The 60,948-nt window shown below is 46.2% G+C and overlaps 1 protein-coding gene and 2 long non-coding RNA genes across 3 annotated transcripts; all 3 read left to right on the top strand.

Annotated features, from left to right (window-relative positions):
* Positions 1 to 5,895: 5,895 nt before the first annotated feature.
* LOC140694857 (uncharacterized) lies at positions 5,896 to 11,782 on the top strand. Its single transcript, XR_012070501.1, has 5 exons — positions 5,896 to 5,990; positions 7,583 to 7,699; positions 8,118 to 8,292; positions 8,411 to 8,492; positions 11,724 to 11,782. It is a non-coding gene; the product is annotated as an uncharacterized lncRNA (long non-coding RNA).
* Positions 11,783 to 16,582: 4,800 nt separating this feature from the next.
* Positions 16,583 to 20,228, top strand: LOC140694850 (uncharacterized). The gene is made up of 3 exons (XR_012070493.1): positions 16,583 to 16,734; positions 18,503 to 18,612; positions 20,008 to 20,228. It is a non-coding gene; the product is annotated as an uncharacterized lncRNA (long non-coding RNA).
* A 10,164-nt stretch (positions 20,229 to 30,392) lies between these two features.
* Positions 30,393 to 56,109, top strand: LOC140694832 (uncharacterized). Its single transcript, XM_072957884.1, has 8 exons — positions 30,393 to 30,584; positions 31,059 to 31,339; positions 31,866 to 31,944; positions 52,898 to 52,924; positions 54,736 to 54,794; positions 55,027 to 55,144; positions 55,681 to 55,804; positions 56,065 to 56,109. The coding sequence occupies exons 1-6, from the start codon at positions 30,446 to 30,448 to the stop codon at positions 55,030 to 55,032; spliced, it is 591 nt and encodes a 196-aa protein (XP_072813985.1). The 5' UTR covers positions 30,393 to 30,445; the 3' UTR covers positions 55,033 to 55,144; positions 55,681 to 55,804; positions 56,065 to 56,109.
* The last annotated feature ends 4,839 nt before the right edge of the window (positions 56,110 to 60,948 follow it).

Here is a 60,948-nt window from a genome sequence, read left to right on the forward strand (position 1 = left end):
GGCCACCATTCAAACATCCACTCACCATAAATGCTGGAGAGGCTTGGAGAAAAGGGAACCCTCCTACATTATTGCTGGGAATGTAGTTTGGTGAAGCCAATGTGGAAAACAGTATGGAGATTCCTCAAAAGACTAAAAAAAGACATCATTTGATCCAGCAATCCCACTCCTGGGCATATATCCAGAGGGAACCTTAATTTCAAAATATACCTGCACCCCAATGTTCACAGCAGCATTGTTTTCAATGACCAAGACATAGAAGCAACCTAAACGCCCACTGACAAATGACTGGATAAAGATGTAGTATTTAGATATAAAAGAATATTACACAGTTGTAACAAAGAAGGAAATAATGCCATTTACAGCAACATGGATGGACTTGGAGATTATCACACTAAAGTGAAATAACTCAGACAGAGAAAGACAAGTAACATATGATACCACTTATATGTGGAATTTTTAAAAAAGATACAAATAAACTTATTTACAAAACAAAAACAGACTCACAGACTTAGGAAACAAACTTAGGAGTTTGGGATTAACAATTACAAACTACTATATGTAAAACAGACAAACAGCAAGGATTCACTGTAGAACACAGGGGAAAATGTTCAGTATCTTGCAACCTATAATGGAAAAGAACCTGAAAAAGAATAGACTATGTATATGTACAACTGAATCACTATGCTGTATACCTGAAACTAACAAAACAGCTGTATATCTGAAACTAACTAAACATTGTAAATCAACCACATTTCAATTAAAAAAAAAGATAAGCTCTAAATAGCTGTATTCAAAGAAAATCTTCAAATCTTACCTCCTACAAAAAGTAAAATGGGAAGCTTGAGCAGGACCAAATTATACTGAATGAGAGGTTACATACCTTCTCCAGCACGTGGCCCATGGTACACATACATCGTGTTTTCCTTCAGGTAAGAATGGCCCTTACTGCCCAGGGAGCGAGTCCTGCTGGGACAAGGCCTCTGTGGCAGTGGCCTCCTTGTCACCGCTCCATCTCACCAGAAGGCCAGGGTTTTCAGAGGGGAGGGAACACAGAGCTCATACACTTCAGATATATTTCCTGAGAAAAACTGTGGAAAGACCAAATTCACCTGCAGTGCAGGAAACATGAGCACGGCCCCTAAGCAGACTGACAAACCCGAAGCAAGACGGCCCGATGTTCACATCGGAACCAGAACAAAAACCGTCTGGCCCCAGTTAAACGATCACCATCTCACCTGCAATGAACTGTTCGTACTCATTGTCAGGGATGTTTCTGTTGAGACTTGAGAGATCAAAAATGTCAGACCAGGGAATCCGGACCTGGTGGATGTCCAGGCTCTGCCAATGGTAGAGGCGGCCCCAAGGGGGTATCACCAGCACCGACTCTTCCATTTTCAGCAGGGTCTTCAGGAGGAAGGCGATGTGGATACAGACGCCCCTACAGAGGGTGAAGCCCTCCGGAGTGTTGACATAACACAGAAGGTACCTAGCAGGGAGCAAAGGAGAGCGGGTCTTCAGAGCCAGGTCTCTGCACAGGAATCCCGGATTAGATAGAACAGATACAATGGGAATCTCTGCACAGCACATGGCCTAGACTCAAGACACGTTCAGCAGCTTCTGGTTTGTATAGTGGAGGCACTGCCCACCGATCTGTGTGGCCAATTATTTCGAGTCCGGGAGCACATGCAGAAGACATCTTGGCATGTGTCTATCAACGCTAAGCACCTGACTAGTACCTGAGCACCCGTTCTCCAGGGGATCTCAAACTTCTTGGCCTAAAGACCCCTGTACACTCTTAAATACTGAGGACTTCAAAAGGCTGCTGTTTATGTGGGTTAAATCTATCAATAGTTCCTGTGTTAGAAGTTAAATAAGAACTTTAAAAAATGCTTATGAGTTCACTTAAAAATAATAACAACCTACTACATGATACCATTAATACTCTTAAGCAAAAAATAAGTATATTTTTCTAAACAAAAATCATTAATGAGAGGAATAGCAGTGATTTTAATTTCTGAGAATCTCTTTTGGACTGGTGAGAGCTTAATTCTATCTGCCTCTACATTACCTGTTTTGTGATATCACAGACTAGGTTTTCCCTGGAAAACCCCACAGGAAACTCGGGAGTGTAAGAGTGTGCAAAAGGCAGGTGACTTCCCGGCGTTCCTACGAAAATAGTCTTGCATCTCAGGGGCCTCGGACTCACTTTGATAACTGCTGCCGTACCCTAGGCGAGACTCTCCTACACAAGAGCCAGGCAAGTGTCCTGGCTTCTTTAATGAGTTACCGCAGCAACACCCCTCCCTTCTCTGTGTTAATGTTTCCCACAACCTCCATTACTGCAGATGAGGATGTAATCCTCAACTGAGGCCTCTAATCCCAGAAGACTACCAACCTTGAAAGGGAGGGCCCATCTACCATCTCTACACCCCGCACAGTCTATTTTGAGTCAAGCCCTAGATAACTGCTAATTGACACTGACCCTTGTCTTATTCCTGAGTTTTAGCGAAGGAGCCAACATCTGGATGGAACTGAAATTTCCCTGCTGATATACAAGGCTGATAAACCACCCTATTCCAACATCTGTTTCTGGGGCTCTTCAAAACGCGGGTAAGGCCCCGCTTCATAAAAGACGGGTCCTCCACCTGCCCTTCCCAGGGGTTCTGGGAGGCCGCGGCCACGCAGGGCTACCCGGACTCGCGGTCCAAGCCCCAGAGCCCGAGGGGGAGGAAAGCCGGAGGCTGTGCCCCAGCCCTGTCCCCCCCGCCCCAACCCGCTCCCCGGCACCACAGCCCTCCCCGGCCGCCACACCAACCCGGATCCCACCCCGGTCCATGTACACTGGCCCCGCCAACGGCGCGGCCGTACGTTTACCGTCTGTGAGACGCCGCCCCAGAAAAGATGTCGGCCGCCGACTGACGCGGCCAGAACTAGTGGCCCGGCCAAGCAAGCCGCCATCCCCAGCAGCAAACACCGCCATGGTCCCGGGCAGCTGCACACTTCCGGAGCCCGCTGCCTGCCCCAGAAGCGCACGCCGGCCCGCGAGGAGCGCGGCGTCTGTATCCATGGCAACGCCACGGGGCCCTCCCCTAGCGCTTGCGTCTGCGTCCTCCCGAGGCTAGACGTGCGAGGGCAGAACTTTCGGAGCCAATGGGAGCCAGGGCGCGGCCAGGACGGGGGTGGGGGGAGGCTTATGGGGCAGCTGGGCGGGGCCGGGGCGGGCGGGGCCGCGCGGACGTCCTCACCTGCAGGTGGCACCGGCCGGAGGCTGGGGCAGTGCTGCCACCAGTGGGCGGGGCGGCGAGGCGGCGGGGCGGGGGCACCCTCACCTGTCTGTGTGCGGGGCTCAGCCTGGGCTCCGGGGCCTCCGCTTGCACCGGAAGTGGACCCAGGCTACCGGTGGGCAAGATAGAGGACTGAGCCCAGGCAGGCACGGCTGGCCAGGTAGGGCACCTGAAGTGCAAATCCGCCAGGCCGGCTGCCGGCCTTGAATACGCGCTGCTAGGCAGTTTCCAAGAAGACGGGATCTGTCCCAAGAGGGGAGGTAGGGCAGGGTGCCAGATGCCTGGTTGGGTGCGGTCTTACAGGAGAGCCACGTTGAGAGGGTGCAGAGCAGCCCCTGTGTTGGCGGGGCTAGGAATTTGGGGTATAGGGTGGGGATGATGTGTGCCATTCCCTGTGGTCTCCCAAAGAACTCGCACCCCCAAGCAAAGGACCCTGCTCCCTCCACCCTTCACTGCATCCCCTGCCTTCCCCAGCACCACCGCCCCTGCCCCCGGAGTGTCCCATGACCTCTCCCCACACCAGGCACCGTCCCTGTTACAGGTACTTATCTCCTGGTGGTTCCAGCCCAAGGGTGGGGGCTGTATCTGACCAGTTAGGATGCCTGGAGCCTTTGTATGAAACCTCAGACTATAATGCAGGCGTGCACAGAGGCCCCTCAAACAGGATTCCCTGCATTCCCTCCCCACCACGCACCCACAGCGCAGCTGCCACACCAGGCCAAGCCTGCTGGAGGACCGCTGTTCCCTCTCCACCTGTCCCTGATCAAGAGTGCACCGCCCACACTGCTGGGTATTTAGTGGGCCTTAGAAGAGCAGCTGGTATTTTCATGGACAAATATTTGCTCTTTTGGGAAGAGTTGAGTGCAAAGGGATGTAGGGTATGCCTTTTCTGTTGTCCTGGAACTGGTGACTAGGATGCAAACTTAAGTCAAAGCAGTTTTTAGAGAGAGCCGCAAAATATCTTACCCAAAGATCACTGTTCCCCAACAAAGGCAACACCACCTGGCGGGTGGGATCCTGGTCCCTCTTTCTGGAGGTTGGGCTTTGCACCCTCCAGCTGGGACAGAGCCCGAAACAGCTCTGAACACGCTCCAACAGGCTTTCCCAGCACAAACTGCCTTTATTTTGAATCTGGCTGAAGGAAGCAGCTGAGAAATCTGGGTAAATCTTCCTGGGTGTAACCATGCCTTTTGTGCTGAATGAAAGAGCGGCTCTCCACATGCTTACATCTTAGAACTGAATGTGTGTCGAAGCCTTCATGCATGTAGCATGTTGGGAACAGCGTTTCATGGTGAGGGGAACTCTATAACTTACATGTGTATGGGGAAGCCCTCACTCCAACAGGGTTTTCCTGCACAAACTGCCTTTATTTCGAAATTGGCTCTTGCTGAGAAATCTTGGTAAGTGTTCTTAAGTGTAGCCATGCCCATTATGCAGGATGAAAGAGCAGCTCTACACTTTTTCACATCTCAGAAATGAGTGTGTGTTGAAGCCGTCATTCATGTAGCGTGTTGGGAACACAGAATTTAGTGGTGAGAACTATGTAAATTACATGTCTATGATGAAGCACTCTCTCGAGCCGGGTATTCCAGTGCATACTGCCTTTATTTCGAAACTGGCTTCTCAGAAGCCTGTGGTCTCCACTGTAGGTCTGTCTCCAAACCCAGGGCCAGCATGGTAACTCTGCTCCCCCTGTCTATTCTGGAAGTTCTAGGTGTCCTCCATGGCCCTTCCACCATTATGTTTTTGGAAAACCCCGCAGATGGAATGGGCCTGAGAACAGGAGAGCTGGATGCCAGAAGCCACTGCCCAGTGTGAGGCTCCTGGGAGGGGCATCTCCTCTCCGTGGGATCTGATCTAACCTCCCCTCTCCCCCACCCCCACCCCTCTCCTCCTGCATTTCCTGATTGATCCCTGGATAATGGTCCATACCAGGAATGACCTGGGAGAGGTTTTATGAGTCTTTAAGTGGAAAAAAAAAAGAAATCTTTAGACAAGTTACTGAAAGTAACTTCCAGCTTTACCGGGAAAGACCTCAATCCAATGTTTAAGGCTAGTTGACAGGGTGTCAAATTGCTTAACCACTCACATCTGAGCAAGTGCTACCTCTCTCTCCAGCTCCCCGCAGCATCCACCTGTGGCAACTTGGCCAAAAGAAGGCAAGAAAGCTCTTTCCCCTCGCCAGCACCAGCGTGGCTTTGGAGTCAGTGGAGGCTGAGAGAAAGAGCCCCACCCTGAGGTTTGAGGGGCCTCCAGCCACAGCCAGAGGAGCGGGGGTTTTCAGAGTGGCCCAGCAGGGAAACCAGGCAAGGCCACCTGGCCCAAGTCTTCCCTGCCCAGAGAGCCCCATGAACTGCTTTGGGCCACACTCCCCGTTTGGGCCCCCTGCAAAAAGTTACCACGGGAGCCACACCTGAGAAGGCAGAAGGACAGCCCTTTAGCCTGGGGTCACTGCAGGTGTGTCCTGTGAGACCTGTGGCCACATAAGTTACTTGTCTCTCCAGGTCACTGAAGGGACTGTGCTGGGCATCTTTGTGGTCAGGGACATGGGAACACCTCTAAACTCTGAAGAAGGACAGAGAGACTCTTCCTGGAAGCAAGGATTCCAGGGAGACACCTTGTCCAGAACTGGGGGACTGTGTCCTGAGTAGACCCCTGGGAGGCAATGTGGGGCTGTGGGGTCCTCTTCTGAGAAGGGAGCAGGTGAGTTTTCCGGGGGTGGGGTCCTGCTTTGTCCAGACATGTCCTTGTGTAAGACTCATTTACAAACACCTCCAAGTCCACCTAGGGGTGGCCCCAGAGGTGGGGGTAGAGGAGGAGAGTGAAGGGTGCAGACTTAGGGCCCCCTGAGCCACCCAGGGAGCCAAGGGTCAGTGGGAACATCTTGGGAGTCTAGTGCAGGGGTGGAGGACGAGCACTAAGAACATGCCAAGTCATGCAATAAAGTGACCCATGACCACGAGACACAGGTGGCCGTACACCAAAAGAGGCAGATAGAAATTTAGACCCAGGATCTGAGAACCTTGAGAGGGGCTGGAGGGTCCCAGGAACCCTCAGGAACAGCTCTTCTAGGGGCACAGACATCCCAATACACACATTTCTCATGGAAGCTTTTTGGGGTGCAGAGTGAGTTACCAGGATCCTGAACTTAGTATGGAATCCCACCCCCTTGTTCATCACGGTACCTGGCAATAAATTGCTGTCATTTGTCCCTGGACATGCACAGGGGAGCTGACTGCTGTGGGGGTCACTGCAGGACTAGAATCTTCTGGTGTCTGCTCTGTGACCACAGAAACCCAGGGGGATTTCTCAACGGGAGAACCTGGAGACCATGCCTGCAAGGACCACCCTCATGGGATGGCCAAGGAGCTCGTGGTACCCAGGTCACCAAGTGACGAAGTTGTGAGGTTGCCTGGGGTATCCTGGGGGCATGTAGATTTCTGAGGTCAGCACGTGGGCCCAGCACTGCTGGATGGTCTGCACAAAGAGGGGCCTGCCCTCCTGATGATGGCTCTTAACACCTGCAGGGAAACTGCTCTCAGGGCTCCTGGAGGTCCATATTGAGAGTGTCCTGCCAGCCTTGTGGGGTCACCTTCCCCTGATGCAGAAGCAGACCTCTCTCCCTTGAGGCCCAGGGGACACCTGGTTCAGGTCCCACCTGTGTGCCCTGGACACGCAGAGCCCCAGAGCTCTGGCACAGACTGGGTTGTGGTCGTGTCGGGGCAAGAAAGGCCCTGGGAAGGGGGTCATTCAAGGGCAGAGGCCACTCTGCAGGGATGCTGGACCTGGCAGCAATGCACTGCTTCAGTACTCCCTTGGGTTGGGTCTCCAACCTGTGGGATGGAAGGGCCACTCCTTCCTGCGGTGCAGTCGGGGGAACTAGATCCATCGTCAAGGTCAGCCCTGAAAATGGAGGCTGCGCTACCTCCATTCCTGGAAAGAAAATCAGTCCCCTCCAGTCCAGGTGATTCAGAAAGTCATTCAGCAATGTTCGGGGCCCCCACTTTAGGCTTTGAATTAGAGCTGAGCGGCTTAGGAGGCCAGATCCCTGTCCGTGGCTCCAGGAGCAGGCTTTCTGCTGGGGGACAGGATCCTCACAAACACCTGTGTCTTTGTGGGACACTCCCCTCTGACAAGCTGGGAGGCAGGGTGCAGTTGTGGGAAATCGTGTTTACATGAGCAGAGGGCCACCATGTGGTGACGGCACAGGAGACTGTGAGAATGAGTCCCACAGCCTTTCTGGAATCAAAAAACTGGCAAATGTGAAAAAGTGCATAATTTGTTTTATTGAACAGGCTGCTTATGTACGTTTGGAGGACCAGGTTCAAGGACTCAGCATCCCTCCAGGACAATAGCCTCAAGAGAAGAACAGACAGAGCAGGAGGAGATCTGGGGTTTCTCCCAGGAATGAGGTGGAACAGGGATTTCTGCAGATTTGCAAGGAGTCCCCGACCACTGAGCATGGGGTTACAGCCCCACGAGCCCCTGTCATGTTTGGCTTGGGCTCTGGTTCTGGCCTGCTCATGTATTCTTCCAGCAGAGTTCCAGAAACTCAGAGGGTGGAATTAGAGGGGCTGCGTTTGGAACCTAGTGAGGAGTTGGAGGGTCCTTTATATTGAGTCCCTTCATCCTAATCACCGTAGCTGAAGCCCAACACCCCCCAGGCCCCCATGGTTGCCGTGGAGGGAGAACAAGCCTGGCAGGCGACCTAGGGGTCCCACTACTGTGTCCTTCCCTTGTCTTCATTCCCTTTCACCCCGGAAGGTGTGATTGTCTCGTGTCATGGTGGCCTCCACAATGTCCCTCCCAGTAATCTCTCTTCTCCATCAGGTGGGGTTCCCAACCCCGCTCAGCCTTCTCTGCATGGATGCTGAAGGACCAGGCCCACCTGAAGTTCTGAGCTCGAGCAGTAAGGTGGAAACAAAGAAACCAATGGAAAAAAGAAGCAAGTGATTGTGGCAAAGCTCCCCACCACAGAGAAGCTGCCCTGAGTGGAAGGGAGAGTGTGGGCATGCCCGTTTGTTTCCTATCTCCCAGTGCTCTTAGCTTTCTTATTGCCTACCTGCATGGTTACAACAAAATGATCTGCAAAACTGAAAATATTTACTCTCTCGCTTTTACAGAAAAGGCTGGCCAGCCTCTGGTCCGGTACCAGGCAAGAGATTGGAGTTCCTTTCCAGTTTGGAAACATCTTGGCAGGCCCAGGTTTGCAAAGGTCTTTAAGAGTAGTTACGGAGTTTTGCTTTTAAACTTTTTTACGGCTGTATATACTTGTGAGATGTGGTTGTGATGTATAATTCTGAGCCGGGATTTTCTCAAACTGTTTCTCACTTCTTATACCAGACATTCCTAAATTCCAAGTGGAACTGCATATTAAGGAAGCCATGGAATTTAGCAAAAGGATACAGATCTCATTTCCTTTTAAGCATCGATGTACCTCCATCATGGCAGTATTTGTTATGTGTTATTGATAGGGGAACTAAGTAGTAAACAGATTAATAGAAAATAGGGGATTTTAGGTACACAGGTTCATCTTTTCAACATTGTTTGTAATATTTGCAGTTTAAGATGACCATTCATGAGAAACAGGCAGCCTCTTTGAATGAAATAGCATTTCCTCTGAACCATAATTAATTTTTATTTTGTAGACAGCAGGAAGGGTAATAACACATCACACATTTGGGGACGTCAAAGAGAAAATGTAACTTTCTGGGAGCGCACTCCCCCGCCTCCCCCTGCCCTTTTTACTGTCCCATTCTCCCTGGAAGGCTCTTTCTTATCTTCTGCTCATGGCTCCAGTAACTCTTTCTTCCTCCTTGTTCCTCAGCTGGTAAGGTTAGTTTTCTACTTTGAACAAGCAAACAAGCCAACAGAAGAGAAATTTCACAAGCAACTCCCAGCACATCCACTCGCCTTCTGATGCCTGTGACCTCACTCTCGGTGCCCCACCGCTTATTAAAAGTGGCATCGAAAGCCAGTTCCTCCAAAAGTCCCCGAGGCCCCATCCCTCCAATCTTCTCTGGGTTGTCACTCCCAAAACCATCCTCTCTTTCACTGCCTCATCTATTTTGTTCTCCTGCTAGTTGGCACCATCAGTATATAAACGTCCATCCTCTTAAACCAACAGCACTCCTTGACCCTAATTCACCCCCACCAATTGCCACCCTGTGTCTTTGCAGCAAATCTTTAAGGAGTTGTTTAAACTCACTGTCTGCATCTTCTCTTGAGCCATCCCCTTTTACACCCATTCTGGCTTTTCGCCTGATCCCTCGCTCTATGGAAACTGCCCTGTCAAGGCCATCAGTGACCCCATGTTGCTAAATATAGTGGTCAATTTTGACTCCTCATCATGCTTGGCCCCTCGGCAGCATTTGACCCAGCTCTTCCATCCCTCCTACCCCGTGTTCCTGCTTCACTCAACCTCCAGCCCATCTCTCTGTCTGTTTCTGCTTTTGGCCTGCTGGCTGGTCCTTTGCCAATGTCTCCTGTTTTTTCCAAACATATACTGTGGGTGTTCCCCAGGGTGGGTTCCTGGGCCTCTCCTCTCTCTCTCTGCTATTCCTTTGGTGGAAGCAACCCAGCCTTGGAAATTGGCATGCCATCAATTTCTCGATTTCTCCAAAATTCCCTGATTTCCCCTTTCCATCTGAGCCTTTATCCCTGAGACTCACATCACATTCTTTTCCTTTCATTCATCTTGCTTTCACATTCATACATATGTTCTACTATGAAATTACTTTTCCAAATTTTGAATCAGTACATATATATCATGTAAAATGCTCAAATATGTATTATTTCCACTAAGATGCTAATTCTACCTTAGAACATTTCTGCACTTCTGTATTTATGTGAATAAAGCGAATAGTATTTCTACAAGCCTCATAGTTAAACACTGTTAGTTTGGGGCTATTATGTAACATGAAATAATGGTACATCAACATAGTCGTTTTTCATTTATTTTTATGTAACACCGAGATGAGGTTTTTGCCCTGAAGACTGGTTTTATTGAAATTTTACCTAAGTTACGGACAGTCAGTTTATGTGAAAGCCCTCATTTCTCCCCTTTTTGATATATGTTCCATTTGGCTATATATAACATATAACTTGGCATGAAACAAAATTCCCAAATCATTCTCATAATACAATTAATATGTTTAATTATATTTTTTAAATGTTAAAAAGAAAAAGAAAACAGATTCCTCTACCTATTAGGCACTTCTGTGGCAATATGTAATACACCCCTTAACCATGACATTGAAGAACTGAGCTGATACCAGCCCCTTTCCACCTGCTCAGCCCCACCTTTTCCCATCCCCTGTGGATGGAGAGGACATCCCTCCCATTGTCCAGGCCCAGATGTTGGAACCATGTCCTTTCTCTCTCTTTCTTTTACACTCACAGACAGCAAATCCAGCTTGTTAGAAAATTCTGGATATTCTGTCTTAATTAAATACCTGCTCTCTGCTCCCCGCCCTCCTAAGAGCCACCTTCAGCCTTTCCTGGATACCAATAGCCTTCTGTTTCCATCTTTGCTTTCCTACAATCTCTCATCCACACAGAGTCAGAGGGAGCCTGTAAAAACATACATTGGGGGTGGTGGGTGTTGCTCAGTGGTAGGGCGCATGCTTAGCATGCTTGAGATCCTGGGTTCAATCACCAGCACATTCATTAAAATAAATAAATTACTTCCCCCCAAAAAACACAAACACAAAAGCATAAGTTGGACTACATCACCCCTCCCCTCAAAACTCACTAAACGGGTCACCATGTCATTAGGAGCCAAAGTCGTCACAAAGGCCTCAGGACCCGGCGTGCTCTGCCTCTCTGCCCACACTCTCCCCCTCACTCTGGGGGCCTCTGGCTCCGGCTCTTCCTTCTTCCTCCGGATCTATTCTGCTTCAAGTTCATTACTCCGTGAGATCTGCCAGGATTGCCTTATTCCCTCCTGCCTGCCTCCCACCCCACTGCCATCACACGAGTTTGCTCATATCACTCATTTTTAAAAATTTATCCAAACTCTTGCTACCCCAACATGCTGCCTGTTTCCTCTGCTAAAATTCTGAGCCCCCAGTGATGGGGAGTCATGTCTATTTTGTTGACTGATAAAGCCCGAGAGCCTTGGGAACGGTCTAGTTAGGAGATTCCCGTATGTAGTAGGAGCTTATACACATTTGCTGAATGAATGTAGATGCCCTGGTCCAATCCGATGGAGCACTTCTGTGACGTGCTCAAAGAATAACTCTCCTTTCCACCTGAGAGGGGGTGACAACTTCCCTGGTGATTAAAGGCAAGAATTTTTTGCTTTATGCTGTTAACCTTAGGCGGGGAGACTGGGGGATCTTCATATATATTTTTAAATTTGGTTCACTCTGCAGTTGGTCTTTGGTCTCTGTATAATTTTGAGAAACTCTTTATGAGTGATCATTCTTTGATCAGATTGAACAGGTTCCAGGGGGAAGGAACAAGCCTGTCCCATCAGCCATTCTATGTGTCTTGTCCTGGGACCCAGTGGATGCTCAGCATGTAAGTGAACCGACAGGAGTGAGTGAAGAGATGGGAGCATCTCATTATTGTGGCGGCTCTCTGTCCAATGCCTTGAGATTTGGGGAAGGGTTTACGTATGCAGAAGGGAGAGGTCAGGTCCTCTGTGCTTTTCCTGAGTGCCCTGGCCTTACCCATTCCCCCAGCCCCCTCTGGGCAGCCAAGCCAAGGAGCTGGGCCACCAGGGGTTGTGCTGATCAATAATCCACCTTCACCCCAATTCCGGGGGTAGGTACACATGGTTGTAGACACTGGAGTCAGGTCCTTGGAGGAATTCCTCACCGAACTATGTTTTGGACCTTTTATTTTTCTCTAGAACCTCCAGCTGAAGAAGATTGTCTTAGACACATGAAAGTTGAGGACACCTTCTGTCCCCTCGCAACCCAGGTGGGGCTGGGAGTCTGCTGTTTCTATAACCGGTGGCCTCGTGTTGATTTGGGCATCCCTGTGCCTGAATTCCTGCAGTACACTCGGTGGTAAGGATGGGGGTGCCTGTCAGGGAGGGAAGCGGGTTGGGAGACTGTACAGCTGGGCTGATGTTAACCTGGGGTGAGCGGGAGCTTGCTGATGCATGGCATCTCGGGGCAGGGAACTCTCCACACTCAAGAGGGGTTCCCACTACCGCAGGGTCAATTTGATCAGGGTGCTGGGCTTTCAGGGGACCACAGGGGTCCCAGTGAGGATTAGGGTGCCTTCAGGCAATGGGAAGTGTGGGGTCCAGTGGCAATTGAATTAACTGTGCACCCAAACCCAGCCCCCACCTCTTTCAGCCTGTTTCCTAATCTGCAAATCTGGAATGTTATTAAACATCTCGCGGGGTCATTGATGGGCTGGGACAGACTAGACAGTCAGGAGCTGGAATTCCTCTGTCCCCTGATTGTTTGCCTTCTTTCTGACTATTTGTTCTCACAAGCTCAGTCTCTCTGTCTCTCGCTCTTTCACTTCTAAGTTTCTCTCATGCTCTGGTTTCATTTGATTTCCAACCACCGCCCCTCCCCTCCGCCAAACTCCAGATGAGTGAACTTGATTTCTATGTGTCAGTTCCAAATTCCCAGGAAAGATGCTCTGTCACCCTCTGGATCTGCTGTCCAACCCATGAGTTGTGGCCAGAGGAGCGAGTCCTTCTGGGACCAGCAGAGGGTCTCTGCCCAGCCCACAGCCAACACTGTGGGAGCACATAGCTCTCCGTGGAGGAAGTACTGGCTGTGACCTTGTGTCACTAAGTGTGAATTTATGTCTTCTCTTGAACCACCTTCATCCTCCTAAACAAAGATGAAAATTAAACACTCCCGGGATTTGTGTCATGGAACACTCAGGGTGGGGGCTAATCGGGCTGGAATTTCTGCTGTATTTAAGGGGCTACACTGAATCCCCAACGAGAGCCTACAAAGGGAACAGCACCGGCCCCACCCGGCACTTAGGGCGCTGAGTCTGCGTGACGGTGAGCCAGGCTTCTGACCACAGCTCAGGGGTCTGGTCTGACCAGTTAGCCTTTGAAACCAACCAGCTTTGGATTCCTCAATCCCACCCTGAGGTTTTACCTGAACCATCAGCTTCTGTATCTCTGAAGACAGATGCTGAGGACCCTTCACGTAAGCCGTTCGCACAGCCCTGTTCAGGCCTTTGTGCTGCACGGTCTGCCCGGCGAGCTGACCGAGGTTGGTATTTTACTGATGTTAGAAGTAGTCTGGTTTCCCAATGTACTGTTTCACTGAACAAGCAACAGAAGCCACTTCTCGCTGATAAAAGCAGAAAAGGGACATAATGAAAAGATACTGGGAGGGTGTGTGGAGTGGCCAGGACCGGAGCCAACCCAGGAGCTGTAGGAGGTGTTAGGGAGCCCCAGGCACCAGGCTGGGAGGGGTGCTACCAGGCCCCCTGCCACCCCAGAAGGGACCCCCCTCCACCCGACCCTCCACCTCCCTCACTGCAGGTTCATGTCCCGGCAGGGCCAGGTCACACTGAAGCCACCAGCACACACCTCAGTTGGGGAGCTGGCCCCGTCTGAGCTGCGGGCGTGCCTGGTGTGGGGAGAGGCCCAGTTAGAGGAAGGCAGTTCCCCTACTGTTCCGAGTTAAGGTGCAAGTCAGTGCCCATCACTCAGGATAGCCGGGCTGGACGGACCTCATTGTGGTGACTAGGCTGTCTGAGTTCACTTACTACTTTCTATGTTTGAAGGCCCTGCAGGGAGAAAAAGTGAAGGTTCTAGTACTTATTTTGTGTTTCCCACGTACCAGGTGTGGTAAGCAAGCCACTTCAGACAAGGCCCGGAGCAACCACGTAAATAAGCCACGGAGCAAGTCGTGCAGTCAGGCCTCTGTGGTCCCGAAACCCGTGTCCCCATCGGCTCCATGGTTACCAGTGGAAACTAGGGGGATTTATGGGACTGCGTGCTCCTCTGGGGGCTGGGATATGTGTGTTTAAGTCCACATCTTCAGAAACTCGGCTAGAACCACAGCCACTGATTGCACAGAGGCAGAGGAAGGGAGGATTCCAGCCTCTGGTCCAGCTCGTGTGGAGCTCAGAAGTTCTTCCTCCTGTCCTGAAAATAACACCAGATCTGAGGGAGCTGCAAACCCACTGCTCTTCTTAGATCCCAGAAGACTGAGGGGGAAAGCTGCTTCCAACCCAGAGAGGTTGCAAAGGGAACAGCGGGCAGGCTTGGAGAGTCACAGCTCCCAAGGCAGAACCTGCTTTTGTAAGAACCCCGGGGGCAGGCAGATTTAACAGGTCCCTGAGGCCAGCAGGAGGCTCAGTGTGGGGAAATCAGAGTGTGACAACTCCAGGGGGCCAGTCAGAGGGGCCCCATGCTCTTTTTCATGTATTTTACATCCAGGACCGTGTCCTGTTCTCAGAATGAAGGTCAGAGGATAACTCCTCATGCTTCCTGCCTGGAGAGGAGAAAATAACTGTATTGAAATACACCCAGAACATTCTGTTTCATTGGGGGAAGTTGTTTTTTGTTTGTTTTTTTAATGAGAAATTATTTTACCAGAGCCTAACCAACCTGGGAGAAGGGAAATCCCTTCTGTGTCACCCAAATTGGGGTGGGGGGGAAGAGACACACTTGTGGAGGTCACAGCTCAGGGCACAGGCTCAATGAGAACTAATCACAGGACTGCAGATGCCCTGCTCTGTCCCGCTCCCCCAACACCTTACCTCCATGTCAGTAGGGCCCGTGTGTAATAACAGGAATAATACTAACAGAAGTACATGTCTCAGGAGTGTCTAGGGAAAACCCAAAGACAGCGGGGAGATGAAAACAAGGACACACAGGCTGTTTTAGCCTCTCACACCAATAGCTGTAGCAAACTACACACAGCCCAGCCCCAGTAGATAAACAGACAACCTCACAGAAGAAATTATTTATTTTTGGTTCTCTTACCCAGTGCATTCCATGGTGCATCCTCACCTAGAATTGAGTGGAAGCAAGTCCATCTCAGAAGGGACATAACTGAAGAGGGATGGCTTCCCAGACTCTGAGGGGCAGAGAGAGCACCAGCCTGGGTTAGAGAAAGGTGAGGGGTGGGGTAGGGTGTGGGCTGCCTTCTTCCCCATATAAGGAACCTTCCTGAGGCCAGCACAGTAGGAGGGAGGGCCATGGGGTGGAAGCAGCCAGACTTCATCCTGAGAACTGTTGGGATGCCTCAAAGGGACCATTCAGGTGCCCAAACTGGGCCCTGATTGAGGGAGCCAGTCGGTCTGACTCAGAGCCCAGGACTGAGGTGGGCTCACAGCAGGCCGGTCTTACTTGGCCGGATCCATTTCACTTCTCCGAAGCCCTGTGTAAAACATGAAGCGTGGACGGCCTGGTGAGCACAGCTCTGCCCTCAAGACCGGTTTCAACTCCTCTCTTCCCAGAGAACAGCATCTCTGAACTCGTCCTGGGTGACCTCACAGAGATCACCCTAGTGGCCCAGGCTAGTGACCGGGAACATGTACCTTCCTGCAGGCAACCCCTGACGTCCACTGATGCATCATATACTGGCAAAGAGTGAGTCACTGTGCATTGGTCTAACAGCAGAGACTCTGCCAATGGCCCAAGAGGTGGTGTGTGGGACATGCAGGGGTGCAGGAGTGTAAGCAGTGCAAAAGTGTAACTGGTGACAGGGGTGCAGGGGCTGTGGAGGGCGCAGGCATTTCAGGGGATGTGGGGGTGGAGGGATGCAGAATTGCAGAGAGTAGCAGGGGTGCAGAGGTGCAGGGAGTGTAGGGATGCAGGGAGGTGCTCAGGGACCTGGCCAGGATAAGAAGGCAAGTGCACATCCTTGCAGTCAGCCTGACCCCGGTAGGCTATTGCAATGCTTTTGGGCGGCGGCGGCGGCGGTGGCGGTTGGGAGGCTGCCCGGGCAAGCCGATCGATTTCTTCTCTTCCCTGCAGCCTGGCCTGGGGTGGGGCTTGGCCGCCAGAGATTCGCCAGATGTTGCACTCCAGGTAAGCTTGCTCCTGGTAGGTGGGGCGGTTAGGTCAGAGGGCGGTGGCAGCGGCAGAGGGGCGGAGCGGGTCTACCCCTGGCGAACGGGTGGAATAGCTGCCTTGTCCCGGCTGCTGGGCCTGGGAGCGGCCTCTTCTTCCCCAGGTCGCCGGACACTCCTGTCCCACTCAGCTTGCTGAGTGCGGAGTGGGGGCGGGGCCGTTAAGGTGCGGGACCCACGGGGGGAGGGAGGCTGCCGCGGGGGAGCCGATCAATTCGCTCCGCTCTCCCCGGAGGCGGAGCCAGGGGCGGCTTCTGCTGCCCTAGAGGCGGGACGCGGGTCTCCAGGTGAGCTTGCTCCTGGGAGGCGGCGGCGGAGGCGGCAGGGGCAGGGGATGTGTTCCAGGGAGTTGCTCCATTTCTTCTCTCCCCCACGGCCTGGCTTGGGGGCGACGTCTGCCGCCGGAGATTTGCCTGAGGTCCGACTCCAGGTGAGCTTGCTCCTGGGAGATGGGTGCGGTGCGGTCAGGGGGCTGGTAAGGTGGTGGCTGCAGGCATACGGAGGCTGCCCCGGAGGAGATTGTGGATTAGCTCCATGTCTGCACCGCGTGGCCTGAAGGCGGCCTCTGCTGCTCCAGGTCCCGGGACACCCCTGTCCCACTTTGCCTGCTGGGGGCGGGAGGCAGGGTAGTCAGGGTGCAAGGGTGGCGGTGGTCGGGGGCCTGCAGCGGGGGAGCGGACCATTTGCTCCCATCTTCCCCGCGTCTTGTCCTGGGGGCGGTCGCTGTTGCCCTGTGTTATGAGACGCGTGTATCCTAGTCGGCCTGACCCCGGGAGTTGGACTTGGTACTTTGGGGGTGGTGGCAGCAGCGGCAGGTTTTCCCATGGAACTTGTCCATTTGCTCCCACTTCCCCCCATGGTTTGCCCTGGGGGCGGTCCCTGTTGTCCCAAGTTCGTCGGACGTCCATCTCCAGGTCAGCCTGCTCCCTAGAGAAGGCCACTGTGAGGTCATGGGCAAGAGTGGTGGCTGCTGCGGGGGTAGGGGCTGCCTTGGGGAGCTGGTGGATTGGCTCCCGTCTCCCCGATGGCCTGGTGTGGGAGTGGCCTCTCCTGCCCCAGGTCACCAGACGCACCTGTCCCACTCAGCCTGCTGGGGGAGGGGCGCCCTGGGCGGTGCCTTTAAGGTGCGGGGGTGGCGATGGCGGGGGTAGAAGACCTGCAGCGCGGAGCCTGTCAATTTGCTCTCCTCTTCCCCGCGACCAATCCTGGGGGCGTCCTCTGCTGCCCAAGAAGCCGGATGCCCGTCTCCAGGTCAGCTTGCTCCTGGGAGACGGGCCCGATGTGGTCGAGGGGCAGAGGCAGTTGCGACGGCTGGCTGCCCCGCCTAATGGGGCCACTTCTTCTCCTCTCCCCTGACCTGGCCTGGGGACGTCCTCTCTGGCGCAAGATTCGCCTGACACCCCACACCTGGTCTGATTGCTCCTGGAAGGTGGGCGCGGTGAGATCAGGAGGTGGAGAGGACAGGGGCTGCCCCTGGAGAGCTGGAGGATAAGCTCCAATCTCTCTGCAGGCCTGACGTGGGGGCGGCCTCTGCTGCCCCTCGTTCCCAGGTCACACTTCTTCAGGTCATATTTCCCCGGGGTTGCGGTAGGGTGCGGGGGCGTCGGGGTGTTGGCGGGGGTATGGAGCCTGCCGCTCGGGAGCTGGGGGTTTAGCTCCCATCTTTTCCGCAGATTGGCCTGAGGGCAGCCTCTGTTGCTCCAGGTCGCAAAGCAATTTCTCTGACAGCTTAGCCACCGGAGGTGGGCAGGATGGGCTGAGAGGGCTGAGGCAGCCGCCAAGGCAGCGACGGAGGGGGCTGTCCCTGGCCAGCTGGTCAATTTGTTCCCATCTCAACCTTTGCTGCCCCAGTTCCGCAGAACGCCCTTCTCCAGTTTATTCTTCTCCAGGGAGGTGGGCGCAGTGCATGCAGCCCGAGGTCTGGGCTCTCCCTTGGGAGGGGCAGAACTCTCTTGTTCTCCTTTGTCTTTATTCTTCAGCGAAGTGGTTACTGGACGCAATTCTTAATTCTGAGAAAGTGTAGCCTGTGTTATGGAAGAGCTGCTGGACAGTGAGGTTTCTGGGTGGATTTTCACATCAGCTGATGCCCCAGGCAGGCAGGAAAGCTATTACTCAGAGCTTCTTAGTCTGGGGTTGGGGATGGCCCCGCCATCCTCACCATGCTTTTTAAAAATGTGTTACTCCCCTCTTTTTCCTAGGTGACATTTTAGGTTATTGGGTCTCAGATTGCTGGCACACTCATCCCTGTTCTCAGACATCTTTTAAACTTGGGTGAAGTGATAAGTAGGGGAAGATGATTTACTGAAAGGTAAGAATACTTAAATTCGCATTAAAGCTACATTCTGTCAATCTGTCTAAAATGATTTTCCTCTGATTCTAAATCCACGACCTAGTGAATATTGTACTCCTGTGTAAATCATTGATCTTCACATCACATTTGTTGAGTGGTCAACGAGATTTGTTAATTAGATTATTCCTGAAAGGAAAAGTTCAGGCTTTTCAGAATTCCTTGTCTGATGTCACCCAGGCAGTCACAGTAGAAGACAGAGCTGATATAAAAATCCCTCAGCTGCCTGAACTGCAAAGCTTCTGGGATTACTGATCCCTGAAATGCAGGTGACTCTTGGTGATAATCTGGGGGATGGTTTAAATGATCAGATTCTTCCAGTCCTATAAATGGGTTCCGTGGCCCCAGCCCCGGGAGAACTGGACATAAGGGCCATATCGTGTGTGGTGGGATGGGAAGGCAAGGTGTAAGAGCTGGAATCACTGAGATTCCACACTCGCTAAACACAGACTCCAGAGCCTAATTGTTGTCAGGTTCTGTTCTGGATTTGAGAGTGTGTTCATACATGATTCTTGCCCTTCTGGAGTCACTGCCTGGGTGGAAGTAACCTTTACATAGATCTGTGGAGGATGACATTTAAGTAGATGGGCTGTTATGGTTCTCAATGTGCCCAGGCTTGCTCTTCCAGGCACTCGTGGGACTAACGCGAGTCATGTTATTCACTCATTCACTGATTTATTACCCTTGAACTGATCACTCGTCCCACAGTAAGTGAAACAAGGTAACAGGAAGCTGAGTTTTGTCCCCTCTCCTATCACTGATTGTTTTTCAGTCGGGCGCCCTGCGTATGCATTGTGAAACGGTGGTATTTCGTGCCCAATGGGGCAGCACTGTCAGTTCTGAGAATCAGGGGAGACACATGGGTAGGACAGCACCCTGACACACATGGCACCCCCCATCCCGTGAGACAGAATTGTCGATGCTCAGGTGACCTGATGTAGACTGCGGTGCTAAACCTGAGCATGTTTAGTTATCCTGGTGGCTATGAAAATACAGACTACCAGTCGCTACCTCTGGAGACTCTGAGGGTGTGCACCCCAGAATTCTGCATTTTAAGAAGCACTTTAACGAATCCTGATGAAGAGATCTGAGTGTCCCACGGAGAAACACTGGTGTGCGAGGCACCAATATTGAGGATTCTTAGGGAACGATGTCTTTTTAGGATGGTCCATGGGCCCTCACTTTAGACTTTTGCCTTGGGTTTAATTGTATGTGTTCAGAAGTGATGTCTTTCAATTCCAGTGCATGTCAGCATGCTCTGTGCAGGGATTTACTCTCAGTAGATGGCAAAAACTATGATTCTTCAGGTCACCGAGCTACACTGTGAACGATATTTTATTTTGGTTTTCTTTGTAGCATTGCAGAGTCTCCCGAGAAGAGATTTAGACTCAACAGCTTTGTGTCAGACTTTGGAAGACCGCTGCTGCCCAAGGTGTTCTCTGGCAGTGCAATGACGAATCTAGGTCCCTCTTTCACTGCTACATCAATGAAGTGGACCACTTGGACAAGGCCAAAGCTGGTATCCCTACCATAGCCCTTTACAGTGTTATTCGGCTCCAGGAAGCCATCAGATGCAGCAGGTGGCCAGAGGAGGAGCCGAACAGACTCATGAAATGTGACATCCCCAACTTTATCAACACGGACCAGAACTCTGCCTTTGTGGAAGATGATTTCCTGATTTTGTAACTACCGATTGTTCTAGAAAATAAGCCAGTTGCCCAGAACTCACACAAAGACTTGAATTGAGAAACGTGCTTTCTCAGGTATCTTTCTGAAGATGTGAAGTCTGTCTTTGTATGGAAGGAAGTCCCCTTTCACAAAACTGAATGTGTTTGTGTCTGAGAGAGGGAAATGGAGACAGAAAGACGAAGAAGCAGAAGAGAGCCCCCTCAGAAGAGATCTAGTTAAGGTGAGTTTTTGTGCCTTTAAAAAACATTTGGGGTTTTAGGGGGAACAAAGTATTTACACTGTCTTATTCTCCTCATTGGAAACCTTGGCCCTGTCGTCAGAGTCAGCGGCCTTGAACGGGGGTTGCACGCTGCGTTTCATCTGGCACTGCGACTTCCACGCTCTGCCTTTAGCACGTTGCTTTGCCTGTCAGGGTTGCCACCCTTTTAACTGTAAGGTGAGGAGTCTGGAGTAGATGATGCACCCCAGCTCTGCTGTTTTGCAAATTTCTGATTTCGTATTCGGATGAGTCTGGGATACACCCAGAGCAGTATAAACCAGGCCCTACCTCCTGCCTATTGCTGGGGCATCCCTCAGGTCTGTGCCTTCTACTCAACCCTTTACTGAGCCCAGCTTTTGTCAGGAGCCCAAGTGCCTACCGGGATGGCAGGGGACTTGTCTTTCGTGGTCACGGTGGCCAAGAATTCTATTGGTGTGCTGAAACAACTCTTCTGAGATCCTCCACCCACCCCTGCTCAAACCTAATGACAGCACTACGGTTCCTTTCCTAGGAGGAGGATCAATCCATGGTGCATTTTATGACAATCCTGTCCCCAGGGATGCACGGAAGTTTATCAGCTGAGTGAGGGGAGGTGCCTCTGTGTCCCTGTATCTCTGTCTGCTCACAGTTCGCTGCCACCGGCTACTGAACAAGAAAAGTGCTATTCACCATGTTGTGTGTTTTCCAAATGTGTAGGTGATGGTCTTGTGGCTCGTGCGTGGGCTTTGATTTGGGATGGTGAAGGGCTTATAAATACCTCATCAACATGTATTCGAGGTGGCCTGGTGCCACACAGATTTGATTCATGAAGGCATCAAGCCTGCACACTGGTTTGGAAACAACTTTGTTTTGATCATTCACACTGCATGCATGACTCGCTGCTAATCTCTGGGTGGTTTTTTCATTTCAGATTTATTCACCCCATGTCTTGCTTAAGCTGAAAAATACATTTATTTCACCAGAATATTCTCTGATTCTTTGTTTACACACATCCAGTTTTTTTAATTCCTTTAAAAATGATTCTGTGTTTATAATGCCTCCTAATTTCTATCATCTCTATGTTGCCAGTGGCCTGAGACATGCACCAGATTTGATGCCAGAACAGTTCCACCAAAAGAAATCCCTTTGCCGTAATATCTTTTGAGGAAAATATTATTCTTTAAGGCTCTAACAGTAAATCGTAGAAGAAAGCATGGAACATTTCTTGTAGTTAATACATGTTCATGCGAAAAGAAATGATATTTTCATTAAACAATGTTGATTTTAATAACTTTTACAAATGTGAACATTATTATTCATAATTTAAGTAACCAGATAAAACCACAGTTATTTATTATGAAGATTGAAAACTATTTACACGGTCTCTTAATTAGAAGTAGCTTTATTAGAAAACTGAAGGGTATTTAAAAGATGGAAAAATACCCATGATGACACCATCATTTTTATTAACTAAATATGAAGAACTGTGCAGGGATAAGATTTAACCCTCTGCAAACTGCCAAGTTAGCATGAGGTAGTTTGTGGATGCTGCCAGAGGACAGGACACTCCCCCAGGATCAGAGACAAAGGACTTCCTGCCAGCACAGCAGGCAGCCTGTGGTTCAAGTTCATATTGGTTCCTGAGTTCCTTTCCTATTGCTGTTGTAACAAAGGACCACAGACTCAGTGGCTTAAAGCAATACACATTCATCTTCTCACTGTTATAGGGTGCAGTAGTGCAAAGTCAATGTCAGTGGGCTAAAACCAATGAGTGGCCAAGGCTAAGTTCCACACCGAGGTTCTTGGGAGGGATTCGTCATCCTACATTTCCCAGCTTGCAGAGGTGCTGACACTCCTTGGCCCAGGGCCCTGTGTCACTGTGACCTCTGCTGCCACTTTACATCTCTGTCTCTGACTATATAGATATAGAGGAAGAGTCTTCTACATCTGGTATGGACCCTTTTTCCTACATGGACATTGTATCCCTATTTATGTGCAGATGAAAACCCCTTCCCTCCAGGGTGCGGTGGCATCAGCTCACAAGATGACCACTCTGGGCTTTAAGTGTCCTCTTTGTATTGTCATCAGGGAACTTCTCTCTCCATAGTTAGCTCTGTGTTAATTTGTTGTTATATTTTACCCAGAATTACTGAAAGTTTTACTTAAAAGGGATCCTAATTAGCTCTGTTTACCTGTTTCCAGAGCTGAAAGCTTCAGTTCTAGAGTATCAGTTTGATTTTTCCTAAAAATACATTCCAGTATATTTCTCTGGTGAAAGTCTCTACCCTGTTATCTATTGTCCCATCATTTCCTTATTTTCTTGAATATATTAAAAGTATTTTATAGCCTTTATTGGTAACTCTGATGCCTACATCACCTGGGGTTTGCATCCTTTGTCTAATGCTCCTTATTCTCATGTTATCTGTCATATAGTCTGGACATGTTGCATGTCTAGAAATTCTTTATTACAAGGCAGACATTGCAAATGAAAAATCCATGTTATCTTCCGTGAGAGCTTTTCTACCTTCCCGTTAGGCAGACAGTGTGAGGGACTGATCATGTCACTCCAATCAGGCGCTGAGGTGGATCAGGACTAAAGTGCCTTTTTTCTTAAAACAGCTTTGAGGTATACTTGGCAAAATAATTTTCACACGTTTAAAGTGTACAGCTTAATACGTTTTGACGTAAGTATATCCCCAAGGAACCATGACCACACTCAAGACAGTGAACATACCCATCACCCACAAAGCTTCTCTCCTGACTTTTGTTGTCCCTCCCTCCCTCCCCGTCTCTTCCCCTGGGAACCATTGATCTGCTTTCTATCACAACATATTGGTTTGCATTTTCAAGATCCTTATATGAATGGATTCATGCAGTATCTACTCTATGTTGTCTGACTTCTTTCATTCAGTGTAATTATTTTGAGAATCATCTGTGTTGCTGTATTAATAGCTTATTTGTCTTATAGTAGAGTATTGTTTAGTGCTGAGTTTTTACTGAAGAGTTTATTGTGAGCAGTGTTTGTATAGACCATCATTTCTTTCTGCATTTACTTCTTGATGGATGCATGGGTTATTTACAACTTGTGCTATTATAAATAAAATAGCAGTGAATATTTGGTTACAAGTCTTTGTATGGACATATGCTTTTCCTTTCTAAAGCACCAGATGAGGAATGTCTGGATTATATGGTACACAGGTGTTTACCTTTTTAAAAGAATCTGTTAAAGACTTTTCCAAAATGGTTGTACTATTGTAAATTCCTCGTGGTGTGTATCAGTTCTGGTTGCTCTACTTCCTTGCCAGCACCTTGTAAGGTCAGTCTTTCTAACTGTATTCATTCTAGTATGTATGTGAACTAGTATCTCACTGTGGTTTTTAAAAGTATTTCTCTAATGACTAATGACACCTTTAATCAGCATCTTTTCATATGCTTATTATCCATCTGGATATCTTTACTGAAGTGTGTTTTCTGGCCTCATTCATTCAGGTGTTTGAATTATTATTGAATTTTGAGACCTCTTTATTCTGGATCAGATACAAAGAGAGACCTTTATCAGATATATGACCTGCAAATAGCTTCTGTCTATGGCTTGTCTTTTCATTTGCTTAGCAGTGTTTAGAAGAGCATTGAAGAGTCTTCATGTTCATAAAGTTCACTCTATCAGTTTCTTTTTAAAATAGATGATACTTTTGGTGTCATAGCAAAGAAAAATTTGCCAAACCCAAGGCCATAAACCTTAAGCCTATGCTTGTTCTCCTAGCTGTTTTATAGTTTTAGATTTCCTATTAAGATCTATGATCCATTTTGAGGTAAATTTTGTATATTTTGTGAGGTGTGGATCAAAGTTCATTTTTTTTTTTTTTTGCGTATCACGATCTAATTGTTCCAGCACTACATGCTGAAAAGATCCTTTCTCCACAGCATCCTTTTTGAGAATCAATTGTCTGTATAAGTCTTGGTTTAGTTCTGAACATTCTATTGTGTTCCATTATTCTACTTTCCTGTTTTACACCAACACCATAATTTCTGATTACTGTAGCTTTATAAAAAAAGTTTGAAAATCAGATAGTGCAAGTCTTCCAACTTTGTTTTTCTTGTTCAAAGTTGTTTTGGATTTTTGGGATCCTTTGAATTTTTATATGAATTATAGAATAAGTTTTTAAATTCCTTACATCCTGTTCTGCCAAAATTCCACCCATGTCTTTGGCCGTCTCCAAAGCCACATTTTCTGAAGAAGTCTCTCTAGATCCCAGGTGAAAGGAATTTCTCTTTCGTCTGTGCTCAAATCACATTTGATATTATTTGATTACATTTAATCATATTTGCCTGTATGTACTTGTCTGATCTTTCCAGCCATTTAGTAAATCTCAAAAGATTAGGAATCTTGACTTGGTTCCCTCTGTGTGCTGAGAAACTAGTTCTATGCTTTGCAGGAGTGAGCCCTGCAGTAAGAGGTATCTGCAGCACACATCTAGCTCATTGCTTGAATATTGTCAAGGAATTCTGCAGATTTAGAATTGTTTATTGATTGTTGTCTCCAAGACGGCTCAGTCTTTTTTATTTCTATTGCTACTGCTGCAGTTTCAAAGAACAATGGGCTAGTTATTTTCCAAATATCAAATCATACTCTAATTGTGTTGTCACGCAACTTATGTGCTGCTGTGTCTTAACAACCTGCTTAGTGTTCACAGGCTCCTTCACTCATGGAAAATTTGGGAGAATGTCATATCCTTAGAGATAGCAATGCTGTCTTTGGCGACCTGAGCAGCAGTATCTGAATTCACTCCTGCTGTTTTTCCAGTGTCCCCTCTAGACCTCCTCCAGCCCTCCATGCGGGGCCCTGCAGTTCTGCCCTAGAAAAGCCTGTTGCTTCTCAGGAAGACTTCCCTATGAAACATAATCATGTCCTTCTTGTGGGGACATTCAGTCCAGAGACCTGAAAGCAGGGGAAAATGTTTAGCCTGCTTTTGGTAGAACCTAAATTCTTCCATACTTGTTAGAAGCAATTTCAATGAGGAAACTGTTTTGGCATCTAACAAATCAGCATAAATGACTGATGAGGAAGATCAGCTTCCCCATCCCACTCAGTCGTCATGTTGATGTGACACACACATTGGCAAACATTTTCTCCTGTGAGCAACGTAAAGTTCAAGACGTTATGAATGGCTTTTTGTTTTTATTTCTTAGTCTTTCCACATTCACTGTGTCTCGTGAGATTATATGAATCCTGCTTATTTTCAGCCCAGCACTAAGCTTTTTAAAAGGATCACGTGTTTAAAAGGCTAGTGGACAATTTTTTAGAAGACAGAAATCCTTAGATTTTGGTCCCAGAGTTGAATCTTGGTTAGTGGTGAATGAAAATTCCCGTTAAAATTTTAAATTCAGTGATATAAAGTCTTAAAAATAGTTAAATATTAGTCAATTTCATTAAACACTATAAGAGTTATTTACCTTTAAGCCTGTTTCTGGGGCAATTTTGCAATGATTCCCTCCCTTTATCGATTCCCTCTTTATCAGAATCCTTGAGAGGCCCCTGTCATCATTGTCAGTATCATCATCATCATCATGGAACTGATTCTTCTGGAAGATTCTAGGAAAATAAAGAGATGGACGGGATTATGTGTAGGTCAGTGTGTGCATATACAATAAGAACAGCTGTCAGACATTAGATGCAAGATACCCATTTCATTTAGGGGAGAATGTGGTCATGAAATCCTGATGTGGTGAATGAAGGAAGCGGTGGGAACAGGATAGTCAATGGAAAGGAGGAGGAAGTGAGTGAATTGGAGAGCATAGACCCTTGGTTAGTTGATCAGCACATTGGTGAGAATGAGGGGAGTGTGATGGCAGAATCATGTCCCTCCCCGGCCACAGGGTAGCCACCTGTGACATGTTACTGTACATGGCAAAAGGGATGACAGATATTTTAGGATTAAAAATCTTAGAGGATTTCTGTCTCCTAAATTGTCTATTAGTTAGCCTTTAAACCCATGATACATTATTATAGATTAGTGCAGGGGCACAAATAAAAAGGATTCATATAATCTCACCAGACAAACTGAATGTAGAAAGGATAAGGAAGAAAAACAAAAAGTCACTTATAAGTGCCTTGAACCATAAATTGCTCATGAGGAAATGTTACACAAGGTGAATGTCACAGCCACATACATACTGCCTGAGTGGGATGGGACAAGGGGATCCTGAGATGAGACAATAGGGTGAGTAGTCTGGATTGTCCAGGTGGGCTGAATGTAATCACAGGGGTCCTTAAAATGGAGGATATTTCCCAGCTGAGTTTAAAATCAGAGGGAGGTGTAGCGATGGAGCAATGTTCAGAAAGGCTGCTGACCATGAAAATGGAGGAAGTTGAGGGGCACAAGCTAAGGAAGGTGGGTGACCTCTGTAAACTGGAAAAAAAAAAAGGAAACATTCTCTTCTAGACCCTCTAGAAGGAAGGAACCCTGCTGGTATCTTGAATTTATCCCAATGAGAACTGTGTTGGATCTCTTACATCCACAGCCATAAGCTGATAAGTCTGTGCTGGTTTAAGCTATTAAGCTTAAGGGAATTTGTTACAGTGGTAATAGGAAAATAACATAGTGAGCGGTAGTGTAAGGGATTAAAGGTCTAGGATCGGGTGTGGAGAGAATTCTGACATTTACACCTAAAAAACAACCAGGTGAAGTTGGAAGGTGTTTTAAGGAAGACCTACCTGGCAGGGCTGTCAAGCAGACTGGAGTGAGCGAATCCTTGGAGTTAGAGGAATCAATTAAACCTCACAAGGAAAATAAGAAATAAAATGTAGCAGGGCTTCAGTGTTAGTAGATGTAGGAATGGAAATGGGCAGAGAGATATAAACATTATTTTGAAATTAGCTACAGGTTTGATGACTGCATGTTTGGGAGAGTTAGCCGATGTGTGGACTGAATGCATCCCCTCAAAATCCATATGTCGAAACCTCATCTCCCAGGGTGATGATATAGGGATGCGGGGCCTTTGGGAGGTGATTAGTAGGATAAAATGAGGTCATGAGAGTAGAGCCCTCATGAATGGTATTAGTGTTCTTATACAGGGCCCCAAAGTGCTTGCTTCTCTCTCCTCTCTGGGCCATGAAGATAGTGGGAAGACAGCCATCTTCGAGCTGGCAATCCTCTCCCAGATACATTGACCTTGAAAGCCTCAGCCTCCAAACCATAAGGAATATGCTGGTTGTTTAAGCCACCCGACACACGGTAATTTGTTACAGAATCCCAGACTGACGAAGACAGTGGAGAATGCCACTGTGTTTTGCACTGATTGCCTGGAGAATGCTGAAACCCAGGGAAGTGGGCAGCACAGACGTTTACTCATTTAATCCTGCCAACACTGTAGGGGATAGAGTCTACATTTTCCTCGCTATTTAAAAGGTAAGGAAAAAGAGGCACAAATAATAACAATGACAACGACAACAACAACAACAACAGCAACAATAATTTGTCCAAGATTCACACAGAACTCCCTGGAGGGAGAGTGAGAATTAATACTTATGCAGGCTGGCCCCAGAGCCCCTGCTCATAACTACTAAGTCAGATCACCTTGCTTATTTAATCAGTTTTTTTCAACTGTGATATGAGTGTACTGTGTCCAGTAACTTATAATTTCAAAATACCTCACTGTAAGGGAAACATTAGTCGCAGGCATTACAACCCACAGAAAGCTAGACATACAAAAATAACTTGTTAGGGCAAGATAACCAATAATGTTTTTAAATATTATACCTGCTGACCCTTTGCAATAAAGTGTTTATTTATAATTCTGTCTGGCTACAGAATAACATCATAATCCTGCATGTGGCTGGTGGCTCCCGTGTTGGACAGCACGGGTCTAGAGAATTTAAATGACTTGCCCAGCCTTGCCCAGGAAGCTCGTGGTGGGATCAGAGCTATAGTCTGGGACTGTTCCTTCCTATCCAAGTCCCTCATGGAAGTTTAGAAGCTTCTCCTTTGGTGCCCAGCTGTCTATCCGTACTTATGACATCTTGTCAGGTGCCCCGGCCTGCTCCTGAACATCAGCCAGAACCCACTTCTGCTCTTTTTTGGCCAGGTAATACCTTCTAGCAACTTCCATTGCCTTCTTGGCATCAGTTTTTACATGGAAGGGTAGTGGCTAGAGAAGGAAATGTGTCCACATGACAGGTTTTTCATAAATATAGTAGGAGTGGTCAAGAGAAGAAAACCTCAGGAATACGAGTGGAAGCAGGTCATTTAATATACCAAATGCGTACTTTCAATGTATGTTTGTGTTTCCGAGTCCACGCTTGTTCTACTCGTGCATTATAGGCCAACACATCAGGAGACAAGGATTTGGGGCAAGAAATAGCGGCTTTAATTTGTAAAGCCAGTGGAGAAGATGGTAGACCAATGTCCTGGAGAACCATCATCCCAAGTCAGAATTCAGGCTCTTCTTATATTAAAAAGGGGAAGCGGGAATGCTTGGTTGATGCAAACTTGGTGTATGAATTCTTTGTTTTTAGAATCCTTTGTTCTTGCAGCTCTTCACCTGGGTCAGATCCGTGTAAACCTCCAACAAGCAAATGTTATTTTCTATTCTGTATCTTGTTATCTTTATACGAATGGAAAAGTGATAATATCATTCAAAGTCAGAGCCTTGAGAATAGGGTCTCCTGTATATTTCAGGATCTAGGCAACATTGTTTCACAAAAGGTGCAGAAACAGCAAGACTAAGCCTAGGAAACAGGGCACAGGTTTAAAGTCAAAGGAACAGATCTAATATGGAGTCAGATTTGTTCTTTCCTATTTCAGTAGTGCCATGGAGAAGGCACTGTGGGCAGCTTTCTGTAGGGTCCTGGAGGCTTTCTCTCTCAGCCTCTGTGCGCCTCTATTGAAAACCCGTCATCGCTATCTGGCCTGCTGGAAAACCAGTCCACCTGTTTTGCCCTGAAGTTGTGTTCTGTTTATAACTCATCTCTACTCCTTGGAAAACAACTCAATAAAAACTCAGTTGGTTTCCCACCAGCCCTGAGCAGGGGTGAGGGATAGCATGTTATTATTTTATAAAAAAAAATATAAAAAAGTTTTAAAACAGCACTGGGCACATAGGAGAGAGACAATCAATGCTTCCTGGCTTAAATCGAAAATGATGACTCAGTGAGTCTATGGCTGCTGTATTTGCTGAACTAGTTACTCCTTTGCTCCATTACACATTTATTTTAACTGAAAAAGAAATATATGCATATGGTTAAAAAAATTCAAACAGAGCAAAAAATACTCAAGTGAAAGAAGTTTTCCCTCATCCTCTGTTCTTACACGCCTCCCTGGAGATGCCAATGTTTACAATCCTTTGTGTGCTTTTCCAGATATGCTATGCAAGTTCCCACCAATGTATGTAAATTCCTTTAAAGTTTTACTTATTTTTAACTTTAAGGGATTTAAATCCTCAAGTGGCTTCTGCCACAGTAATAGAAAAGAAGAAATCTGACTCCATATTAGATCTGTTCCTTTGACTTTAACCCTGTGCTCTGTCTCCTAGGCTTCTTCTTGCTTGTAAAACAATGTTGCCTAGAGCCTAAAATATACAGGAGAGCCTATTCTGAAGGCTCTGACCTTTAAGGGTATTTAACACTTTTCCAATCATATAAAGATAACACGTTGCAGAATAGAAAATAACGTTTGTTTTGTTGGAGGTTTACAGGGATCTGACCCAGGGAGATAGCTGCAAGAACAAAGGATTCTAACAAGAAGGAATTCCTACACCAAGAAGTTTGCAAAAACCAAGCACATAGGAAAGCAGCCTGAATTCTGACATGGGGAGATGGTTTTCCAGGACATTAGTTTGCCATCTAGGTCTACAGAAACTTGCTATTCCATGCCCCAACACTTGGTCTCCCAACTTACTGGCCTGTCCTGCACTGAGGAGAATGAATTTGGACTCAATAACACTTCTACCTACCTAGCAAGTTGGACACTGGGACTGAGGGCAGCTCTCCCACACACAGGGGCCTACGGTGAGCCCTTGATTATTCCCCGAGGTTGGGGTGTGGTTTACCCAGGAGGGATGGGGACTCTACACCAACACTCAGGCAGTCTGCTCCTTCTGGGGCTCTGACATTTTACCTCCCGCTCCCTGCCAGCCCAACATTTGGGACAGTGGAGCTAAGGCAGAGATCGTGCCTGCCTGTTTCCCAGCGTGTAAAAGGGGAATATGTACTCTTCCCAAGGTAGTTCTGAGAAACAACACCTGCGGGTGCTTGGTTCCCTGAGCAACAGTAAACCTAGCTCCTTGTGGGGGCAATGGGTATGATACCCGTAGGGTTTCTGCAGAGACCTTAGCTGGAGGGCTGGGCCAGGGACGTAAAATATGAGCTGTGGGCAATGACGGGTAAGAGAAGGGTGTATAGGCAGGACTGCTGCCTCCTTCGGGGTGCCACAAGAGGTAAAACGCTTTCTCCCCATCTCTGTTACTCCCCTCCCAATTCCAGATAACTGCCTTCCCTCTGCTCCTCCTGTCCATGTGTCTCCCTCCACTTTTCCCCGCCTCCCCTCCTCCTCCCCTATTCTCCCTCCCTCGGTTCCCCTTCTCTCTCAGGACCCAGAGCGGATCGCTGGCCCTCCTGCGCATGCGCAGTTGCTGCCAGCTGGACCGCGGGTTGGAAGCTCCAGCTCCGAGCCGGGGATCGGCCCCAATGACTTCTCAGCTCTGTCGCCCTGTAGGCCTTTGGCTACTGCCTGGGGCCGGGGCCTCTGGCTGTGGAAGTGCAAGGTGAGGGGATATCGGGAAAGGGGTGAGGCGGCTGCGGGAGGGCGGTCGGCGTGTCACAGCCCCCCAGGGCGCCAGTCAGTGTGTGTTCAGCTGTATTCCTCGGGCCAGACCCCTCTGCCCGCGCCACCTGCCCCGGCGCCCCGGCCACAGCTGTCCAGGGCCAGGTGTGCCCCTGCCGCCTCTTGGCCCAGCCGGGCTCCCCTCAGTCCGCGGCTGGCGTCCGCTTCCCCTCTCCCGCCCGCGAGTCCTCCCCTCCCGGGCTTCCTCTCCTAGGCCGCCGACCTGTCCCCACCACTGGGCGGGCTGTGTCCCGGGCGGGCGGGGTCTGCACACCCGGACGGGGCGGGCGGCTTGGGCTGGGGCTGGGGCTGGCCTCCGAGCGGGGCTGCAGCCCGCGTCCCCCACCCCGCTCTCCCTGCCCCGCGACCCCGGGGCTGCCTTCCTCTCCCTTTCCCGATCCCTGAGGTCCAGATTAGCGGCGTGGGCGCTGCTCCCCAGGCTGAGAGCCCGCGGCTGTAACTCCCAGCTTCTCCTGGTGGAGTCGGGAAAAGGGAGCGGCAGTGCTGAGGGAGCTTCTGTCTCCTTGATCAGGATTTCTGCCCCAGGTAAGTACCTTGAACACTTTCAGGTGTTATGATGGCGGTGCTTGTTGATGTCATGTCACATGTTTTTATACTGAGAGGGATTACAGTGGTGAAAGCAGGGCTTGGTTCAGTTAAAAATGAGCTGAAGGCATGAGGCTGTCTCATCCTCCATCATTCACTCTCCCAGGGTGAAACGTGAGACCGTCGATCTTAAAAAGATACTTATAGTCCCTAACTAGTCCAGCCCAGCTATTGTGTATTAACAGGAACAGCACAACCTGAGGCGTTGGAGACCCAGGGACATTGCACTCCTAAAGAGCTCCTGGCAAAATCTGGTTTGTTTTGTTTTTTTTTGTTTGTTTGTTTTACTTAAATTGTGGGACAGACTAGTAGTATAGAGGGAAAAATAATTGGCAAGAAGGATTTTTTCATATAACAGCTTTATTGTGATATTGTTCACACACCATGAAGTCCACCCACTTGAATGTTACAATTCAGCAGCTTTTAGCATATTCACATTTGTGCAACCATTATTATTCCAGAACGTTTTCATCACATCAGAAAGACCAGTTGAAATGCATGACCTATCCACCCCTTCCCAGTGGTGGTTCTAAAGAAGTTTCTTGGCTGTTCCTGACCATAAATTAACTTGTTACATTCCATGAAATATCTGGGAGGAATTCTAATCAGAATTGCAATGAATCTGTCTAGCAAAGCAGGAAGAATTAATGTCTTTATGGCATAAACTTCTTCTACACATGAATATATCTGGGACCCTATCTTTTCATCTGTCCAGAGCCAGGCCTATGGGAAATCCTCATTAATTCTTGGGTTTGTGAATGATGAGATTCAATACATCATTAGATGCAACTGTAGCCTTTCACTGAAGAGAAAAGTAACCTCGTAGAAGCCAAGTGATTCTCTGATGGTTAGAATGAGTGACCGCCAGTGCTGGAGTATTCGAGTGGACTTGGTGCTTGCAGAGTTCTCCACCACCTACAGCTAAGGGGATTACCGTGTTCTTTTACTTTTTTTTTTATGGCGTTGCTTTTATTTTTACTTATTATATAAAATTATTTTTTATTGAAGTGTTGTAAATTTACCATGTTAGCTTCAGATGTACAGCAGAGATTCAGTTATAAGCTTATGCATATGTATATAAATGTTTTTCAGATTGTTTTTAGTACAACTCATTACAAGAAATTGAAAATAGTACCCTGTGCTATATAGTAGGTCCTTGTCATTTATTTTATATTTATTAATGTGTATCTGTTAATCCTCCCTTTCCTGCCTGCTAACAACAGTTTGCTTTCTATGTCCATGAGTCTATTTCTAGCAGCACCGTTTTTGCTAGCAATATATGCTGGTTGGCTCTTTTCTGTTTCAGTAGTTCCATCTTATGTGTGGGCGTTTTTCTTCTGGTGGGCCTGTGTGTGGTTTGCACACGTGATAATAGAGATCTGTATTTGGGAGAACTCCAGGCCTCGTGTAGTCCCTCGTATGGAGCGCCCACTGAACTGATGCTTAAACTTGGAAAAAAACAGTAAATGTTGGAATTTCCACAATGGTTGAGACTTCCAGGTTTCTATAACCTCTTTAGCCCACCTAAATTTTGGCTGCACCCAATACTGGATAATTTGGTGGAACTTCATGGTATGGTGGTGTAGAGACAGGGCCTTGTATGCTTCTTCTCTTTCCTTTTTCTAACAATCATTTTCCTGGGCCTTCCAGGTACTCCCCCAGAAGGGCCCAGGGCTGGCTTGGTGCTGCACTGAGACAATATTTGTTAATAAGTCCCTTTCCTCATCTCTTCTGAGCCTCCATTTCCTTCTCTGCACAATGAGGGCTTAGACTAGATAAGTGCTTTTCAGTTTCTTTTAAAGCCATGTTTCCTTTGAGAAACAGAAAATTCAAATCTCTCCTCCCATCACAACCCTTTAGATTTTGACACGTCCTCCAAGGAGTCACATAGCTCTTTGTGGTAAATTGATGTGATTGTGATTCCACGTGGCACAGAAAAGACTCTTCAGAGATTTATTGCAGGGAGAGGGCAGGAAAGGGGCAGTATGTCACACTTTCTTGTGTGAGCAGTGGAGCAAAGGCTTGGGTTTAAATACAGTGTCTGATGTGGCAACTCTCTAATCTTGCACAATGTGATAAACCTCTATCCCTAGTTTCTTAATGTGTCAAGTTGGGGTGGTAATGTTTTAAGGCTTTTGTGAAACATTATACACATAAGCCATTTGTGTCTCGGTAGATACAAGACCTGCTAGAGAGTCGGAATTTCTTTAAAAATACATATATATTGTCCACATCACTCTGTCTGTGTGTATTTTGAAGTTCCTGGAGGGCGAGGGTTGAGTGTAATGTCCATCGTGGGACAGGTGGCCCATGGGTCTGTGTGCCTCAGATTGCCCCCTCCTCCCCAGTCCTCTTCCTCTCAGTCCAGGATGAAGTTCCCTAGTAGATTTACACAGAGGTCTTGTGGAAATGGCTTTTCATTTTATTGTTTCACCAAGGAGGGTTGCCATCATGATCTCTGTGGTCAGGTTTTGGTGACCTGAAGGCTATGCAATTGGGGATTTCTATTCTATAAAAAGAAAAAAAATTACAAATACAAAATTAGACCTAGGTTGGTGGCAGGGGCTTTTGAAAGTGGGGACCATTAGCTTTTTTAGCTTCAGGTGCAGTGGCCTCTGGCCACGAGGACACATCCTCATGCTCTGAATTTGGAGGGACCAGTGGGTTCAGTGGGAATATTTACTGAGTGCATCTCATGGGCTGCGCATTCTCTTATTTGTACTGTGTGTTCCTTATTTGAGACGGTGAGCTGATTTAAACTCAATAGCCTCTTTAAAATAATAGACTTTTTATTTTTAGATGTAATGTAGATTCCCATGTAGTTGTAAGAGATAATATGGAGAGGGCCTATGGACTCTTTGCCCAATTTTCTTTAATAGTTCCATCTTGCAAAGTTGGGGTACTATTCATTCGTGACTCACTAACCCTTTTAGGTTTGTGTTATTGCCCTCATTTCTATTTATGAATAAACTGGTGTTGAGAGAAGCACACAGGTCTGCCCAGGTCACCCACGTGGTTAGTGAAGATTTGGGTGGAACGTGGGCTTAGCATTTCCAAGCAGTACCATTATGATGGTCTGTGGCAGGGAGCAGCATTCACTTTGCTTGTTTATTCATTCATTCAACAAACATTTATTGAATAAACTCTGTGGGTCAGATGCTTTCATAGGGTTATCTGATTCTTCAGCAGTATGGAGAATCAGGTAATGTTTTCTTTTTCTTTTTTTTTTAATATGAGAAAAATATCTCTGAGAGGTTATAATCTCCCCAAAGGAAAAATAGCTCATAAATGAGGGATAGTACATTTGTACAGTTCCTTCTTCTTATGCAGGTGGTACCCTAGGCATTTTACATTTGCAAACTTCCATAATCCAGATATATTCTTGTAAGGCAAGTAGTTTTTTTTTAATTGAAGTATAGTCAAGTTTACAATGTTGTGTCAATTGCAAGGTGGGTTTTTTTGAATTTTGAATGGAGAAAATATTTTTTGAGGGGGATAATTAAGTCTATTTATTTGTTTCATTTTTCTAAAATGAGGTACTGAGGATTGAGCGTAGGTCCTTGAACATGCTAAGCACGTGCTCTACCACTGAACTGTACCCTCCTCCCCAAAGCAAGTTTTCTTACCCATTATTCTGCACCTTAGGAGTTCAAATAAATTGGCGTTGAAATCCAGATATTTTGATCCTACTATGGTTCTTTGCATTATATCCTGCTGAGGGGTGGGGAAGCAATTCCTTTATTCATTCATTTATTCAGCAGTTTTGAGCACCGACTTTGCATCAGGGCCTGCCTAGGTGCTTGGAAACAGAAAACAAGAAATGATCCTTTTCTGCAGGGGATGGAAGCCTAGACCAAAAGCTGGGTAATGTGATCTGAGCTTCAGTAGCCATGTGCAGACGCTGAGGACAAAATTATCCCCGATTTGCTTGGACTTCCCTTGCCTTCTGGCTGGTGCACACCAGGTCGCCTCATCCCAGTGAGGCCCGCAGCCCACAGCACAGTGTGTACATCGATTTACCCTCCCTTCTCGGCAGGGCCTGCAACATGAACGCCCCTGACTACGTGCAGTGCGCTGAGGACCACCAGACTCTCCCGATTGTGGTCCAACCCGTGGGGATCATCTTAGAGAATTTCTTTTGCAGCTATAATGGAATCTCCTTGGTGAGCCAGATCAGACTTTGCGGCTCCCAGTGGGCACTCTGTATCTACTATAGGTATCTCTATGTGCCCGAGAATGGATGGAGTGACTTCCAGACCCACCGCAATGTCATGGGCCTTGTCACCATTACTGACTGCCTCTTGGCCAAGACCTTCTAGAAGCTCCACGCACAGAGGAGCTGTATGGCACCACGCTCTACGACTCTCAGCTCTTTGTCTTTGTGCTGTATGGGGAGGTGGCCGAGCAGCCGCACACCGACGTGGCCTTCAATCTACGAGGACTGCGGGTGGTGGAGAAGAGGATCGACGACTTCACTGAGTCACTCTTCATCTTGCCCAAGTCCAAGTGGCTGGATGGGGACCCCGAAAATTCTGGGGAGAAGACCCCCCTCCTCTACATCCTATTTGAGAAGGAGGACTTCGTGGGACTGGACACAGACAGCAGGTAAGTCAACCTGAAGGCCGGGCCACCCTGGCTGTGTGACAGATTGCTTCCCTACATCCAGAATGGGATCATCAAGGAGGAGGGCTTTCTTGTAGCCAAGGCGGGAAGGAGGTGTAGCCCGCCAGTTTTCAGACGTTTAAAACTAAATCCGCCTTTGTTTCAGAGAGATCCTTTTAGGGTTAGTGTGGACACTTACTTCCCCTTTTCAGCCAGGACACTTGGGGGGACCCCTGGAGTTGCTGTCCAATAGAGTAGCCACAGCTACTGATGTTAGTAGTGCTGGGGAGGAGGCCGGTCTGAGCTGAGATGTGCTGTAAGTCAAATGCACATCAGACGCTGAAACTTGTCTAGTAAAAAGAATATAAACTATCTTGTTACTTTCTATATTGATTACACGTCAAAATGATAGTATTTTACATACAGTAGAATAAGTAAGGTCTGTTCTTAAAATCAGTTACTTGGTTTTTTTTTGTTACATTTTAAACGTGGCAACTGGGAAACGTTATTTACATGACTCTCATTTCATTCCTGTTGGACAGCCTGTCCTGGGACAGTTTCATCCCTTTGCTTATAAATGAGACTCTGAATCCCGAGACGCAGAACGAGGTGCTGGTTGAGCTCAGGGTGGAGCCGATGTCTCCTGCCTCCCAGGCCCAGCACCAGCACGGCTCAGGCCCTCTCCCCTGCCTGACAGCCACCATGCCAAGTTAGGACATCAGAAACACTGCCAGGGGCTTCCGAATTAGCTCCTTACGCAGGGAAAGGCGTGTCACGGTGTATGGGACACAGCAGGGAAAAATTCGTCCTCACTTTGTCCCTGTGATTAGGTCAAAGGCCCCACTCTGCCTTGGAAGTGCAGACGATCACTTCTGGGCTGCCTAACCCCTCACCCTCTACTATGTTTCCCTGTGTATCTTTCAAGCTGTCCCTCGGGCAGAAGAGGGTGAGACGTCTTTGCCGAGAGGTGGTCCCCCTTTACTGGGGAGAGTGAGGTGAGCTGTGTCCCCCCGGCCTACGGCCTCGGGCCTTGAGTCTGGAGAGCGCTCATGGCGGTCCCACAGGTGACGGTCGGAGGACATGGCACGTGCTGCCGGGCCCGCTGTGCAGGAGGGGCTCTGTGATTCTCTGTGATTCTAAGGTCAGATTCTACTTTCTTGTTGTTGGTAAGATGGAGGAGAAGATGCCAGAGAATTGATAAAAAGAAAATCCACACCAGTCCTGTGAATGACAGACACAGGGGATCCGTGTCCCACCTGCGTGTGGTGCCTGGCGGGCTCTGGAATAATTTTCACTTCCTCCCCGGACATTCCTCTATGGCTTAAGGAAGGGGAGAGGCATGTTGTGGCCATGATCTGTACTTGTCCTCACAGGGCCCTGTGATCTACATGCCCACACTACACTTCTGCTCCTTGGAGATGAGGTGTCAGGTTTAGGAAACTGGGCACTGCTGAGGGCATAGCTGCCAGAACCGTGCTACACCAAGGCTGGCTCCGTTCACCTCACCTGTCACCTCCTGTTGAGTCCTAAGGCGTCATTCAAGGTAGGTGCATCGGTGCAATGAAAGCAGGGACCTCCTTCACCCCCTGGACAGACTGGTGGGTGATCAGTGGAAGCCTGGAGCCCTGTCCCAGCCCCACGCCAGTGCCTCCTATTTTGTCATAGGAGGCACTGGTGACATTTTTGCTCAGCAACTGCTTGGCTCTGATTCTGCAGAGCCAACAGAGAATGCCAGCTTGTTTTTGCCTTTTGAAGTCTGCCCTTGGGATTTGGCGGAGTAGCTGGATGTGTGCTTACCCCATAGTGGTTGACACTGTCACCATTGTTTACCCAGAACCTCGTGTACCAGGCATGGCTGCCGACATCAAAATACAGCAGCGCATTAAACCTCCCTCCTGGTGGGTCTGTCTGTTCTGGTACCATAAGGGCTCAGCCAGCATCTGAACGTCAGTGAGATAACGTGGCCAGTGAGCTCGGGTCAAGCACGTTCTCCTCCAGTGACTTTTACTCCATTGTTGCTTTTACTATTACACAGTCATTAATTTTTTAAACAATGCTTTGGTTCAGGAGCAGAACCTAATTCTCCCCTGTTCCTCTTGGTGGGAGTGAGTAAAGTTGTCCAGCTTGAAATGCGACCACATTTTGTAGCTCAAAAGCTGTCTACACGCATCTAGGTGAAGTTTTGGTTTGGGGCGCTGACCACGTTGGGGTCCCCCGGCAGCATCGCTCCCCTCAGGCCCCTGCCTTCCCTGGATCAGGAGGTGAGGGTGGGTCTCACCGTCCCTGCGTCCCTGTCCTCATCACACTGACGTAATTTCTTGTAAATGCTCTCAAAGTCATTTTTGTTCTCGTGTGTTTCTAATTTTGGCTGTTCCTCTATTCCTTTTTCTATTTTCCTTTTTCCCTTATACCACCCCGTGAGCATGTTGTTGGGTCTGAAAATGTGGGCTGTGCACACCCTGCATTGGAATAGCCAGATCGCCCTCTGTGCCGTCTCCATCGCTATAAAAAGCAAAAACTTAACAGTTGCCATGATTCGTATATTATCCTAGTCATCTTATTTTCTACTTTTTTGGAATTTTTGCTATGTTAGCACATCACCCACTGGAGTTTGATATCTGTTAAAGTCCTTGCTTTGAGGAACCTGTTAGTTCGTCCTTATATTTGGTAACAAATGCTCTCTTACTAATTTTGTTTATTTGTTTTGAAGAAGTGAGATGCGAATTGATTTAGGGGGCTGCTGAGGGATATTTTCATGGAGTATTTAAACTTGGAAAGTCAAATTCTGCAGCACCTTGCTTGATTCTGGCTTTTACACAAACGTGCTCGGCACATGGTTCCTGGCTGTCGCTGTGTGACGTGCGTGACGGCGCTTCCTGGCCGGCGGTCACTGGTGAGGAAGTGGCCGGCTCGGGGGTGAGCAGCTGCAGGGGACGCTGTTGGAGGAAGCAGTCACCGGTTTTTTGTTTTTTGGGTTTTTTTTTTGCATTCACCTTCCCAGTGCCATTTACTTTACTTTGCATTCATAGAGGGGCAGGAGCGGGCCTAAAACCATGCCACTCTTTTGTTCCCTTTATGAGGCTGGTTTTTCTAAGTATCAGGAAAACATTGCCTTGTCCTAAGTAACTGGTTCACTTGGATCTGGTGGACACAGGGACCGCTAAAGGGGACCGTAGCTTCCTCTCTGCTTCAGCCAGTGGGCATTCAGAGCCAGGTCTGTGGTTTGCCTCAGCAGCCGTGCAGGCCTCCCTGCACCGGCCTTTACTTTTACCCCTTTTTGGCAGTAAATAGCTGACTCTGTGTCTGTTGCAGCTGATGTCCACCACTGACGGCTGTGTGGTTATTTTGCGGTAGTGAGTCTCCAACACCCCTGTCAGCCGTGAAGGGACCTTGCATTCTCACCCCGACCCTGGTTCATCTCACCCAGGGAAAGGGCTTGGCCACCACCGTCATGCTGGACATGAGGCCTTGTTTCTCCTTTCATGCTCTGGTCCAAATGTGGACACTTCATCCTTCACTGACTTGGTCTCGCTTGAGACAGTCCAGACTTTCTGAAAGAGTCCATCACATTCTGGGGGGGAACAGAACAGAAGTAAGAGTCGCAAGTAGGAGTCTAGGCTGTCTGGGTTGGCAAATGCAGGCTGGGATCTGTGATGGCCGGTCTGTGCCCTGGAAACTGGCCTTTCCCGTGGCTCCCGAGAGAAAAGGGGTCGGAGCGAGAACAGACTTGCCTGGGTTCCTACCATCCTCATCTGCTCACTGACAGGAGTGTCAGCTAACTAGGAGCTCCCCCAGACCTCGGGCCCTTCAAACCTCAGATCACGGGAGATCCTTGAGTCCCTTCTTCTGGTCCTTCTTTGTGAGAATCCAGTGCCTTCTGAGGTGACTGGCAGCAGGAGATGCCTCCCCCTCCAGGGAACTCCCTTCGGAGGACTGTGACTCGGTGCACCTTGCTGTGAGCTTGTGGGTTTCCATCGTGCTCCCTGCAGAACCAGACTTGAGACTGGCTTAGCGACAGAAATAACAAGACTGATTCCAGGGCAGGGCCAGGTGGAGGGAACAGTGGAAATTGAATGTGACCTCAAACACCTAGGTGGGTGCTGGGGCTGTTACTAAAATGGGGAGCCTGGGAGGTACCTGCCAGGAATCGAAGTCTAGAGTAAATGGTGGACATAAGGCCCTTTTTTTTGACATATGGCACTTTTAAGATGCCATTTGTCATCCAAGTTAGGACTTCCAAGAGGCACTCGTGTCTATGAGCCTGGGGCTCAGGTGAAGGAGCCGGACTAGAGATACACATTGGGATTCGTCATTCTTAGCTGGTGTTCACAGCCGTGCAAGTGGATCAGCTCATCTCAAGAGGTGCAGACTGTGTCTGAGGGGGGGCAGGGCTGTGCCTGGTTTGGAGGAAAGCCCGGACCATGCAGCTTTGGTGTGTCAGTCAGCGGCGTTTGTGATTTTCAGAGCAATGGCATTTATCCTTAAGGTTCTGGGGGGTGGGCAGGGCCACACAGGAAGAAATCTGAAGAGAGGGTTTTGGCCACGTGTGCGCGTCTTGGGACGATCCAGAGGCTGCAGGGTCCAGAAGGGGAAACTCCTCAGAAGCTGGAGTCGGAGTGGGGAGTTGGGAGAATGTAGTCACACTCTCCTGTGATGAAGGGAGGGAGGCCTAGGGAGTCCGCACCCTAGCGGACTCTCTTTCCCACGAACAAAAGGCAATCAGACAGAAGATTTGAGGTAAGAAGGGATGGGCGTTGGGAGAGGAGCCAACCTGGAGAACGGTGGTTGAACAATTCTTGAATAGTCTCCCTGAAACATAGAGTTAAAAAAACCCAGACTCTTAAGAATATTGATAGTGACTGGGGAGGAGGCAGTTGTTTTTCTGACCTCCTAAGGGTAAGGTATGTATCCGGGGATATACAGAAGAATCGGGCAGTCTGTTCCTGGGGCTACACCCTTACCAGGGGGAACAGTGCAAGTTTAAAGGGGGAGAAGGGCAGCGGAGGGAAACTAGCCAGGTCCCGTGTCACGTACCAGTCGGCCGCCCTACTTGCGTGTTGCATTCACATCCATGCCTCCCAAGTGGGCGGTGGCAGCCCCGTTTTGAAGATTGGGAAGCCTCCTCAGAGGTTTAAGGAATTGGTTCATTTAGCAGCTAGTAAATGCTGTAGCAGGATTCCAGCAGGGCCTTGTCAGACTTCAAGGGCATGTTCTCTCTACTAATTCCGGTTGTACCTGAAATGGTGAAGTGAGTCAGTTTCGGAGCCTTTCAGAGAAAGTACGCTTTAAGTGCCTCAGGACTGTTGCACAAAGCTCAGTGTTCTTTCATGGTTCGGAACCACCGCAGTGCTTTTTGCCCCACAGATGTAAGGTCTTACTCCTTTGACGATGGCGTGGTTGTAAATGACATACAGGTGCAAAACCACACTTAGCAGCTTCTGAAGGGAAACTCTCCTGTTCTCCCTTGATCGGCTTTCTTCCACGGGATGTAACTGTGCTGCAGCTAAGGCCTGAGCTTTCCGTATGGAGTGAGGGTTTGATATCCAAATTTAGCATAAAACAGTCAGATGGAGAAAATCGAAGATGACAATATATTTTGGGGTTTCATTAGACAAGACATACTATCTGTTAATAGCTCATAAAGCTAATGAAATTGAGTACAGAACATTGCATTTCTTACTTTCTACTGAGAGCTGTCTTCCAACATAAGGTTCTCTGCTTTGGAACTTCAGCTCAGCCACTAGGGCGCCTGTCATTGTGTTGGTGTGATTGCATTTACACAGTGCATGTAATCTGGGATTCCTTAGCCCCAAACACTCCAGTGCAGAATCATAGGCTGTAGCCATCACTTAGTTATACAAATACTTCTAAAACTATATGATACCAAAAAAAATAAATAAATAAAAATAAAGAGAGAGAGGGAGATTGCCTTTATCAAAGTTCCTTTGGATTTTAACTGCAAAGTGTTGTTGAGCAGCTCTGGTTTCCTTTGGATATGAATATATACATTTCTTTGCATGTAACTTGGATTTCAGGCTTGAACACCAAGCTCTTGTTTTCCATGAGCCACAAAAATCATAGCCAAATGACACACGTATGAAACAGTTTATTCTTTTTATCTGAGACAGAATCCTTGAATTTGGGACTTGAGCTGCGACTTTCCTCTTTGCTCTTCCCACCCCTCTTGTCACCTCACTCCTTTTTCCCACGTGGCCTCCAAGAGGTCATGGTCTCATAGGAGCAGGTGGACAAATACCAGTTGGTCGCCAAGCAGTGCTGCTGTAGATGGAGCCCAGCCAAGAGCTAAAGGACATCATCAGGGAGGACTTCCTGGAAGAAATTGGCTCTACATTCAGTTCTGGGGACAGAGTAAGAGTCAGCCAGGGGAAGGAATCAAGAGGGTGACTCAGGTGGCAGGAGCAGCCCGGGTAGAGGCCTGGAGGCTTGTGGGGTGGGGACTCGGGGAGACTGCCCTGTGTGGTCCAGGGTGGTGGGTGACCCTGCTTTGAAGGACACTGGAGAGGGCCTAGGGGTGGAGGGCTTTGGAGGAGCTTGGTTTTTACTAGAACTGACACAGAAGAGGCAGTGAAGGGTGTCAGCAGGAAGTGACCCTTAGGAGAGCAGCTCTGCCTGTCCTTTTGAGTCCCACCCCTTCATTCTTTTATTCACAACACACGCAATTCTGAGTGTCTAGGGGAGAGGGGGTGGACCCACAGTAGTAAGCAAAATGTACTTGCTTCTTGAGAGCTTAGCAGTGTCAGAAGTTGACTTAGATTAAAATGTTTTATTAACACAGCAGGGCACCTAATCCAAAGTGCGGAGGTTGGAGGGAAGGAAGACTTCCTTGACAAACAGTTAAAATGAGCCTGGAGGCTAGTGGGAAGTAGCAGCAGGTCACGGGGCCCCTGAGGTCACTGGGGACCTGGTACTGAGGTGAGGATGGACAAGCAGGGTCGGGGGTGGGGCTAGAACTCTACCAGGGAGCCTTTGATGGGTTTGAAGTGGGGGAGATGTAATCAAATTTGTGCTTTGGGAAGGCTGCCTTGGCTGTGTGTGTGTGTGTGTGTGTGTGTGTGTGTAGCGGGGAAGAGGGGGAGGGTGTCACCAACTGGGAGGGTCATTAGAAGACCATTCACAGGCTCGGAGGCCACCAGTGGGAGAGGGGCGTCGGGACTGCTTGGGGACCGCAGGGGCAGAGTGGATGCCGGGTTTCCTTGTGTGGAGGGCTTGTTAGCGGGGTCGCTCTAGCGACACCTTGTGGCTGGAAGTAAACAGATGGAGGCCGCCAGGTGGACTTACCTCTTCTCTCCTTCCCTGCCTTGTGTGATGATCTTAGCTCTGCCAACATATGGAACAGAAGAGCTAAGTTCCAGAGTAGCCCAGGACTTTGCTGGGCTCGTTCAAGTGAGAGCAGATAGGATTTAGGCTTGTGTTGAGATCTGTAAGTTAACTTAGCTAGAAACGTCCTGTCTTTTGGATTTTCATAGGGGTAGTAATTCTTGATAAAGATTGCTTTCTTGGTGAGAGGAATTTTAATACAACTGATGTCTTTCTCAAAAAATATCTTATCTTTTAAGAAATTTAATATTCAAAATAATAGGAATATTTTAAAATGATAAACTAAGGCTTTCGTGTAGTTTCTTTGGTTTCTGAGTTGATGTGTATGTAGACCCTTTGCATTACATAATAGCACATCTTTGACAGTATTTAAAGAGCTGTTAGTGAGCGCCCCCAATTTGAAAGCATCATTAAAGCTTGCTCTGAAATAGTGAAGTCATATAGGTCTTGTTTGCAGAAGCCAGATATTTGGTTTATAGTGTGCAGCATAGCTCCCTTTATAAAATAATAATAGATTCAAAATTAACAAAGTGGAAAATAATTGATTTTTTTTAAAAAATGAAACATAAACTTTCTTGTGCTATTGTTGCAACTGGAAATTTTGAAAAGAAAAATCCTATTGTAATATCATCTAAGTGAAATACATATATGTCTGTCACATTTGAATAGTAACTGCACAGTGGTTTTTGAAGTCAGGATCATTCCAGCTCAGATACTGGCAGTGATGGTTGCTGGTTTTCAATGGAAGAGCCTAAATTTGCTTTCTTAGCTTTATTCTTTTCTTTTCTTATATTTTCTTTTCTTTTCTTTTCTTCTCTTTTCTTTTCTTTTCTCTCTCTCTCTCTTTTTTTTTTTTTGGGGGGGTAGTGCGAGGGTTGAGTAGTGCTGTGCCAGCATGATTTGGGGGCAATTTGTGGGCAGATGTCGTGCAGCAGCAGTGAGATATTTCCATGCATTTTACTTTCCGGACATCACCAGGGAACATGTGTGGTTTGTGCCTGCAGGATGGGATGCTGCAGGACTCCCTGGTCCATCAATGTTATGTCTTGGAGCTGCTCCGGTCAGTGAATGATTTTCTGTGGCTTGGAGCTAATGTGGTCTGATGCAGATGATCAGATGTGTAACTAAAGTACTGTTACTTGAAATAAGAGAAAAGCTAGCAAAAATGTCTCTAAAATACAGGATGAGGGAGGAGAATTGGCTGAGCTGCTTGCAGTGGGGAATATTCTCAGGTGACTCCCTCACTGTGTCTCCTGCCACTATCCCCCACAGCCCTGCATGGCAGTCCTACTGAAGCAACCATGCACTTTCTCAGAAACGCGCTGAATTTCCTTGTGCCTCTGATTGTTCACTTTTTTTTTGAAAGCACATCTTGCCCTTTGCTTAAATGCCATCCCTGCTAGCCACCACTTACACTCATTCTTCTGGACCTCGTCCATATATAGCTGCTGAATGAAAGAACAAAATGTAGTATCTCCATTTAGTGGAATATTATTCAGACATAAGAGTGAATAAAAAAGAAAAAATAAATAAAGGGGAATATGAAAAAAGCCATCTGCTCTGGGTAGTCCACCCTGACTGCTCAACCCGGCCTTTTCCCTTTGAAACCCCACCCCTTATACCCCACTCTAACTATTTTTGATAGTATTTACCACCTTCTAATAAAGTTTAACATTTTCAAAAAAAAAGAGGCATGCTGATACCACTTCAACATGGGAAAGCCTTGATAACAGCACGTTAACTGAAAGGAACCAGACACAAACGGCCACATATTGTTGATTTCAGTGATCTTAGAAATGCCCAGAATTGGCTCATGCAGTGGCAGAGAGCAGATGATGGTTGCAAGGGGCTGGGTGGAGGGGGGTTGTGGAGTGACTGCTAGTGACAGGGGTGTTCTATTGGGGTGATGAAGTGTTCTGGAAATAGATGGTGGTGAGGGCTGCACAACCGTGAGTGTGCAGAAGACTGCTGAGCGCTGTCTCTGGGAGTGCTTGTTGTTGGGGCGGCTTTATTTTGTTCTCATCCTGTAATGTGAAGGGTCATCTTGTGCTGAGACCATTCAACTCCTGTGAGTGGTAAGGCTAAGAGACTTTGCAGAGTCATGTTTCTTTATTCCCCCTTGCTGAGTGTAGGCAAAAATGGTTTAAGTCTGAGAAAGTGCTCCATATGCAGAAATGTCTTTCAGTTTTGGCTGGTGTAAAAATCTTGTGAGCTTTTTAATCATTTAGGACAGTCTGTAGGGGGAAACAGCCTGTGAAGCCTGGGTGAGACTTGGAAGAGCCGCGCTACCCTCCCAGACACGGGTGGGGATTTCACCCCCATTCAGGCAGTGAAGGGCCAAGACCCGTGAGAGGAGTTGACAGTCATGAATATTTATGTGTATCCGCTGCTTCATCTTGGATATTAATTTCTAGCTGAGTCATTTTGTGGCGGCAGCCTCATCCTACATCAGGAATTTATAGTATCTGCTCTTTGAGGTGAAGAGCTGACAGACTTGATTATTTAACAGTCTATCTTGTATTGATATCTCAGATTCCTTTGTCAATCGCAAAACAGCAGAAATACAGACGTCCTTTAATGCCGATGTGACCTGGAGCAGGTTTAGTTTCTGTACCTCAGTGACCTTATCTGCGTGTGGGGAAGATGATAACAGTGCTTCCCTCAGAGGGGCTGGTGAGAGGAGACTGAGAATCACAAATGGAAGACTTACACGAGATGCTCATGAATGACAAAATTTAGTGCTCTCAGCCTGGTGAGGCCTCAGGGGCAGAGATGTCAGAACAGAGCAGTCCTAGCCGGAGTTCGATCCGCATTGGCAGGTTTTATGATCACTATCACCACTGTGGGTTATCAGGTAGTTTTAAGACTTGGTAATATGAATTCATGAATAATGTTAAAGACTAGACAACTCAGATCCGGTTTACATAGTTCTCAAGATTTCCTGTGAGAAATGGATATTTTTTCCCCATCTTAAATCTGAGTGGATTCTCTAAAAAAATTCTGTAGTCCTCCATCTTTTTCCTTTAATTCTCCTTTTTTTTAAATAAAAGTTTTTAAATGGAGTTACTGGGGACTGAACTGAGGTCCTCATGCGTGCTGAGCACATACTCTCTCAACTGAGGTATACTCTCCCCCATAATTTTTTTAAACTTTACTTTCTTAGTATTCAGAGGTTAGAGGCCTCTAATTCTTTTTTTGGAGACTTGTCCATAAACCGGTAAATCTAAAATTAATGGACAAAATTTGGTTTATTAAAAAAATCATTAGAACTTTTATCAATCCATTCAAAAGGAAATGCTTATTGAGTTAAAATGTTTCTCCTTTATGGTGATTTCTAATTTTTGGTCTAGCTTAACTTATTAAAAGTAATCCTCATCATCATAATGACCAAGCTTGCTGTGAGTGGACACCTACCAAAGGCTAAACTGTTTTTCTCATGTTTTACTTCAAAGCAGGTGTTTGACGGTAGGTATCAATGTCTCCTTTTTGCAGCTGAGGGATTGAGAGGTGGGCAGCTTGTCCCAAATCAAACGCAGCTGGCGGTGCCTAGCTCGGTGCTGGAACCCAGGCTGCACAGGATGCATTCTCAATTTCTCCTCTGATCAGCCTCCCGTTGAGTGGTTTCCCGAACTCCTGTGAGTCCATAAATGACCGATTTTGGCGATCTCAGCCTGATGAGGCCTTCAAAGGAGAGACACCAGTGAGAATGTGAGACAGAGTGGCATAAATTAAAATTGTACATTTTCACAAATGTTGCATTCTCAGGTAATGACTTAAATAGTTTATGTTTTCTTTATATTAGTGCTATGTAAGCACTAAAAACAAAACATTAAAAATGATTATAGTGCAAAATAGGAGTGGGCTTTGAAAGTCCAATCATTGCTAATGATGTTGCTTGTTTTTCTCTAGTGGTGCTTATTGACAGAATAATTTACAATGACTGAATTTGTTTTATGTATGTAGTCTTAGTATGGAGGAAAAGTTTGTCAGTGCATATTGAAAGTAAAATCTTTACTCTTTTCTTTCCTGATGATAAATATGTACGTTGTTTCCATGGCTTAAGTATATTTCCTCATTTGTGAAATTTGAGTGATGCCGTTTACCATGTCTGACTGTGAGAGGTAGACGCCTTGTATACAAAGCATCCAAGAGCTGCTTAGTAAAAATGTGCTGTCACAATGACAGATAGTTTAGAAGGATCAACTGTGAATACTAAAGAGGGTGGCTTGTTTCTGATGCATATTCAATATGGATATATATGAATATGGCTTAAAGTAACAAGGATTCAGGGTTTTGTGTGTGTGTGTGCGTGCAGTATGAAGTTTTAATGAAATCTGTATCATTCTATTGAGACAGGGACTAGTTAAATTGACTTAAGCAGACGACCTTGAAGATTATTTACACAGAATGTGTATTGTTACAACTCAGTGTTCATGCTGCCGTGTAACTATACACTCAGACATTTAAATTCGTAGGACTCTGACCAGAAGCATTAAGTTTAGAAAAATCCACATTGATCATTTTCAGGGAATAAGCTTCTCTCTTTTGTGATTAAAGAAAATTTTGATTTATTTTTCTGCACTCTTAATAGGTTTTAAAATATCAAAACATTGATTTGACATGTCAGCTTTTTTAATAGAAAAAAGCTCATGCTGTTTTAATATGTAAATAAATGTTTTTGTATTTCAATACACTTCTATGATTTCCTGGCTCTTTGAGAAGTATTTTGCAAGATACTTAGATTACCTCCTGTTGGAAAAATACAGACATGACTTTTATGAATATAGGCCTAGTACAGGTCTGTTGGTTTTTGCTACAGTGCAAGACATGAGGACTAGGAGAGCAGTATGCGCTACATAAGCTTTTAGTTATCTGATTCTTGTTTCTGATCCACAGGCAATTTTTGTGTTGCACCTTTCCAGGCAACCAGGAAGGCCTTTTAAGCCATAGGTGGCGCTGTTACACCTTCTTACAGTCTTAACTTTCCTGTTTGTAAAGGAAGTCTTAAACAACTTTTTTTTTTTTTTTTGATTCCTTTGCTTAGTGCTTCAGGGTAGCACAATGTCCATTATGTCTGACTACCTGGAACTATTATTCTGCTTATGTCTTAGTTTTATTCTATCATCTCGCTGTGAACATTTCAGACTTCCTGTGCAAACAGTTGCAACATCGGACTTTTCTTGCAGTGTTAGAAACCAGTGAGCCGGGATTTTATAAAAGAGCTAGAAGCGGCCTCTGGAGCACCTTAAAGCTGAAAAGTGTACTGAGTTCCCTAAGTATTATCCCCACCGCTGTGTGTCAATGGGTGGTAGGAGATTTGGTACATATACAAAGGGGTGTGGTGTTTTGACTTGGGTTTGCGTGCACGCGCTGCCACTGAGCTACGTGATCCTGAGTCAGTTCTTTCTGAGTTTTTCCCTCGTCTGTGAGATGGGGACACTCATTTCTGCTTTGTAGAATTGTGAGAATTAGAAATTATGTAAAGTGTTTAGCACAGTGTGTATGACAAGAGGGCTCATAATCTTAACTGCTGTTTGGTGTGAAGCCATCATTTGATAGTCTTTGGCAATTACTGAGAAACAGGAAAATAAGAAAAGCTGGTTTTATGATGAAAGATATTTGAGGAGGTTCCATAGTTCCTATACACATAATTTAGCATCAGCAGAGTCAGGACAGTTACACAGTCGCCCTGAACCAATGTTAAGCCACAGAATTTTTGTTACTTCATATATGTTGGGGCTTAAGGGGACCCAATACTTATACACATGTTGTGTCCAGCAGCCAACTGAGAGATGACTAAGAAGAACAGGGAGGCGATAAATGTCTCCTTTATTACTGATGAAGCCACGTTCTCCATGAAATTCAGGGCTGTGGGAGAGTGAGTGTCATGACACTATGTCCCAGAATTAGAGACTTACGCAGTCCCAGGTAACTCTGGTCCACAGCGAGCATTCCCTTGAGAGATTCTGACCCATAATGCACAGGACTGTCTTGCCATGGAACTGAGCATCCCGGCTGCTTCCTAAGGGTGGCCAACACTGGAGGGGAAGGAAAGCTTTCATATGCCCTGCTTGTCTCCCCGGACTCACACCTCAATCTGTTAGTGTGAGGAGGGCTAGCCGTGGGCCAGTGGTCAGGGGTGTGAAGGGAGAAGCAGTCTCCCATGGACCAGAGGAGTGGGGAGGAGGGAATCCCCCCTCAGATTAAACAGGTGGTGGCTTGAAACAGAAGGGTGCTCCTCAAGAGTTTATAAGAGGGGAAATAAGGATTTCCTTTGGGACTCAGAATAGTCATGAAACACAGAAGATGATTAGATGGGAGACTTGTAAATCACTTTCTTATTAAATTGAAATTTGTTGGGCACCAAAAATGTGCTACATTCTTTTCTGAGAGTTTTACAGAAATGAATCCTCCAATTTTCACAACAAGTGAGTAAGAAAGATTTGATTGTTATCCCAGGTTTACAGTGTGGAAATTGAGGCACACAGAGGGTAAGTAATTTGGCCAAGGTAACAGAGCTAGTAAGTGGCAGAGCTGGGATTTAAATCCTGGCTATCTGGTTTCCAGGCTCCCAGGGATGGGCTTTGGGTGTTTACAGGTATCTGCATCCCTGGATCTCTGTACCTCTGCATCAGTTAGACCAGAAAGGACAGGGAAAGTGGAGTTATACAGGTACTCACAGTCGTGTTTCAGCCACTGTCCATGGAGTGTGCCCCGTGATTGGCATTAATTGTTTTCCAGGCAGTAGATCTGTTCTTATAACAGAAATTTAGTCCATTGAGTTAATCTAGAAACCCTTCCTGCTCTGCTTCTGTCCACGCTTGCCATGTGACTGCCTGCCCGAGATTGGGCCGTGGAGGAGAATCTGTACTCATGGTTGAACTCTGATATTTCAATCTGGTTTGTAGTTTCACATCTCCTGTTACATTAATAAATTGAATTTCTGGTTTTCTTGCATCAGTGTGTCATAAGTTTGCTTAATGTGAAACCAGTCCATGGGAGCCGAGGGGTGCTGATGGTATAATTTCTGAGCATGTGGCATTTCTACCCATGCAGAAATGGCTGGAGGATGTCTACCTTCCTCACTGATTTCTCCCAGCAGCAGGGTCCTCTCCCACCCCCGGATGTGAGGATGGGATCTCTCTGAGTAGGCCATTCAGAGGCCGAGTCCACCAATCAGATGAAGTACCTGGAAGTGGGTTTAATAGAAGAAAAGGGCTTCCAGGTAGTCCGATGGGCTGTTTGAGTCCGTTTGGTGAGAAGATGTCCACTGTCTGTGGTTGAGCTGCTTCTTTGCTGTTTAAAAGTCTGTATTACATGAAGGGATTTTAAAAAGCAGAAAGGTGTGATTTCAGGTGGTACATCCGCACCGGTGAGTAGTGCTGGATGACCGCCTGTGTGAGGAATAGACAGAGTCTTACAAACTTCATAAAACAGCTTTTAAAGCTCTTCCATCTGAGTGCACTTCGTATGGGGTCCAGTTCATGACTGGTCGCGCTGAGAGGGCACGTAACTGATGATGGCAGAAAGGACACGGAGGCATCAAAAAGGTCCCAGACATGTTCTGTGTTTAGAGGATGGTGCACAGAGTAACATATTTGAGCTGGTTTTTCATTGAACACTTTTGAGTATTTTCTAGGACTCCCCAATCCCCCATGGTTCCATGCAGCTGGGTGTCCCCTCAGTGCAGCTCTGTCAGCGCTTGCCCTGGGCTGACGCGGTGTCACGGGGAGCAGGACGGTCAGTGTCCCCGGCTCCTCCGAGCTCCGTCTCCTCATCCGCAGAGCCGGGTTTCTCATCCGTGTCTACTTAGTAGGATTGCTGAGAATCACACGTGATGGTTGTCAGGTGTGATTTGTGGTTGTCTCTGTGATTGGCGTATAGTCAATATTTGATAGAAACACATGATTTTTATTATAATTGTGGCTCCTAGATTGCAGTGGTTTTTAGTCTGCATTTATTTTTTTATATAAATTTATTCTTATTTTTAAGTAAGCACTTGTGTTTATTTATTTTCATGAAGGTACAGGGGATTGAAGCCAGGAACATGTGCGTGCACAACATTGCTCTACAATGGAGTAATACCCACCCTCCTTGTCTGCACTTAAAAATAAATATTTCAATACACAAAATATTTCTTAATCACCATCATGGGTCCTATTTTCTGCATAGACAATTGAATACATATGCCATCTCAATAAGAATAAATGTCATAGGGACATACCTTTCTAAATCTGTTTACGTGTTTTAAAACGATCATAGCTAGTGAAAAACACGAGTCTTGGATCCACTACTTCTTAGGGTCTGCTTTGCCATCATGGGGAATTACATTCTACAGAGAAGGCTAATTGGATCTCATTGATATTTGGATGATTTTGCAATGTTCAAGGCTTTCAAAAGCTGACCGTTTTGTATTTTAAACTAACTACAAAGTTATCTTCTAGAAGTTGTAAGTCCTTAGCTTGTGAAGTGCCCAGTAATTCAGTTTGTATATGTCTGTGTCTCTGTGAACGTGTATGTGTGTGATTTCAGGAATGTAGCAATAAGTTCCATATAGCCTTCTGAAATCTTTCTCCTCCAGTTCAAGGTGTAGGTATATATTTACACAAATAAATTGATACTCTTTTGTGATTTGGCATATTGGTGGGAATAAGAGGTTCTCATAATTGTTTCAGAAGGGTTGGGGAGCATGAGCTTAGAAAATGGGAGGAGATAGAGGCAGGGAGGTTCTTTAAACTTTGTGCAAGATGAGAAACAGTAGCTTTTCTTTTTTCTTCTAAAGCAAACTGGCACTGAATTGTAACATACTAATACTCAGAATTGCTTTTCTGATCAGAGACAAGTGCCTCAGATTTTTCAAGGCAACATGAATGATGAAATGTGTTTTAGCAGTTATCTTTAAAAGTAGTTTTATTTTTCAAGTATAAGTCTATAGACTGTTCTTTTTTTCCAGCTGTACAAGAATTTCTCATTGATCCAGGTACGTGATCAATGTGTTTAGTTTCTTTGGGTTATTTATTTTTTTTAAGTGCTTGATTCATTCTGGTGTGAATGAATGTTTAAAATTTCTGGATTTTGATCTTTAAAACTTGCTGATTTATCAGAACTGCAAAAAACCTGATGTTTGTTCCTTGTTTGGTGGGGCAACCTATTGATTTATGTTGTCTGTTATAGAGGGAAATTCTTCCTCTAGCCTGTAGATAATTAAGTGAATGGTTTGCAGTGTGCCTTAAAAATTATTTGAATGCATTGAGCATGTTTGTCCAGTGAATTTTGGATTGAGTCATAATAATGACTTTGCTTTGATTCTGTGGCTTTTATCCTCTCCACAAGAATTTGAATTCTCTGTTGCATTTTGTATTCGTGTTCTTAACAGGGGAAGGAATTTTGCATTTTTTACAGAGGTGGGTTTTCCTATCCCCTCTGAATTCCTTCTGTAATTGATACAGCGAAAATCTGTTATTGCAGTGCTTAATTATTTCATAAAAAATTTTTTGGCTTAATCAGAAACAATGACAAAGAATGATAATAAAAAATACGAAAACCTTCCTTCCTTTGAAGAATAGAAATGAGGTGGTCAGGCTCACGCATGCTTTGTACCTGACACACTTACTCTCATGTCATTGTGTATCATGAGTCGGAGATGGAGTTGCTTCAGGTTTATAGATTTTTGTTTTAACATTTGTGTTGAATTCATTCTCTAGGCATGATGATTCCTGTTGCCTTTGTGGAAAGTGTAGATGAAGGGAAACAAATGCTTTGTTTTGTTTTCAGGAGGCCTGAGATGCTGATGAGAAAAGAGTAGAGGGTGGGCTGAGGAAAATAGTGATAGACCCTCACCTCCAGGCTGAAATTGATGAACAAAGAAATCAATTAAGTGTATTGGTATTTGACTAATAGAAGTCAGACAGCCCAGACTGTCTAGTTATGCCCAAAGGAAAGTACTGAATTCACCTGCAGAATTAGGTGCTTTACCATGTAGAAGCAGCTTAGAGCAATCAGAAAAATCAGTCTTATGATGAGATATAAAAAGAATATAATATCTTTTATTTCTGAAACTTTTCTACATTAAGTTGTGTAGAGCTAAAATTAAGTTTCAAGCACCAGGAGTTAAGAGTTTAGGTGGTTCTGTGGGATCGTTATTCAGGGATGTGTCTAGACCCTGCTGGAGTGGCCGAAGCTGGCCGGAAAAGATCCAGAGCCAGGATTTTTCATCCTAGGATGTCCTCCATAATGGTTCCATGTGGGAGCCCATGATTGAGTTAACAAGTTGTAACACATCCCAGCCGCCTGTCAACTTTAAGAAGAAAAAAATGTGCTTATTAACTGCTTTAAAGCAAACACCTGTGCACCCTCACTCCTGTCTCCTTGCCATAAAAAGCAGAGACAATGCCTTGCTTGCATATTTGAGGTTATAGATAGCACACTGCTTATTGCACAGCAATGACCCAGGCCCTCAGCTATAAACGCCAGGCCTGCGTGGTGTTAGATAGTCTATTATCCCCAAAACAGGGACCAGGCTGGTCTGGTGGTCTGCTTTGTAATGAACATGTCTAAAAAATGTATCTTGTTCCCCTCAGCCCATGACTTCCCTAAAGGTAAACTAAGCCTTAGTACTCATGGTGGAGTCTACAATCTCTGTCTCATCCCTTCTTTCCCCAAGTTCCTGCCTACTATCTCACAACTGTTATTGACTTTTTACTTTGATTATACACAATAAATATGGGAGCATTTGAGAGAGTCGTGGATTTGGCTCCCTAATCCCTCTCGCTTTCTTTCCTTTTTCCGCAGTCTTGAGAAATTCATTCCGTGTCGGTAAGACTTCCGCCAGCCAGAACCCACAGTTCCAGGTGAGAAGGATGCAGGCTTTATCCCTCCTACCCGAGGGAGAGAGAGGAGATAATTGAGATATGCTCCCCTGTGGTCCCTTCCTGCCCCAGGGCCACTCCAGTTCACCTGCAGCCTTCTGGCCTCTGCTCACAGGGCCTCTGTCCCAGGATTGACCGCAGCCTTTTATTCCCTTGTCAACATTCCCTGTGCCTTTCAGAGGTTGCTCTCTTCTCTGCAATTCAACCCCGGCAGATGTGATGGTGGTCAGCGTGCTGATGGGCAGTTACTTGGGGACTCCCAGGAGCCATGCTGATTCTCCTGAGTCATTCGGGGTTACAGAACTGTCAAGCACTGCAGGAAGCCCATTCACGTGAGTTCAACACAGCATTACATCACTTTCATTTTATTTTTGAATTTTCAGTGGAGAAATTATTTGTAGCACACTGTTCCAGATTTTAGGCCGCTTGCTTTCCTCACCACCATTTCCTTGTTGGCTCTGGTGCTTGTTTTAAGAACCAGGTTTCTTCTCTGGTCATTTGAAGCAGCTGGGCTTGCCGAATCCTTGATTTGCATTTGAAGCAGAATGCTTCTTCGTGATGTCAAACTGATTTTCCTTGTCATGTCTGAATATTTCTTGTACACTCAGCAACAGTTTCAAGTGAAATGCTCTTGTCCAATTTCGGTTAACTAATATTTGCTGATCTCCTGCTTTCATGCTGAGGGCAGTTTCTTCTTCCTGTAATAAATGTTAGCAATTTGCATTTACTATGGAAGGTACTAATCCGAGGTGCTTTTGTTCTTAACAGTTTTAATACAAATCACCCATTAAAATGTACAGCGGATTTTACTCTATGCCCAGAAATGTGCATCCCAGTCAATCTTAGAATATTTTCTTCCCCCCAACAGGAAACCCAGTACGCATAAGCAGACATTATCAACTTCCCCATCCTCCCCAAGCCCCAGGGAGCCACTCTTCTGTCTCTGTGGATTTGCCTGTGCTGAACATTTCATGCAAATCGAGTCACTTCATGTAAGTGGAACCGTCTATTTTGACTGACTTCTTTCACACTGAGTAACGTTTTCAATGTTTGTCCACGTTGTGGCCTGGGTCAGTACTCTATGCTTTGCTATTGCTGAATAATATTTCACTGTATGGCTGGGCCCCTTTGTTTACCCATTCATCACGTGATAGACATTTGGGTTGTTTCTGTTTTTTGGCTCTGAAAATTAATGGCGAAAAGTAATGGTGAATATTCCTGTAGGAGTTTTTATGTTAACATTTGTTTTCAGTTCTCTTACTTGTGTGCCCAGGAAGCAGAATTGCTGGATCATTCAGAAGCCAAATGTTCAACTCTCTGAGGACGTGCCAGGATGTTTTCCAAAGTGGTCACGCTGTGTTACATCCTCACCAGCAATGGCTGCGGGCTCCGCTTCCTCTGTGTCCTCATTAGTGCTTGTTAATCTTTTTTTGATTTTAACCTATTGTAGTGAATGTGAAGAGGTTTCTCCTAGTTGTTTTGACTTGATTTCCTTTAGAGCTAATATTATTGAACACCGTTTCATTGTGCTTATTGGCCATTTGTATATTTTCCTTGAAAAATATCTTTTCAGATTCTTTTTTCATTTTTTAATTGAGTTGCCTTTTTATTGTTGAGCTGTGGAATTTTTTTTTTTGATACACAAATTCCTTATCAGATAAATGATTTGAAAAAATTTTCTCCTGAGTGTTGTTTTTTCACTTTCTGGATGGTGTTTTTTGAAGCAAAGTTTTAAAGTTTAATGAACTCCAATTTATTTCTGTTTTCATTTTTCCTTGTGCTTTTGGGGTAATATTTAATATCTGATGTATTTTATTAAAACTTGTATATATAAAATAACTTAATTCTTAGGACCGTTCTAGGAGATGGGTGCGGTTGTTGTCCCCAGTCTATGCATCGGAGACTGAGATGCAGAGAATTTGACTGACATATTAGTGTCAAAGCTACCCAGTGCTGTGGGAATTCAGACCCTCATGTTTTTCCCTAGCATCTGAGCTCAACACCACCATGCTCCAATCTTTCCAGGAAACGTTAATGAAAAAATCTTTACTTTTTTGATTTCTTGTTAGATTTTTTTCTTATTGGGGACCTCAAATTCTCATTTTCTTTTCGGATATCAGTGTCGATTTATTTTAGGTCTCATGTAGGGAGAAGCATTGCTATCAGTTAACTTCTTTATTACTCACTCTCCAGTGATGATTGTTGCTAGTTGATCTAATCAAGTCATGCTTAAGTCTTTCCTGCTCATGACACTAACAGCAGAGTCATGACTTATAGAATGCTCAAAGAAGAAAGTACTTGATTGATTTTATTTTGCCAACCAATCAAACCAATCAAATAAAACCCTGGTGTTGACACAGACTATAAGCCCTCCAAAATAGGGTCACTGTCTTCATTGTGTTTCATTTGTTGGGTCACAGTGTCTGGATAGTGCCTTGCTGTCCAGCAGTTTTGTGAGGATACGGTGCTCGTGAATCATTGTAAGGACAGAAATTTGACAACAGACTGTGTTGTTCATTTCACGACGGAAAAGGTAATATAGAATTACTGTTCAGATCTGTTTTAAAATTAAGCTTTGAATTTTGAGAATAGTTCAAGAAGCCATACAAAGCTCTTTTTCACTAATTTTAGATCTATCTTAGACACATTATGTTTACATAGCAGAGTAACTTATCAAGTAGATTTGACAAAGGAGTGTTATATTGATTATTTGTTTTAGTTGAAATATTCTACCAGGGATAAAGTCATAAGTGCCCATAAATGAACAAATATATTTGTATTTAAATGCAACATGGGAGCAGACTACATATGTTTCTATATAATATATATGACTGTGTGTTTTAATCTTTCTGTCAGTGTTTTAATAGTTTTTCAGCAATTTTGTAACTTTAGAATTCTTCTAAAAAAATCACCCCCAATTCTAGTGCAGTTTGTACTGTGTATCCTGTCTTATGCATGGGATTCCACTGTCCCCTCAGTGAGGAATTTCCTCTCCTATTGTGTTAGGAGCAGAGTTAAAGGAACTGTGATTTCTAGGCCTTTGCTCTCCATGTGTTTGCAGTTGGCTCTCAGTCACGATTTTCCCTTTCCAGAGTTTTCATTGTTAAATTAGAATTTCTGAAAATAACTATTAATATGTTGCATTGGTCTCCCTAGAAACTTGACGTCTTTGTGCTTTTCAGTTTTCAATTTATGAAAAATGCAAATGCACTCTTGTTTTTAAGTTGTCCTTTTTCAATAGATATTTATCTCTTAATTGATAGAATAATTTTTCCCAATGAATGAATTGGTGTGCATGTTTTAAAGGATAACTTACTTTTTATTTTTCTTATTGTAACAGTAATATTCATTGTAGAGAATTTAGTAAATAAGGATTAACACAGTAATAACTTCACAATGGCCTCTAATCTCACCTGGAGATACAGTTGTAAGGTTTGAAATTGAGAATTATAAGTCCTCTCAAATTTTTCTTTTTCAAGTACGTATAGGTTACTGAGATCCTCGAATTCCCATATGAATTGTAGCAGCAGATAGTCAGTTTCTGCAGAGGAGCCCGCTGGGATTGTGATCGAGACCACGTTGAATATACGGATCGCTCTGGGGAGCACTGCCATTCCAAGAGCACTTTCTTTTGATAGGGGAATGTGTGTGGAGTGTCTGTCCTGGTATTTAGGTCTTCTTTAACTTTTTTTTTCAACAATGCTTTGAGTTTACAGAGTATTATTTTACTTTAATTATCTTTGCCTTTATATTGAGGACAAGTGTGCAAGGTACTGGGATCAGAAGTGTATTTGAGCCCCGCAACTTGCTGCCACCATGGACGCTGCGCTCTTGCTTCACCCGCTGTACAATCTTGCACAGAATACGACCTCAGTAACTCTCTCTTGAATGAATGATTATATGATTGTTGGATGATGCTTGAGAGTCCTTGTGATGATTTTTTTCCCCAGCCTTTCCCCAGTTCTTAACTATGCCCTTTCTCTTCCTAAACTCCAGCCTGGGTTTCAGCCTGCCTGTGGCATTGATTTTCCTTGTCTGTGGACTCTTCCTTTCACTGGTTCCCGATAATGTTACATGTGGGCTGTGGAAACTTGCTAGAGGTCAAGAAACAGCTAATCCATTGTAGGCCAGTATTTTTAGAGTTTGTTATTGTTTTATTGATTGAAATTAAATGAGGCTGCCCCCTGAGCCCTCCCGTGAGCACTTTTGACCTTCCTACAGCTGATACTGCTCTAGTTGCTGCATGTGCCCTTTCCCCAGCCTTGATTTTGTAATTGAATAAGTCACCATCACTGGAGCCCTCTCTTTAAAAGATAAAGAGAACATTTGCTCCTTTTCCCTGTTTGGGGACTTCAATGAGATGAGATCCCAGATAAAGAATGGAGCCCCACCTCTTTCTGACCCCCGCTGTTTCCGTTCCTTTCTTCAGGGGAAAAGAGTACAATTCAACAGTATAAAGATTGATTGTGAGCTAATGAGATAGACAAGACAACCGATCATTTATTAAATAACCTTTCATGATAGAAACAAATGTATTATACACACAAACAGCACACAAAGCACTGTAGTACCATGGTTACAATCGTGGGTCCGAGTTCGTGTCCTGCTCTGGAGAGACCAGTCCTGTGAGATGGAGAACTGGTAAGTCAGCTTAGCCTCTCCAGAACTGGTTTTCTGTCCTGCAGAGACGGGGTTCGCTAGGCGTCCCCCCCGTAGAGGTGCTGTGGGGTGTAAATGACGCACGTGGGCAGCCTGAGCACAGCTGCTCATTCCTCGTAAGTGCAGGGTAGCATAGCTTTTGCGGTGATGGCTTTATGACCGCCCCATGTAGACTGTCAGTGCTCTGAAGGGATGCCTTGTGGTTTGGAGATGGGATTCTCACTTCTGTAAATACCCAAGTATAGTGTTATTGGGTCCTGCTGATTTCAGTCTATTCTTTAGAAAGTACATATTGTAGATATATTTTTCAAGCATGCGTGCTTTTTTTCTTTTACTATTTAAAGTTCTACCCTCTCATCTCTTGGTGTTACATTTCATGGAATCCAGGAAACAGTCCTAAGCTACCTGCCTCTTCACACTTTTCCGTGGTGGTTTCCTTCCCTGATTAGAAGAGGGTTTTGCATAGGAAATTTTATTTGTTCCCCTTTTCTTGGAGTCTCTCTCTCTGTCTGCCCATCTCTCACCTCTCAATCTGTCCATTTCTCAACCCACTGCTTCTTCTGACATGTTCCAAAACGCATTTCAGGTAGCTTACAGAAGAACAGATACCAAATAAACAGGTGAGAAAATGGGGCCCAGTTCAGACAGTGAGGCTAGGAGGCGAGCCTGTGTGAGGGTTGCAGGCGTGAGACACATGCCTCTGCCATGTGACTTATAAGATCGACAGCAGCAGTGTGCTTCAAGCTCCCAGCAGACACAGGGAAGCAGGATTTGAGGGAGATGCTTAATGGCTGTGAAATAAATAAGTGACTTAGGAGAAGCCCAGCCTTTCCAGCTACTAAGGCTTAGGAGAATATTTTGAGTGTCTTCCAAAATCAGAGTATGGCATCTTTTCTTTTTTCAGAGTTCTATGTATAGTTGGTTACATTCTATACCTGGAAATTTCTCCAAAACTGCTTCCCACGTGAGTCCCATGGCTCGGGGATTGGGTGGTTCTGCTCATTGATGGGGGTTGGCCAGAAACAGAAAATGAGAGCCTCAAAGGGGCCTGGGATTTGTCAGTTATGTTTTGTCAGTGCTGTAGGGTTCAAGAAATGCTTTCACCGTTTCTCTCCATCTGAGGCGGCAGCGTAATCTCTTACCAGCATCAGGAGCTCAGGGCCACGGGATGGTGGGGGCTGACTGCACTGCCGTCAAGACAGCTGAGCTAGTCACTTCAGGTGTGGTTCTTTTACATACTGCATTTCATGTTCTTTACTAGAATGTTTCAACAGGGAGTTAATTAACTGAGTTAATTAACATTTAATAAATATGATCTTTGTTGAAAAGACAGTTATAGGCAGAATATAAGCTGTGAAGTCTTTAAAAACGGTTTCATTACTGAAATTTCATTTGGGGAGATACACGGTTTATCTTATATATGGCTCTCTTTTAAAGTAACAAAGAAACAAGACAGAAAAGGCAGAGGATGATTTCT

The sequence above is a fragment of the Vicugna pacos genome, unplaced genomic scaffold (genome assembly GCF_048564905.1).
Source record: "Vicugna pacos unplaced genomic scaffold, VicPac4 scaffold_105, whole genome shotgun sequence".
Classification (NCBI taxonomy): Eukaryota; Metazoa; Chordata; class Mammalia; order Artiodactyla; family Camelidae; genus Vicugna; species Vicugna pacos.

Excerpts from the sequence above, each read along its gene's own strand:
- LOC140694832 (XM_072957884.1), top strand. The coding sequence starts at position 30,446 with ATGCCCCAACACTTGGTCTCCCAACTTACTGGCCTGTCCTGCACTGAG. Across the intron at positions 30,585-31,058 it reads CCCACACACAGGGGCCTACG|ATAACTGCCTTCCCTCTGCT; the intron begins GTGAGCCCTTGA and ends TCCCAATTCCAG. Across the intron at positions 52,925-54,735 it reads AGAATTTCTCATTGATCCAG|TCTTGAGAAATTCATTCCGT; the intron begins GTACGTGATCAA and ends CTTTTTCCGCAG.